A 61,046-nucleotide genomic window follows, 5' to 3' on the forward strand; every position below is an offset into this window, starting at 1 on the left:
GGAGTCTTGTATCACATTAGCTGTGGACTGGTCCCGTGCCTGAATGCTCACCAGCAGATTGAACAAATCAGGTGCACTCCTGGATCTGTCTTCTGCCAGCTAATTGTTGTTTGAGAGAAATCCATTATGTGATTTCCAAGTCTGCTCCGCAGTGTGCACTGAAGTGCAGTGTGTGGGGACCGTCAGAAGTTGCCCTTCAAAAGTGTACTTCACATCCAAACTGAAACACACATGTAGACCCACTCTGAGAAACTGGCTCTGACAAGTGTAGGTGACAATCTATTCACTCTTGCAAGCTGCAGATTTTTTTTTTGTGCTCCTCCCTTCCCCGCACCTTCTTCTCCCTTCCCCTTCTTTTCCTCCTCTCCCTTCCCTTTTTTCCAGACTGCTTCTCCCCTAGAATTGATGAGAGTCAGAAGTCCAGAGACTTTTAGAAAAGCCAGAACCCCAGTCATAGGTCTGAAAGACCAAACAATGTTTTCCCAGGAATGAATGGGATTTTTTTTTTTTTAATCACGTGCCTGCTTTAATCAAATTTTTGAAACATTACTTCAGTTTGTAGTGACTCACTTTTAGTTCCAGAGCTTGGATATTGTGTATTTGAGCTCAGGAATATATGAGTAACTGTCTGCAGAAACTGGCCTGTTTTAAAGTCTTGAAACTTGGCCATACTAAATTCCTACTGTTGATCGGATGCTTTTGTACATAAAAATTGTTCTATTCAGGTAACTAACATCTTTAGAAGGGTATGGCAGAAGAGCCTTTTGGACTCTTAGTTTTCAATAGCTACTATAAGAATGCTAGAGTCCCGGAAGACTGTAAGGAAGTTTATGTTGTGCTAATGTTTCAAATGGTAAAGTGAATGACTGGATAATTGTAGCGTGGCAGCTTAACATCAGTCCTGTGTAGGATAATGGCATGGATGTTGTGGATTGACAGACTTTGAAAATTGCAGGTATTTCGAAATAGTTTATGCTGTAGTTCAACCAAGCAAGAACTTAGGGGGTCATAATGGTTTGTGCTTTTTAGGAGGTTGGATTTACTTATCACCATGGGTTTTTACAACTTTTATAGAGCTAAAAGCTTTACTTGTCCAAAGAAGTCCATGTAACTTAATACCAACAGTAGCCATCTGCCTGACTGATGTGAAACATGGTGTAGAATTCCGTAGTGAAGCGGTAATCTTAACGTAATCTTGTAGCAACCTACAGACCCATGAGAAATATGTAATACTTTATTATTTTTATCACTTTTTTAATCCACTTCCATATTTAAAGTTAATTCAGTGGCTTTCTGCCTTCATTTTGAAGTATGTTTCCATGAGAGGGATCACATCCTCAGCACTTTTTGTCCTGAATTTAAGAAATTAAAACCAAAATGATGCTGTAGTATAGCAAAAAAAGGGAAAATTAGTATGTGCATGCTTATAAGGTCACTTACACAAAGGTCAGATATTTGAAGAGAGGTCCAAACCATTCCTTTCCCTGATGGATAGCAGAGACTAGACCATCATCGCTTTTAGTTCGAGTTAAATACCACTAGAGAATAGAGCCTTAAATACAACACTTAGAGCTTGGATGTCAGAAGAGAAAGATATTCTGTTGTCAGAGGGATGATCCTTCCTTGAAAACGAATAAAAAGATAAAGCAGAATAACTTTAAATATACCATTCCTGGCATTATAGAATTCCTCTTATCTAGGTTTCATGGAACATTTAAGCAGAATCTTATTTTCTCTTTATATAACATAATAAAGCAAAATAATTAGGGCTTCCATTTCCTGGAGAGAAAGGGTCATGAGTGTCTTTGAAATACATTACCTTAACAACTTCGAAGGATAAGTGAAGGGAGCCATTGACTCTCAGAGTGTCTGCAAGCAAAAAGGAGAAAAATGTTAATAGATGCTAATACCTAAATATTTTAATTACTTCAAGTATTGAAACATTTCAGGATTATATTGTTCTTCATGTAAGTTTATCCGTGTGAAATGTATTTTACCTTACAACTGCCCTTTTTAGTTGCTGCTTTTCTCTGCTATAATTCCACTACTTGGATGTCTTAATAATATAAAAAGATTTGATAAGGTTAAGAGTGCATAATAAAAATATTTTAAATGGAATATACTCTTCTTCTAAAATCTAAGTATTGCTATATAAAAAGAGAAGACAAAGTAACCTACTTTTACGGAGATGTGAGCCATCTGAAATTTTTTTTAAGTCAGTTCTGTTTGGAAGTGAGACAAAAGCTCTGGGGGGGGACACATGGACACAGATAATTTAAAAAAGAAGACAGCTGCCATCCTACATGTGTTTAGAAAATCTTTTACTTAAGTTCTGTTTCACTTATGACTGCATCTCTAAATGCTGTTACTCATATAATTTTTTCCCATTGTCTGTATGTATTACTTGACTTGGGCTGGTTTGTGTGGAGGTGCTAGCTGTAAATGTTGCATAGAGTTGTGAAAAGTGTGTTTGGGTGACTCCCCTCAATTTTCTTTGTTTTATTCCAAACTCTTTCCTGTGTAATTGTGTTCTGGTAAGTTTGTTTTCTTAGTGGGTAGAGACTGGCAAGTGTATGGAAAGCTTTGTGGTTTTGACAGAATGCATCTGGTTTTGATTTTCACGATCTGGCAGTAGTGTGTGATCTGGTTAACTTGGTTAGCATCAACAGATTTATTTTTTTCTTAACCTGATGGGACCTCTGTGGCTGCAGGCAGGCATCGCTCCCATCTCCCTTGCTCAGACTGTAATTTCTGAGCAAGCTGCCATTGGAGAGACAGATCTGAGGACCCTGAGCTGTGTACAGTGTAATTACTAATACTCTTTAAGTTCTGTTCTGAGCTGCAGATGGGGGGGGAAATGCCAGCCTTCGTTAGAGTTTAGTTATGTCTGGGGAACAGATTTCATGTGTAGTCACCTTGGAGCAGCTAGTTCCACTAACAGAAATGTGCTTGTGCTGAAAAGCAGTTCTCAGTCAAGATCTGCCTCAGTGCAGAGAAAAGAGGGTGATGTTGATGTCCTCCCTGTTTGAAGAACTAACCCTTCTCTCATCATCTCTGGGGAGGAGCACAGGGTGTTCCTTGCTTCCTAAGTCACTGAAGGTGCAGGAATTTTTAATGTTCTGGACTGGAAAAAACTTTGCTGTTGGGGAGCCTGGAAATGGCAGACAGGTCTGGTGAGGCCATTCAAATGCAGGTAGGTGCTGGTCTAGCCAGACAGGCTTCTTGCAGCTGAAAATCTGGGGTGTAGTGGTGCATCTGCTCTGGTGTTGACAAGTGGCCGCAGCATTTCAGGAAGGTCCTAACAGTGGAAGATGTGCTTGAGAATTGTTTCTCTAATCATTCAGGACTATGCTTGCGAAGTAGATGTATGACATCCTTCCACATGGTTTTCAAGAGGACCGTGGGGCTCTCTTTACAGTATAGCACTGTAACACAGTTGCAGATCTTTAAGAAAATGCAAGTGGCAGATGAGTTTTCCTTCAAATGTTTGAAAACTTGTGAGCTGGTCTGTGCAGCTTTGTTTTTGTGGTTTGGTTTGGGTTTTGGGTTTTTTTTTTAATAATGGGGACTGAATCAGCAGCTTGTCTGTGAAATAGAAGAGGTAAAAGGATCTGCAGGTGGTATTAGAACGTGGTTGTTGGAGATGAGATCAAGCTTACTATGTGGGCTAAAATGGTAACATAGTAGAAGAGAAAGCTGTCCATATAGGGGGGACAAAAAGGTTAATTTTAATCTCCTGTAACTACATCTGTGCATTCCTACTTCCTTTGCATCTGTTGTTTTGTTCCATAGTTTTTGCTTGTTGTGATTTTTAATTTTTTTTCCTGAGAATTAAAGTTACATAGATACAAGTTCATACCTATTGAAGTTGCATTTAATTCCAGGAATATTGCAGCTTGAAACCACTGAGATTTTATCTTTTTTTTTTTGGGGGGGGGATGGGGGATGGCGGGGGGGATGGGGTGTTTGTTGGTAACTGTAAGTTTTCAGCTGTGACTATACCTTTAAATGAAATCTCTTTGTTAGTGGGATTTCACTGTTTCTTCATGAGGTTGTGATAGCCTGCAGCCCCTACATGCTCTTGCTTACCTAATTTCTGTGAATGGAAGCAGACATAGGCTGTGATGTCTTGCTGTCACTCAGAGGCAAACTAGCTAATACTGAAGACCTTCTTCTCAATAATGCAATCCAGGCATACATCAGGTCCTTGAAAAGGAGCTTACGGTATGGCAGCTAGTAGGTGTTAATTCAGGTGTTTTGAATGGCGAGAAGTGGATAGAAAAAAGCTGATATGCCCACCATAATCAAATACTTTGGGATTTTAGTTACCTCATCTCTCCATGTTCCTCATTCTTCCCTAGTCTGAGTAACATCACCACATCTTACCTATTGCCTTTTTCAAGACTTTCTAGAAAAAGTCATTGTCAAAAACCATGTAGTAAAGTGTAAGTCTAATCGAAATAACAATTGAAGTAAGAGCTGTTGGTTTTGAAGCTTTTTATTTTTCTAGGATGAAGGTGGCAGGAGGAAGGGGTTGTAAAATCTAGTGTTTTCAGTAGCTAGGTGTTACAGTTGCCAGGCAGTGGTACATTTTTAAGTACATGTTATACTGTGAAAGGTAAACAAGTTCTGTATCCCATCTATCTCACTTTTCCAGCTTAACTCCGGTATAGCTCCTTTGCAACTTGTGAAATAAAATTGATTAAAGGCGGATCAGGTCTCTTATGCTGTCTGAGCCATGGTTGCATTTCATGAGGGAGTATCCTTAGCTTGAAGCTCTCAGGTAATAACAAGCACCTCAGAACAAATCCTTTTACTGATCATGTGGCAGTATCTAGAAATTTAGTGAGTTTCAGCATTATTTCTGTACCGTTTCAATGAGTTGATCCTGTACTCTTGGATTTGGGAAGATAGGAAATAGATTTTTAGATCAAGACGTGTTGCTCAGTTGTCTTGCTAACTACTACATTCGTTACAGATGCATTTAAGAAGTAAAAGGGTTATTGCTTAGGTGTCCTAGAGGCTTTTTTTTTTTTCCTCCACATACGTACTATTTTGCTACTTCAGCATTTTTTTCTTTGAAACAATATCTCCTAGAAACAGTATTCTGCAATTTGCTTCTCTCAGCTGCAGGAAGCTAATTAGACTAACAGACTAACTAGCTGGACTTTCTGTTGTTTAACTTGGTTTTCCTGAAAGCTACATATTTGCTGAAGAGCCTTCTCACATTCTAGCAAACCCTTCTTTTCTTGAAGAGGTCTCAACACCATCCAAATATTTTCGTGTACCTGACACAGCCTGTGGCTTGATTGTGTTAAACCATTAAAAAACCTAGAGTTTAACTCACTTGAAAACTTTGCTTTCCATAACAAAATTCATAAACTTGATTTTCCCCTCACAGTATAATTTCAAGTTATTAAATCAGGACCGAGTGACTTAAAAGTCTCAACAGATGCAGAGTGTTCTCAGTCTGGATTCTTGGCTGGTAAGTCTTCTGTCTTGCATATATCAAAGATATGTTGCATCAAGACTGTGCAACACCGACCAAGAATACATCTGAGTAAGATTGTCTCAACCAGAAAGATTAGATGAATCTTTATGTGTAGGTAGAGGAGGAAAATCCAAGGGCTTTTTGCACATACTAGTTCTTACTCTCTCTGCGAGTGAAGCTTGAGCCATTCTTACTCACCCTGAATATAGCCATGCCCTCCAGGTTACTGGATCATATTTTTTAGCTCTCTCTACGGTTGTTCTGTCTTACACTATTAATGGCATCTGAAAAGAGATGCAAAGGATATTGGGCTTGCTGGGTCGATCTGGGGCGGGGGCAGTTCAGCATAGATGTAATCCCTTTTTGTTTAAATAGAGAGAAATACATAGTTTTCGTTGCTATAAAAATGTCACTAGTGTAAAGATAACATCATTTGCATTCAGAATTAATCACTGGAGAGTCAGCATTTTCCACTGTGCTTTCTGAGACAGTTCTTTTACACAGAGGAGAAAAAATGGTAATTACAGACTACCATATGCTCAGATTTAGTAAAGGTTCATTTTTAGTAATTGTACCTGTAACAGAGATTGAAGTTAGTCTCACATTATAATACTGATCTTAAATGTTGTTGTGTTTTGACATTGCTTATATACTATTTCAATTTCTTTTTCTTCTTTGGAAATGGATTTTATCAGTAACCATGATTTAAATACCAGAGTAACAATTCAAGAGATCAAAATTTTAGATTATCTGGCCACTAATTAAAGATGCAGTCCATAATACACCCAGGAATAAAACTAGCAGTAACCTGTCAGAAAATCACAGCACAGTGAAAGAGAAACCCAAATTTCCTTAGCTTAGCTGTTATAGGACTTTTACTTATGATGCTTAATCATTCTCATTGGTGAGAGCAGTCAGATATATTCCCTCAACCAATCACCATCTGGGATTTGTGATTTTTTTTTTGTTTGTTTGTTTAAGCCTCTCTGGTCTAGTGTGTCTAATTGTACTTTACTGCAGAGGTTGCGTGTGGATCCTTGTCAAGATTTTTCTCTACTGCTTTTGATTCATCTCTGTTCTTTGGGCCGTAGTACCGGTTAACCTTCCTCTGGCAGCAGATAGATGGCTTCAGATACTCTCCGAGTCCATTGCCTCTGTTTCTTGTGTAGGCAAGACTTCAGTGTTAAAAGGTGGTGGGAAGGGTCTTTTCCTTTTCTGGTCAGAGCACTCTGTCTCTCCAGTGCCCTAAAGCATCATGAGGTCTGGCCTGTCTGCATTGAAGATTACTGAATGTTGTTTCTTGCTCAAGTTTAAATTTTAGTTTTGAATAAGATAGGAATTGTAAGGGGAGAAAAGTTACATGTTTTTTGAGAGCTTGTTATCTCTGGTAATTCTAGATCTGTTTACTAGTAACAAAAGTTTGGTGTTCTTTTGTGTCAGGTGCAGGTTTCTCTCAGCTCCCCTTTCTTTTCACGGGGGCAGGCATGGGCCTGGAGGGAGAAGGAGCTGGTTTTGGTTTTTTTTTTTTTCATCCTGTGTCTTTTATGTTGGCTTCATTGTTGATTGCATACTTGTCATCAGCTGTCCAGTGTGCTCAGGTTCAATGGAACTGGAAACTGACCTTTTTTTTCCCAGGCGTTCAGTTTAGTAATTAGGATGCCTAAAGGTAATTATTACTTTTCTAAAAAAAAAAATCTCATTAATTGAAGACTTGCAAAATGCTGCTTCTTACCTGTTTTAAACCCATATTAAAACCAGGTAGAGTGATTTGCATAGGCAGTAAATAATTTCTGCTTTCAATAAAAAGATAAATTATTATATTTACAAATTTAACAGCTTATTCCGAACGTACTTTTCAAATCTTTTGAAAAGTTGTAAAAACACATCAGATAAATAGCCATTTTTTTTAAACTGGTCTTCTGTAGTTTCACCAGTTTATGTCCTGCAGTAGATGAAATGGGGATGTGCTTTTGAAGACTTGCAGCAGGGGTGAAGTGTTATCAAAACAAAAAGTTCAAAACCAAAAGTAGGTACATCGAATTAAAAAATGGAGAGTTAAAAATGCTGTTGAGCAAAAACATGGTGTGATCCTAGTAGTCTGTTATCTGTTATCTGGGGAGTGATGACATTTCCAGGCTCCACCAGAGAGTTGTGTGACTTGCTCAGGTTTCTTTAGTTATGATGTCAATTCAATTTAAAGAGATATTTAGGAGCTGATGTAAACAATTTTTAAATTGGAAGCAGAAATTCAAATGAATTCCCTGTAATCACATGGTTAGTCTGAGATGATGTGGTTTAGGAAGTCTGCTGCTGACACATGTTCACCCTTTCTGCCACAGAATTTTATACCCTGGTGAGAGCCAAAGTAGATTTAGAAACTGTGGGAAACTGAAATCTGATGTATGATTTGCCTTTGAGTTACTCATGCACACTGTGGCTTAATCCAATTCACTTCATTCAAGTGTGGCTTGTGTGCTCTGTTCATTACTGTTCCATATGGATCTCTGGTGTTAATAACATAATGTTTAATTGTGTTATATATGGGGAAGTTTATAACTACTCATATCTAAACAATAGATGTAATTATGTCTTCCCAAGAATTTGTAGGTTTTGTTTATTTTTCTGCTGCAAAGTTAAATCCTGTGGTGGTCCTGTTCTAGTAGCAAAGTGGTTCTTCGGTCATAAATTCATGGTTTTGCATTTTTTGCCTCTGTTGTGCCCAAAATTTGACTACTTGTGTGCTTTCAGTTGTGGGGAAACCTGAATGATAAGCCACTGAGTCTTGTGCCACAGTGCTTGATCTTTGGCTAGTTGTAGTTCTCATTAGGCACAGGACTTCTTTTAGGTGTCATAGCTAAGCTGAAGTTGTACGCATGGGCTGGTGTACAGGTCTCTCTTATTTTAATAATAGTATTTCTTTACTTTTCGTTAGGAATCTGTGTACTCTTTTAAGCTAGTTGTGGTCAGAAAAGACTGATGCAGGTAGAAGCTACCCCCTTTTGAAATTTACAAACGTTACTAGAAAACAAAAGGCTTTCTGTTGAACAGCGAGTAGTGTGTGTTTTAAACTTCGCTCCTGCTGAGTTCAGAAGCAGACCTGGGACTCAGAAATAGAAGCTTTCAAGGTATATGAACAAAATTGGAGTAAAAGACTTCGCAGAAAACATTAAAGGCAAGTTATAGCATTGAAACTAATGTGTTTAACTTGCTTAAAATATTTCAGTGATACAAGGATTCCACAAGCACTCGTAGAAAGCTTTGTGTGCAAAGCAATATTGTGCATGCAGCTTTTCTGCTTTACAGTTACAATATTATGAGTGTTCATAGTTGTTCCACCTCATCAGTATGAACCAATGTGCGTATGTGTGTGCACATGTTGGGGTAGTAACGTCACTTTCCAGGTGCTGCTTTCACTGACTGGCAAGAAACATACCTTTCACAGCTTTGTTTAAAGCTGTTTTGGATGAGCTTACTTAGCACATGGCAGCAGAAGCAATCAGGTTTCTCAAGCAGGTTACAGTTCAGAAAAGAGAGAGGCATGTGACACAGGAGAGGTGGGGAATTCTCTCGAAGGGAGAGAGAATTGGATTGCATATGCTGTTAAATTCTCAACCATTTTATGCCATAGGGGCTCTTTTTAAAGAAAAGAAAAGATTTTGAAGATGTGTCTCAAAAACATGTTTGCTAAAAGACTGTGTTTGTTTTTTGAAAGCTAGCTTGTGTTCTTATGTCTTGTGGAGTAACTGTATCAGTACAAGTGAAACATTGGTGTATTGCTGGAGTCTGGAAAAACGTAGGTACTTTGTGAAATTCCTCAGAGAACGTGCCAAGACAACTTGCACTTTGGGGTGGGATGCCTTTGCAAATCCAGTCAGAGGTCTTTTTTTCTTCTAGTGTGACTTGGAGCTATTGGGTAATATATTCAAAGAATAGCTATTTTTTGTAGAAGACATGGGTAAATAGGTCCAAAGTTTTTTAGGGAAGACAAAACTATTTTTGCTTACATGCTCAGCTGGCATGCTAACTTTTCTCTTGCAAAAGTTCTGCAAAATAAGAGAAAACAGTTATGCTTCTTATAAATGAAAAAAAAAAAAAATTAAAAAAATGTGTGTATGTAAGTACCCCTCACAATGATACAGGCTGGGCTGGTGGGGCCAGGGAGCAGCTCTGGGGCACAGCCTGGGCAGCAAAAAAAGGGACAGCAGTGCCCGGGGTGGTGTGAGCAGGACACGGCCCTGAGAGCCGGGGGAAGGCAGGGACTCTCCCCTCTGCTCAGTGCCTGCCAGACCCCGCCCGAGTATCACCTGCGTTTTGGGTCCCCCATGCAGGAATGACACTGACAAAGTGGTGGGAGGTGAGAGGAGGCCACCGAGATGGTGGGGCTGGAGCCCTTGCCCTGCAAGGAGAGGCTGCAGGACGGGGGCTGGTTTAGCTGGGAGGGGGGATGGCTTCGGGGTCACCCAGCAACAGCCCAGGGCACGGAGGAGATGCAGCCGGGCTCTTCACAGTAGCGTGTGGCAGGAGGGTGGGTTAGAGACAGCTGGCACGTGCTGAAACAGGAGAAATTCAAACTGACTGTAAGGCAGAAATGTTTTCCCCACAAGGACAGCCCAGCAGTGGAGCCAGGGCCCAGAGAGGTTGTGCTGCCTCCAGCCTTGGGGGTTGTCAGGCCCCATCTGGATATAAGGCCCTGAGCGGCCGGGCCTGAGCCAAGAGTTGGCTCTGCTTTGGGCAGGGCTTGGAGTGGAGACCTCCTGTGGTGCTTTTCTAACCGAGTTATCCTGTATGTGACAAAAAACCAGCGCGTATGTGTGTGTGTAGGTGTAGTCTTGGTTACACGTGGCACACGGCTTTGTTTTGAGACAGTAGCAATAGCAAAGAGAAGTATCAAGAGTGTGATCTTTTATTCCAGAAAGTCAGGATTAGACTGTGGAAATACGATGCATAGTGCTCTTATAAAGTAAACTCTAAAAAGCATATTTAGAATAATAACAATAATAATAATAATAATAATAATGGAAAAAAGCTTCATTTCTGCCTGCATGCACAAGAAAGCAAACAATTATACTTCTGGACTTGGGAAACAAATAAAAAGCCAAATTTCAATCTGAACACTGACATTTTCACCTTTTCTTATTGCATATCTTCTCCTCAGTAGCACTGGGCATGGATGTTGTGGTCTTGCTCCGAGAAGAGCAAGCTTACTTAGAAGCTTGCTCCTATAGCTTACTTACTATACTCCGATAGTATGCCATTTCATGGTGTTTTAAATACTTCTTCTTTAATATAAAGTAGCAGAGAAAAATTCTGAAACTTCCAGCTTTTTCTTTATGTTGCTTGAGAAATATGTGGAGATGTTTCATTTTTCTTCTATACAGGCAGAAGGTGGTTTAACCTTCGGCAAAGAGCTAGTTGCAGGAGTAATCAAACTCTGATTTCTCTGTTTTGGAGACAGATTCATCCATCAAGTCCTGAGTGCAAAGCTAAGAGTGCTTACAGAGCACTTCCCATATATGTTTGATTACTGGTGCACAGCTGCTGTTCTGGGTAATTAATGTGAGTGTATAATATCTTTCAGATGGATGCTGTGTCTTTGTTTCCAAGGTCAGATGATCTCTTTTGTTTATGTTGTCTTCTATGGCATTTTATGTAGGTTATTGATTTTTGTTTGCTTGCTGGAAATAAAGTGCTTTTTGAAGGCCTGGTGAAAAAATCGGTCAGGCCTTGTATTTTCTTGTGGGAAATGCTACTAAGAATTTAAAAATGTGGGGTTCGGTAGTCTTCCAGCTACCATGTATGAAAAGGGATTTAGTGCTTCTAACCCCCAACCTTAATAGGTGGTTCTTTAAATTACTGTCCTAAAGACTGATTTTTAAACAGTCAAATAAATGTACTTGACTTAGAAGCTTACTTTTCATTGAAGGTTATTGGGGCTTAGGTGACCTAAAGGCATTTATTCAGATCTACAATTTTATAAATAAACTTATCTTCTTTTCTAACAATTAAAATTTCTGGGTTTGAAAATTTCAGAACACATTTGAAAATAGTATTTCATTGCAAAATTAAAAACTGAAATTAAATTGAAATTATTGGAGAAAGAGCAAGCAGAAGAGGACCTTTTTCAGTAAAAAGCTTTAAGTAAAGCTTAAAGTTTCTTCCTCAACCCGTCAAAAGACAAAACCTTGAAAATTTCAGGTTAATCAGTATTTGAAATTAACCTGAGATCATTTTTCAAATGAGGGCAATTTCGCAGGTGAAGTTTGGTAATGTTCAATTTGCAGAAGGAAAATGTTGGGGTTCTCAGGTGGTTTTTAGCAATATTTCATATGGTTTGTAATCTCTGTAATTCGTTTCTCACAGCTAGACATGTCAGCAATACTGTGTGTCCATAGTATGCATTGTATTGAGAGCCTGTACTAAGACTTCTAAAACAGGATCACTATTTTCAGATATTACCAGAACTTCGTTGTCATAAATATTGTGGCATTTGATACCTTCTTTGACCTGGGGTATAGGTAGTCTTCATGCAGTTGAATTTTGCCTTCTTTTCTAACTTAACATAATTCAGTTAAAGATGTGGCAGGATACATGTAGTAAAGATTTCAGAAAGTTGGTCATCATCCTGTGTTTATGTGTAACTTCATTTCTTTCAACTAGTACTGCCTTTTTTCTGTGGGTGACCAATGACACTTAGGTGCAAGTCAGGGGCTACTTTGAATGCAACAGATTTAAGGTAGAATTTTTAAACAGTCCTCTATTTTAGCCTAATTCTGTCTACGTGCAAAGCAATGGAAATTTTATAACTGACTTCAGTGGAAGCAGGAAATCCTCCTTGCGATAGACTTTTCAAAGGGCTGTTATGCCTTGGCATCTTCACTCTTCTTTTTGCGGGCTTAAAATGGAAGGCTCTCCAAAACTGTTGTTCTTGTTTACTTAAATAATATGTCATATGCTGTGGGAGGAGAGTGTTTGGTTTGTTAGTTCTGGCACACATCTGCACACACACCTGTATTCTGCCCATTCTTTCCTGATTTCTTGGAAGTCTTAGTTGGAAAAGACCTTAGCTTGTCACTGAAGGCTTCTTACTAACATGACTTTTTTAGCTGGAAAAAACAAACTGAGTTTTTTCATAGTTATTCTGAAAAAAAGATTAGTTTGTGTAGAACATCTTTATCTGTTCAGTTCATGTGATTTATTAGCTATAATTTTACAACTGTATTTTTGGTATACCGTATGATATACTATACATTTTTCTCCCTTGTGATGAGGGTGGGAAAGACAAGTCTTAGAGGTTAAAGACAGTGTGCTAGATTTGCAAAAGCTGTGTATGAGCTGTTTCTGAAAATTAAAAGATCTGTCTGGAACAAGGGCCAAGATGTATTTTGTTTCCTTTTTTTTTTTCCCAAGGACTTCTAAGTTTTAAAGGCTAAAACATTAGGTATGACAAAGACAAGGAGTGTTTGTTGAGCTGGAAGCTGCACCCATGAGATTTCCCATGGAAGTATAGCACAGGTAACTCCCACGCAGCCTTGCCTGCCTGTCAACTTTTCTAATAGAGGGCAACTGAAATTACTGTTGCTTTCTCGTCACAGGAAGTTATTCCCATCATTCTTTTGCGCAGAGCTCATTTAGTCAGCAAAGTGTCGCCTGAGCCTCCTTGCCTCAGTTCAGTAGATTTGGTTCAAGTTCTATTTTACATTCATATTAATTTTTTTAATTGGTAATTGACACATGCTTTTATAGATTCTTCAAGTTGTCTTACAACAGATACATTTTCTTTTACTACTTATCAATAAGTCACAGGCTAGAGCTGTATTTTACTTATGGATATGTGGTTTGACTTAGGGACCTAAAAGGACATAGAATGTCCATTTTATGACACTACATTTTGAAAACTTAGGGCAAGGCTCAAAATAGCTGAAGCTGTTACATAAAAAATGAAACCTTCTAAGCTAAATAGGCCTGTTTGATCTATGAAATTTGTACAAGCTAGTTCTTATGGAGTTTTCCTGTTTCTGTGGCCTACATATTTACTATTATTGGCAGACCTCTCATAATTGTATCATCTTTTGAGATTTTTACTCAAAGTCAGCAAGGCTAAGATGCCTCACTAGTCTCAATGTGGTCATGGTTATGAATATTAGTAATGTCTTGTCCATGTTTTAGGAAAGGTATTTGGTGCAGAAGCCATCTGAAGTGATCATAGATTATAGATACATTCCACGAAGGTAACTATGTTGTATCTAGCTGTCATGTGCTTCTCTAGGGAGAAAGAACAGGTGCTTCAGATACCTGAGAGTGCATTTTTATATCTAATTATTTTTTTAAAGTGCATGGGGTGGCTAGCTCAGCTGAAGATATCATACTGAAGAAGTGTAGTATGCATAGCTGTCATGTATCTGAGCAATTGCAGACTCCTGTGATGGGACTAAATCTGTCATTTGACGTTACAGCATCCTTCCTTTGCACCGAGCTAGGGATAGTGGTGGGGCAAAGGTGGAATATTTCTGTCATATCTCTAGCATGGTTGAGCCCCTGACAAAAGTTAGCTTTTCTAACCTGTGCCTGCCAACGTCATTGAAATGCAACAGCAGTCCACAGAAGCATCTCCAAGGGGTTGCTTGGAAGTGATTCTTCCACAAAGAATTTGTCCATAGAAGTGAGAAGTGCAGTCCCCAAGGGGATCGTTGGTTGCTGCCGTTGGAGATCAATTGCATGGGAGGCCATACTGTTGTGTTGACTGTTGTCTTACTTCAGAGCTGATGAAATCAAACGTTTGTCTGCTGGGGAAGGAATGATGCTTTTTGTTGCTTCTGTTTATTACTCCGCTTTTTTTTTTAAGAGTAACGTCAGAGGTTTTTTTTATTTCTTTCCAGCTGTGATAGACAAAATGTCAATAGAATAAGTGACCTACCCACCAGAACTTGCCATGAACCATTTGGTTGGACCGCCTGAGGGGGAGGTAAGTGAAGAGCCAGCAAATGGAGCAGTGAATGAGTCAGTGGAGGCTGACCTGGAGCACTCAGAGGTGGAAGAACAACAACGGTATGCAACTCGCTACCCAAGGCATACAAACAGCAGCCAAGGGGCCCTGTCTGGGCAGGAGGAGGAAGGGATGTTAGCTCGGTCAGCCAGCACTGAGAGTGGTTTCCACAATCACACGGATACTGCAGAAGGGGATGTGATAGCCACAGTGGAGGACAATTATGACACAGAGAGAGTTCAGGAAAATGAGGATGAGAGCGCATATGCGGTGCAGTACAGGCCTGAGTCTGAGGAGTACACGGAGAATGCCGAGGCTGAGCATGGCGAGGCCATTCATAATCGAACATTGCCCAATCACTTACATTTCCATTCCATTGAACACGAGGAAGCCATGAATGCAGCCTACTCCGGTTATGTCTACACACATCGTCTCTTCCACCGAGGAGAGGATGAACAGTATGCTGAGCCTTACGCCGACTACGGACTGCAGGAACATGTGTATGAGGAGATAGGAGATGCACCAGACCTCGATGTTAGGGAGGGGATCCAACAATATGAGCGAGAAAGGGAGGAAGCCGACAATTACCGCAAAGAGGCACTTGGCGCCCGCCTTCACCATTATGATGAACGGTCTGACGGAGAGTCTGATAGCCCTGAGAAGGAGGCAGAGTTTGCGCCCTACCCAAGAATGGATAGTTACGAACAAGAGGAGGACATTGATCAGATTGTAGCAGAGGTGAAGCAGAGCATGAGCTCCCAGAGCTTAGACAAGGCAGCTGAAGACATGCCAGAGGCAGAGCAGAGTCTGGAGCATGGCCATGTTCTTGCTGGTGGTAGGCATGAAAGTAATGGCCAGCTCCCAGCTGGTTCTCGAGTTACATCCAGCTTGGGAGAATCTGTACAGAGGTACAGCAAGGAAAAGAGAGATGCAATTTCACTGGCCATCAAGGATATTAAAGAGGCTATTGAGGAAGTGAAGACACGGACCATCCGTTCTCCTTATACCCCTGATGAACCTAAGGAGCCGATCTGGGTGATGAGGCAGGACATCAGTCCAACCAGGGACTCTGACGACCAGAGGCCACTAGATGGAGATGTGAGTATACAAAGCTTTCAGCTCTCAGGTTATGTACGTCTTGTTCCTTTAATTGTGACATACATGGCAGTGAAGGAGGGGGCATTTTGTTCTTGTTCTGTGCCTCATTCTTCAGTAAAGTATATAGTGCTTTGTCTATTTTAAATTTGTACTCTAGAGAGCACATAACAGGTAAACATATGCATTATCAGTGGGCCAGATTTTTCTTTATGGAGTGTCTTAGAATAGCTACCGAACCCTTTGTCTTCTGTTGTCTATCCTTGTGCGTTTCTGTTAATTCTAGGTTTCTAAGTTTCATTTTCTGTCACATAACAATCCTAACAGTTCCATCAGAAATCTGTTAATATTCTTTATAATGGTATCATAGATCAGGTTCATATTCCAGAAGAATTGCAGGGGTTTTGTGCACTTGCAGGCTCTAGAAATGTGTTATGAACCTCAATATATTACATTGTCACTGTGAAGTGTATTCACTCTCCTGCTACCTAAGTATCGAAGGCCATTGTTCAGATTTACAGCATCAGCATTTCTAAAATTCTGTACTTTTGACATGAGGCTTAAATTGGATCAGAATCCATTCCCAGTTTGTGATTCCAGCTGCCTGTATGATAATCCTTACTTGAAGTTTTATGGGGTTTCTGCATTTCTAATAAAATACACTTACAAACAACTGTTAACTGCATTAAATTTATGCCTGATAGGAAAAGAGCTGGTAGGCTAAATTTACTGGCCAGAAATAGTCTATCATATGGACCCACGCTATTACTTCGAGGATAACTTCACTGCAAACATCTGCTCCATCCTCTTTATTGCTGTGGAATGTTTTTTGTGACCTTTGTTTTTTTGGAAGAGCACCGAAAATAGAACTTTTTGTGTGTTGTTTGGTGTTTTAAATGGGATTATTTTAATGTTCTAGGAATGCATCAGAACTATCCAAAACACCTCAGCCTCTGCAAAGGGAATTCAGATGGTGAAAAAAGATCACATGTCATGTAGCTCTATGACAGGCTTCTGATTTTTTTAATCTACCTTCAGAACGATGAAAGCTAGTATTCTGCAAATGGGAGGAGATTTTTGGAGCATGGTTTTGAGTTGCTGAGAAAACATGCAAGCTGACTGAAACACGTAGCTTCCAGATGCTATTTTTTCTTGAAAACTGCTGGAAACACACAGCAATTAGTATGTTTGGGTTGTTTTTCTGTTTCTTCATAGTTTCATTGAAACTTCTTTTTTTTTAAAACCTATATTGCAAAAATTACTTCTACAAATATTTTAAAAATTATGTCTGTTACAGAGTTGATTAACAGTCATGTGGAGGGCTAAAGCAATCTTCCCAGATTATTCTGTACGGGAGAACAATTATTTTTAACTTAACTTCTTCAGAAATTTCCAAAAGCTGTAATTATTTATCCCCCTTTTTTCAAATAGATCACATTACTCTTGTGCTGTACATTTTGTTCACCACATGGTCTCTGCTTCTAAGCGCTGTCTTTGTCTGGGAGGATCAGAGAGCTTCCTATTGCTTCCTGATTGTCTGATTGTAATACCCAGTACCATGATGGTCTCAGTGACATTGGGTTTGGGAGCACTAAATCCTCCCTGAACGTGCTCCAGCTGCTCTCCAAAATGTTGCTGAACCTTGTAGAATTTAACTTTTCTAAGCTGTGCTGGTAGGGCTCAGCCTGGTATGGTTGATACAGTAATCAAAACCGGTGTTTCTGTTGGTCTGTATTTACATTGGGTATTGAAGTACATAGGGGTTTCCATTTTGCACCAAAAATTAACTTCTCATTCGATATTTTTCATAGCCTGTCAGATAAGAACCTGACAGAGATTTTCAGTGCTGTCTGTAATCAAAACAGTGATGTATAATGGCAGTTAGTATAGCTCAGTGGAAAGATAAATGATGGTTGTAGATGTGCAGACAATGTATGTTCTTGGAAAGAGGAGGTAAATTAAGCAAATAGTTTAGGAGATCTGTAGCTTGAGGGGAATACATGTTGTAGTAGAAGGGACTTGGGTAGGAACTTTGTTTTTCACTGAAGCTGAGGTTTGTTATTTGCTTTACTGGATTCTTTAATTCAGATGCCAACTCGTGAACAGTTTGAACAGTCTGCTTTCTTTAACAGAGCATTCCTAGAATTGTTTAGCAGTAAACTGGGCAGAATTAGGTTGTGTTGACTAAATGACCATGAGTGATTAATTGTAATAAAAATATAGTTGAAGCCCATTCATCTAAATGTAGATTTTTCTTCTGTCTCCCTTGAGAAAGAAACAGGATCTTGGACAGGAGCTTTTCAGTGTAAGCAGTGTATGACAGAGATGTTATTCAGTCTGATTTGTAACACTGGCCTTGAAATAAGACAGTTATATAAAGACAGTGTTTTACCTTTAGGTAGACACCCTTTTCTTCCCCCCGAAGTATCAAGGAGCTGCAGATAAGTGATGCAAATTGGGTACTTTTATTACCTTCAGTTATTTTGCAGGTCTACTTTGAAAATTGTCCCCACATTGTTTTTTAATAAAACAATCTTGCTTTTAGAGACAGAAGTTACTTGAAAATACTTGTAATCATTTTCCGTTGTTAATCATATGATATTGAAACTGGTAAGACCTCTTTAGATCCAAATAGCAGTGACTTTTTATTTAGCTAGGAGCTCATCATGAGAGAGCAGTGAAGACAGGAAGTCAGAAGAATGATTTGCAGTTGAGACTCATTAAATGCGACAACCTCTTTTGCCTTTTTTCACAAGAAAGTGACTGTTACTCCTCAGTGCTGAACAGTTGGATGATACATTCACAGCAATTCTGTTTGGTAGAATACTAGTTGGAAGTGTCCAGAGACTATTTTGAGAAGCTAACAATCCAGAAGTGTTCAGGTAGCCTGCGCTGGGTATAGTTTGGGACTGTTAGGCAATATATGCAATGACTATGATGACAGTAAGAAAACTACAGATCACTGTACCCCTTTGTTTTTAAGATGCCCTCTTTCCAGGTTTATTCACAGTTTAATCTACCAGGAATTTCAGTCATTCCTGTGTATTTCTTCTCAAAAGAAATGTTTGGTAGATATATGAAAAAAATAAAATTGCTCACAGCCCATGGACAATTCTACTGTAATAAACTCTGGTAGTCCTGTGATGTAGGAGGCAGGTAGCAGGCTTTTGTGTATAAATAAATAGCATACCAAAGTACTTGTTTAATATTTAACAATGGCGAGTATTTGCTGTCGCCTGTGTTATGCACCCTAGTTTAGTGATGCATGCTTTCACTTGAATAACAAACAGTCTGGACATCTAATTTGTGGGGAAGATGTTGTACTTTTGTATTTGATAAAAGCTGAAAAATTCTCTTGGTGTCTTTCGAATAAATGCAGGAAGACTTTTTTGAAATTTCCGACACATGAGAGATACGAACAATTGACATGCATTTACAAAATCCGTTTATCAGAAAACTTAAACCAAAGCAGACCATCACTTGGATATGGCCTCATGAGGATATCTTTTTCAAATACAATAGCAGTTAGAGCTGCACAACTGCAAGAAATGTGACATCAGGAAACTGACCCATGATAGAACAGACTGTGGAACTGCAGTTAGGTTGTGTTTTCTGAGTGTGAAACAGGAGACAATCTGTTTACATCATATTGAATAATGTTCATAGCTGGAGACTAGCATGGAGCTTATGGTACGCACGTGTCTGAGAGTGGTAGAGGGGGATAGCCTTTAGGAAAAGGTGGTGTTCTAGATGCACACAGTTATCTCGCTGGAAGGGAAGGCCCATATCCCATTTAGGTAGCTTTTGCCTGTCATTCTTCTCCACCAGAAACCTGCTGTGAATGTGCCTAGCCAATCACAGAAATAGTGGTGTTTAAAGGTCTAAATAGAAGCTGTCTGGAGTGCATGGGTCTGGACTTAAGGATGAACATGTGTTCAAGTGGAAAAGGGAATAGTTTTGTATAATAGATATCTCAGAGTACAATTAAATATTCTGGTGTATAAACTGTACGGAAGGTCTAAAAAAGCATCTTTAAAATGTCATAGAGCTTTGAGAATAGTGGCTTGCTCAGTTGTGGAAGTACAGAGACCTGCTAAGAAAAGCACTGAAAGGCACAAAAGCTCAAGTAGAATTTTTTTTGTCTGGGATTTAAAGAGCATTTCTGTCCTCTCCTGTCCAGAGAAGACAAGTAGGCTGCCTGCTTCACTTCTGCCATGTTTAAGAGAAAACAGTGGTTTGGAGGGAGAAATTCTCCATCTCAGAACTAGATACCATGACCTTTTTCTGAGGTGAATTCAGTTATCCATGGGGTTATCGAACTGAAAGCCAAGTTTTGCTGACCTGCAGGGTATGGTTTGTTGCTGCATGCCAAGACTTCAGCTTTGCAAAGCCCTCTCATCAGTGTTCACAGTCTCTGTTCCTCTGCAGACACTTGAGGTGGTGCAATGTTAGAATAAACCCTAATATAAAGTAAAACCAAGTACCTGGGTGTTTTGGATTTGTGAAGTAGAAATTCAGAGCTGAAGACGAGCCTTTTGGGTAGAAGAGAACTGAGCTGCATTGTTTTGCTTCTCTGTTGTTTTTGGTTATGTGTATTTTATTTCAACCTTTGAGTTCTCAGTGGCAGGATTTTCTCAATTCTGGTAACTCCAGAAGTGAAATGTTTTCATGGAGATTAATTTGCTTCACTTTTTCCACAGCAGGAGTAATGTATTATTAACGAGGCATTAGAGAAGTCTGTTTTAAATAATTAAGCAGGTTTCAGTAGTAGATGAACTAAGGAGGAAAAAAGAGAAAGAAAAGAAATAAAAGATGAGTTTATATTGATAGGATATTGTTTTCTTTTTCTGAGCAGACCTTCTAAGGTTGGTTGAGCACACAGACTACAGGTCATCTTCCCATCATCTATGCGAGACCACAGTCTTAAAATTATACAGAAAGAAACTACCCCAAAATCCCCAAACCAAAAATCATTTAAGAAAACCAAACAAAAAGCATTTTAATATCCAGGGCAGAAAGCTTTATGCTGATTCATGAATCACACAGAAGAAAGCTTAAATTTATCAATTGGTCTGCTTGAAGACAAACACTCTCCAGATGTATTATGGGCTTTTAAATTACAGTGAGCACTGGATACATAACCCCTTGAATATTTTTTTTATTTAATATGTTTTTTAATTATTGAAAGATGAAAGCAATTTCAAGTGATTTTTCTGTGCTGTTGAAAACTAGCACAGCACTTGTTACAGTTAAAGGCTTTTGAAAACACAGGAGGGATCCACACTAATTTTTTCAGACTGACATGAAGCTGCATTCGAACTACAAGTTCAAGTGAAAATACAGATAAGTTGAGGGAGAGAAACAGCCAGCACTGAACCAGCTTCCACTGGCAGCCTTCCATTCAGCGTGCGTACTGCTGGACAGACCCTACCTGCGTAGCATGTGTGTGTGCGATCTGACGGGCAGTCAGAGTCCATACAGCCTAAGATTTTATTCAGAGAGAAGTTACCAGCTCACGAAGTGTGATTGGTTACTAAATGGTTACTGCTACCAACTCATGTGGCCAAAAGACACTTTGAAACAGGCAAAATAAAGGGCTATCTTGCCCTAAGAGGCTCAGTTACATTTATTGTTTGGCCACTCAGACCTTTCTGTGTCAGATCTAAACCTCTATGTATTCTTAGGTATATGTTTATTTTGCATTTGAGACTTAGTAATATAGCAGTAACAGGTGGGGGGTCTTTCTTCGAAGACTTTGGCAGAGGTACACAGTTATTGCTTAGGTCAAAATCTCTATTTTTATAACTTCGATGAATTTTACTGAATTGCAGCTCAGTGGTGTTGTGCAGACACTCATGGACAGTGTGTTTGTTTTAGAAAAGCTGGCTTATTCAGAGCTTTTGCATAGTGTAATGTGTGGACAGTCAGATCTCTCAAGTGGGATTTTCAGTCATTGTCCAGATGGTGGCAAGTGGCAGGAGGCTCCATCCTTGCAGGGCATCGTCAGGTGGATCAGGGGAGATTTGCCAAACTAAAATTCCCCAAACTGCATTTGTTTTCAGATCTTACATACAGCTGGTCTGTGATCCTACATGACCACTCTAGCACATGTGATCAATTGCTGTAGTTTACCTTAAGCTACACACAAAACACCTCCTATGTTAACTGTGTATGTGTGACTGTCATACGTGACCTTACCTGCATCTGCAGCAATAGTTTCTTTGACTACCGGCAAGTATCTGACCCGTGTACTGTTTGGTCACTTTTGCAGCAGAAACTGCGTGGGGAAGCTGTTGGGTCAGCCGGAGTCCCTTTCCAGGGTGGTAGTTAGCACCCTGAAGGGATCACTTGTGCCTCTCACTTGTCATGTGCACAGGAGGAGCCTGCTGGGGGAATCTCTGAGGCTCCCTGAAATTCCTGTATGGAGAGGTCCTATAGCAATTAGTCAAATGCTTTGTTCTGAAGTGAGCAGTTCAGTCAGTCACCTTGTCTCAAGTTGTATCATCTGTGCACAGACTGGCAGGGGGCAGATCCTGCACCCAGCAAACCGATGGGTAAGTGCACTGGGTATGTGCAGAGGCAGTTACACCACAGTTACAATTACACCACAACCACAGTACAAACTTAAGTTTCATCCTTACGTCACAGTTATAAATTAAATTGTGTAGATTGTGCCACAGTATGCCTGTATGTGTACCATAGTTCTGAGTTGGTTTTATTTTTTCAAACCCTCCATTTTTTAACACTATAGTTAAAGCAAATTTGAACAAAGACAACCAATAACGATGATTAGTTATATTGTAAGGAAATTCAGCTTTCGGCTCCATTCTTTATGGGTACTTTATGCCATCTAAAAGCTATGAACATAAGTTGATGCTCTCAGTCTACATTTTAGCGAGTAGAATTTGAACTGTTCAAATCACGGTAGATACTCTGCCACAACATAGGTGTGCTAAAACCTAAGAAATTTACTGCCATAGTTGTGCTGTACTGTGCAGTGCTTGTGAAATTGTGCATCTGACTATACTTGCATGTTGGACCCAAGTATTTCATGGTGCTTTGACCTTTGTCTAACGTGTATAGGTACCTCTCAGAAGACTTTTTGTGACTGAAATCAAATACACTTAAAAGCCTTGCTTTATCCAGTTGTCTCCTCTGAACTAACGTACAAGGAGACTGTATTTGCCATTCCTCTGCCAAGAAGCCTGTAGGTGGACATTAGTGTCATATAAGTAATGGCCTTTTGTTCAAGTGAATCTTGCGTTGCTGAAGTATTTGTTGATTTCATCCCCTCTGTCCCAGCCTTGTATGTGATGATGTGACCCACTAGGTTAATCTCTTTTCAGATAAGCTGCTGCTAAAAGCAGGTAAAATAACACTGCTTTTATAAAGCAAGAGCAGGTGGTTGTATCTGAAGATGTTTCAATGTCAGCTATGTTTGTCTTCATGAGCTATTCAGTAGCCATCTGGGTTGACCTGGACAGGTTAGATGCACCACAATGCAACACAATGCTCTCCTGTTACAAGTTCTGTTACTAAATCCCTCTGCACAGTAGCAAGGAGGGTTTCTCAGGTGGAGTGAGTTGCATGCTAGTAACAACGCCAAAATTGAGATGGAGAATTTTTGGATGTACCAGGTTGAGTACCGTAAGAAAAATGTAAGTAGGTTTTCAAAAGGAGCAATGGGGTAACTAGTATTTTTTTGTTGCTGCACTTAAGAAAACACTTCGTAATTCCATTGATGGCTCTCTCTATGTAATAACAGCTTGCTTCACACATGAACTTGCTGTGTTTGTTCTGACAGCATTTTTGTTAGGCTTCTAAAACTTGTTTTGTTAACAGACAATGAAGCAGTCACTAAGCGTTTATTTTAGACTTCAACTGTAGTGTTTTAAGCAGCTATGCAAGTTGTCTATCCATTATTGTGTATCAAATTTTTTCTTGTTATTGCTGTGACTGTATTCTTTCCTTGTGAATTGTATATAGTTCTTCTAAAAATGCATTTTGATGCAGAAGAGAACTCAGTGTTTAGTCTTCAAAGACAGAACTTTTTTTGTACAAATGTTTTGGGGGACAGCTCTCATGTAGCAAACTTTATAGGATGTTTGATACTTGGGTTTGGTAGGTTTGGTTTTGGGGGTTTTCCCCAGAAAAAATTGAGCAGACATTCAAACAGAGCACATGGAAAGCTGTGTGATCATTTTGATGGTTGCTTAGGTCTGACACTTTGTAGATGAAAATAGCAGAGTAAAGGTATTTGTAGTGTTACTGGAGTAACTGTTAATGCATTTTAAATGATGCAAAATTTCTTAATGTCAGCAACCAACTGGTTTAAATGAAATGATTTGTTGTTATCACTTTAGTGTGTGAATATGAGAGCTTTCAGGCATTTTAACAATTTTTTTTTTTTTTTTTTGTGGAAACATTTGATGCTAAAAGATGATATGCTTTACTTTGTTTCTTTGTTTACTATTTGAAGCTCAATCCTACAATATCCCCATGCCATTATTAGGTTGATAGTATTGTGCACCTTTTATATTTAATCGTAACACAGAAATACTGTGTAACTACTGGGAATGTGAGTACTGTGAGGATGCTTCCTTAAGTAAATAGGAGTTGCTGTTTTGTGCAGTTGAGTCGCTGTGGCACTGTAAATCTGGTAGTTACACAGCAAGTCAGGGGAGCCTGGACCTCTCCCAAAGCCCCTCTGTGAATGCCAGTGGTGCAATGAGCAATCCTTCAGTCTGATGGCTTAAGCACATGCCAGTGTTCTAGGGACCGTTTCACAGCTGCATCCTTTTTGCCCTGCAGTTGTAATTCAAACTATAGAGAGATACAAGGACTGCTTTTTTACCCAGAAGACACCTCTAAAAGAAATTGCTTCTTAACTCTTTGGAAGCCTTTGTTAGTTAACTATAATGCTAATATTTAGTAATTAGCCAAGGTAGACCTTTTAAAGGCATGAGGGCAAAGAGAAAGAGGAGGAGAAGGGGATTTTATTTTCTTGTTTTGTTCTAATATCTGTGAAGCTAAGCTTGCAAAACTTAGATTTTGGTTTTGGTTTGGTTGTTTTGGGGTTTTTTTTTGTTACACTATTTCATAGAACTCAAATGTTTCAGCTGGCGTGGAGGTGTAGCAGGAGGGCACTTCTAGACCAGAGCTGCTGCCCGCTCAGAGCTCTGGAAGTGTAGCCCTTTTCTGGTATGAGTCATTGGCTTAGAGAGGAGTCATGTCGTGTAATTGTTTATGAAACCAGAAGAGTAGTGTTTGACTGTTTTGCCATCAGTGACAAACTGTTGGGCTGGCAAAGTGAGGGCCAAACTCCCTATGTCAAAAGAGAGTGTAGAATGCCAGGGCTGCTGGGCTAAACACCCATCTTGCATAGCTAAATGCTAAACCATCCTTTGAGGATTCACATTTTGGCATGCACACTGACATGTTTTGCAGGTATCTTCTTATGATCTGCCTTTAAAAATACCTGATGGTTGAAGCTTTGTACTCTCTTCCATGTTGGTCACCTTCATTAATTCCACACTCTGTGTTCTTGTGTCATACCCCCATACCAGTCCGGTCTCCTCTGGACTTTAGATACCTTGCTACAGCTTTTTAGTGTCACCAGCATTCATTAGGAATTGACCATGATTAGAATATCCTTTCCCAAAGCATTCTTTCCCTTTACCAAAATACTTGCTGACAGATCACATAGATCTAGATATTGCATGATACTGCTTTTCTATGTTGTTCCTTTGTTTTTCTGCTGTGGCATTCTTGATGATCATGAATGACTAGGATGTGATTGGAAGGACAGTTTCTGCACTGAATTGTTTATGGTGAAGGGAGAAAAATGAGGAAATCTGATCTAGAGGGCATGTATAATACTAAGATCATAGCATGAACTGTGAAATACTTTCCAGGTTTGGCTGTATCTAGGATGAGGAATCACAGTCCTTGGTTACACTGGTATTGAGTAGTCCTTGAATATATTCATAAGTCCTTGAATACATTAGTATTACTCTGTACAATTGATAAAAGTTGTTTCTGAAGATGATGGAATTTGTGGACAACCCCTGGAGCCTGCTTCTGGTCAGATTAGATTAGTTTAGCACTTCAGGTTAATTACACCTGAGAGCGTGCGTGCTTATGGGGAAATTGCAGTCTCTTCTTCACTCTCCCCAATTTGACAAGTAAGGAATCTTTAGCCGAATCGCTGTATCCTGGTCATGGTCAATTCACCTGTCTGTCTCCCATCACCATTACTTCTTAGTGACTTTATCTTTTCTTTCCTAGAATATCAGAGTTTAGGACATTGATCTGCATTGCCTGCAGCCTTCAGTAAGCTCACAGTCATGAGCCTGCATGCAGTAGGCATGTACTTGTGCAACTGGAAGTCCTATAGCTCAGCTTAGTTGAATGCTGACAGTAAGTGTAAGTAGATAGCCTAATACCAATACCAGACGAGCCTCAATTGACCTTGCAAAAATACAGTTTTATTACACACTTTTGGCTGAGTGTTACTTGCCACTGAGTACAGCTTTTTATTTTCCAGCTGCTTCATTTCATACATTACTGACAAATAAACACAGGTGTTTTTAAAAAGATTTGGCTGTTCAGAATAAGTCCACTGAGATACTGTTATGTGATCATTGTGATAAAAAGCAAGGATTACAACATTTTTAAAGTGTTTGTCTTGTTTTTTCTCCCCCTCCCCCTACTTCCACTGCCAAGTTAGAGGAGAATATGAAAGAACAATTTCTACATTGGTCACTCAGATTATTATTTAATGTTCTTGCCATGTCTAGTCTCCATCTCCAGATTCCTGTTCACCTCGGGGTGCTGAATCGTCAAGTAGGCAACATCACCAGGATGTCTGCAGTACAGCAGAGGCCTCCACTAATAAAGAGGTAGAGTGAAATATTTCTAAAAGCCACAGTTTTGTTCATGCTGCTTATGCCTTTTTATTTTCTTTGCAGTCCTTGTACCTGTGCAATCCCTTCTGTTCTTCCAAAATTGGCAACAGTCTTGAAAAACTGATTTGTGGCTCCTTTCCCTTATGCTGGTCCAGCTGTCTGACTGACTTTATAACGTACTTAAGACTGTTTATCATGGCATTTCTGACTCTGTTCAGCTGCCACTAAATTTATTTGACAGGCTGGGAGGTATTGATTTACCAAACAGCCAACACCACCTCTGTATTAGAGGCAAAAGGAAGCCCTTTTCTTTTTTCCATGCAGAATGTCTTCCCGCAAAGAAAAGAGTGTTTCTCAGCCAAATGAAAAAGCTTGCTTAAATAAAATTAATTAGGTAGTGATTTATGCTGCTTAGTATTTTGTCATTGTAGAAACTGACCTACCAGTGAGTCACAGTCAGAATTCAGGTCCTTACTCCAGGCTCCTCAAAATAAAGCTAAATAATTCTTTTTTTTTTTTTGCCCCTCACCTGGCAGCTTTTTACACTGCAGTAGTTCCACCAACACAAAATGAGTGAGTAGAACTTCTTGCAGTGTGAAAAGAAAATAATATGGCATAAAAAGTATTTGGATTGGTATAGTATGGCTGGCTCTGTAAACAGAAAAATCTGCAAATATTTGGTTTATTTGACTTTTGTTTTTTAAACTTCAAAAAAATCTAGAAACTGTAGTCTAACAAGATACCATATTGTTACTGATAACAATACATGAGTTATCTTCCACAATGAAAAAACTGATCTACTATACTGGAAATACTGATTAAAATTGAAACACTAACTAGTAATCCATTCTTTCTTTTTTTCTTTTGTTATTATCAAGGGATAAGAAAACTTGTGATGTGTATGTATTTGTGCCAGTCTGTATTTACATTTAGAAAATAATGAAAAGTTTCAAAAGACTTACAAAACTCACAATTTGTCATGTGTTAAAGCCTTCACAATAGATTGTGCCATTAAATTTTCATCTGCTATATTCTTAGTTTGTTAAAGCCTTTAGCTTGCTTCAGTACAGATTTTGTCACTTCATATATATCCTAACTTTTAGCAGTTTTCAGATGTTGATGAACTTACTGAAAGGAAGAAAACAAACAAGGTACTACTCAGTTTTTAGCATGTGCCCACACATAGTGTCAGAGGTGGTAAACCAGGTTTCACGTTAAGATGTCAGGCTGTTTGTTTCCCTCAAATGAGCAATAATACTGCTTTATTACTGCCAATGCAAGAACAGCAGTGATAAAGCAGCCTCATAATTTGGGGGAATGATTTTTAGGTCTTAGTAAAAACATTTTTTGAAATATAGATTTTATAATACTAGGTGGCAGTGAGAGTAACGACAGTAACAAGAGTAATGAAACATTAATGACCTTGATATTTCATTATTCATGGATATGTAAAATTAAAAGGTATAGGTTTCCTCCTATTGGTAATTCTACCTGTTACTTTACTATTCCTGTGGTCTTAGTAGAACATCTTTCAACCTGGGTAATGAACAAAACCCCTTAATTTTCTGTGTGAGTTTTTGCAATAAAAACATATATGATGACAGTTTACACCACTCTATCCTGAAAAGAATTTGCATCAGCTGGTCAGATTGCTGAATAGTTGCCAGATCTGTAATTACAGACTTAGCTCACTCTGGTTTGTTGGGTTTTTTTTGTTTTTTTTTTTTTAAAAAGTACTTTGGAAAGGGCATTTATATGCATGAGCTGTCTCAGGTGTGTAGGGGATTTGTCCTCTACGCCTGTCCAGTGGTTGAATCTCCCTCTTAGCACTGCACCAGTAGCAATTACAAAGAATTGTTGAAGTCTGTATGGGTAGGTGGTCCAGTAAAAATATTCATCTGAAGAGATGAAAGAGCCACAGATCTGACAAGGCATGTCAGTGTACTCACAGCAGCTTAAATGCTTTGGCAGCTGGAGATCATTGTTTATTGACATCTTTATTTATGTTAGTACAATCTCTGATGGAGAGCTTTCTTGGTTTTGCAGCACAGCTTGGTCATTTTCATGAGGAACAGGAAGTACTTAAAGGCTGCACAGGCTCTGCTGTCTGTGTCATGTACCTTTTGTTTTATTTCATGAGTTGTTACATTTTATAGCAAGACAAGCATCATTGGTGAAAACTATTGCTTGTTACGTCCATTTTCTATTTGTTGCAGTGGAAAACACTCCCTGGGGTTAGTCACTCGACCTGTCACGTAACTGTGACCTTCCTGGTTTACCTGTTTTTTGCACTAATACACAGAACCTAGTAAGTTGCCCATCATAAAGGAAAATAATTTGGCATATATTTCAATGGTTATTGTCTGGAAATGTACTGGAAATTGTTTAAGATATTATGCATTATTCTGATCATATTTAGATTTTCTTTTAAGGAAACTATATTAAACAGTCATTGGAGGAGTTATTGCTAATCAGGTGTAGTTTCATTAAAGTTTTGTAATCCTCAGACTATCCAAAATTCTTATCTGCAACACACATGATGGCAGCACATATTTCGATATGCCTATTACCATCTAAATATTGCCACACAGAATTTTCTTTGATAAATTTTCCTGTGTGTTTTATGTTATTGATTATAACAAAATGGTGAGTCTTACTCACTGAAAGTTGTAGCTTTCAGGTGTTTCAAGTGTTAGCCACAGAGTCTTTCACATAAAATTGCAATTGGAAGTCAGGTCTTACTTTAGGCTGTGTATTTACATAGGCAAGTCAGGATTTTTTTTATTTGTTCACCTTTTACAAAATTGAAGTACCAGATGTGTTTTGTGCTTGATATAGTGTAAACGTAGTTGGTGGTGAAGTGTTAGTGAGTTCAGTTACCCCACAGAATACAGCTTGCTACCTAACCTCTTAAAATTTAGAAAGCTTTTTGTAGGCTGTATTAATGTGAGGGATACATCTAAGAACAGTCCTAATCAATAACAGAATGCTGTTAATGAATAACTGACTGGGTTGATGGTTTCAGTCATGAATAGTAACAGTATAGGTTAATGTTATATATTCCTGCATGTATGTATTTGTAGTTGGAAGATCCAGTGTCTTTGAGATATGATGTATTTTCCTGCATCCTTCTTGATGAGTAGAAGTAGAGCACCTATTGGTAAACAGTTAATACACTATTGAACACCAACAAGTAATTGAAAACTAGGCCTAGCATGTTGCCTGATAGATAATGACACGAATGGAATACATTGAATTTAACTCTAGTAGGTGCTTAGAGCCTGAAAATACTAAATATAGTAGCAAATCTTAGTAAGTGGTGATCTTCCTTTGCTAATAACTATGACTGATTTACTTTTTTTAATTTTTTGGCGTAGAGAAATTTTAATGCATATTTATGCATGCTCTGTTCTGTTTGAAATCCTTTTTGTCTTAATTGCAGTCCAGAAAAAGCTTGGCTTCATTTCCAACCTATGTTGAAGGTAAGATAGTTCTACAATTTCTAAATGTTTTTTCATATCCAAAAAATTCCAATATTTATAATGTATAAAATTTTATTTTTATTTGCTGAATAGAAAAGCTGCTAGGGTTGGGTATACTCATTTAGATTAAATTGTGTCCAGTCTGGAACCTGAGCTAAATCCTGCTATGCTCTTTCAGAAATTCAGAAAGAAGGAGCTTTTATTTATTTAGTGTTTCATTCATAGTTTCTGTCTCAGTTCTGCTGGTTTATTACCAGTATCACTTAAAACACTACAAATTTTTTATGGTATTTACACAACACATGTGGACAAGGAAAATAGGTTAGGCAAGAAGAGTGTAGTGCTCTCTCCAGCACTGATTTAAATTGGCAGGCTCAATCTAATCTCAGTTGGATTAATTAGCAGAATTGAATTAATTGGATTAATCAGCAGGCCTGCCAGAGAAAATCTGCACTGCTTCACAGCTACTTGTCCTCTAATTAAATGGTGCTTCCTGTCTTAGAGTTAAGGTTGTGCTTGTACTAGTGCTGAGTTTATTCAGAACAATGTAAAAAAGCAAGTTACCTGCTACATGAGCTGCTGTTACCTTTTGTATGAGTCTACATCCTGTGTATACAGGAAGACTGCATGCTGTAAAACCCAGTTACTTCATTATGAGAGCATGACAGAAGCAGAAAAGTCAAGTTTCATTTGGTTTTTTTTTCCCCCTGACAGCAGTTGTTCGATATGCTTGATGAAATGCCAGAAACACAGTTTATGTGATACATCATTTGCACTGTCTTGGAACTCCTTGGATTGCTTTACAGTGTGCTGTGTTTAAATGATTATGTGATCATTCTCTTTAGACTACAAATTGATCATTGGTTTAGTCTTCAGTGTATGAGCTGCGTATTTTGGAGTCTGTGGCCAGAATGTCAACTAACATAAATTTCATATATTGTTATGAAACTAGCTGGGCTTTGGAATTTTGCAGCAATGAAGGATCTCTCTTAGAATTGAAATTCATCTCCTAGTGGTAGCCCTGTCTATCAAGGGCTATCTTAAATAATCCTTCCCTCCTTAAAGGAAAAATTGTAAACTAAACTTTTCTTAGATCTTGGTCCAGTGTAAAATTCCTTAGAAAAACCAATTTTCATTTTTATGCACTAGCAGTCCAAGAAAAAGTTGCTAGCACCTATGCTACACTTCTGTTCAGATAATAATTTCATTGTCAGAGGCAATAATTGGAGGGGGTCTTATAAAAAACAGTGCTGTCTGTGTGTTCACCTCTGATGAAAATAGAGCACATACCTTTTTTGGTTTTAATATGCTTCCTTCTGGGAGTCTTTAGATATCTCCACCTTTGTCAGTGTATATCTATATTTTTTGTGTTTTGATCAGAAATTGTGCTATAAAGGGGTTTGTACCCTTTATAGTGGAGTGGTGAAAAGGCCTTGACATGTAGAGTAACAAATAGCAACACTTAAAATGCTGTATGGTTTCAGGACTGGAAGAGTGTGCAAATATGTAGTACTTGCAGATGCATAAATTTCCCTAGAGGAAAAAATTCCATTTCTTTGGGTCATGTATTTGAAGTGACTTGTTCATTTTGAGAGTTTTCCAGATACATAGTATCTGAAAAAATTCTGCACACTGGAGATGAGCATCTTAAAATTACTAGTCATAAATTTTCATATTTAAAGAAACCATAAAGGAGACAAGCTTTCTCATAAGATTTATACATCTACTTCTGTCTGTATGTATAGTTTCAGTGTGATACTTCTCTCCAGCTCTTTCTTCTGTTATTTTAATCTTAATAATGACTTGCATTCCTCTGGGGCCAAAGTTACCCATGCTCATTCTGGGTGATGGTTAATCTTCTGTTACAATTAGAACAAAATTGTCATTCTGAGTGATGTTAAATGTTAAGCCCCATCACCTTATATCTCAAGATACCTCTTGAACTAATAAAAAATCCGTTCTGACATTGTAGAGTTTTGCTTTGTTCTTAGAGGGGAAAAAAAGGGAAACCTAAAAGCAGTTTATTTTTTTGTGATAAAATGTGGACACTTTTACCATTAGCAGTCTTTAAGATGATTAGCAGTCTTTAAGATGATTTGCATTTTCACTTGTCTTGAACACCAATTGTTTACCCTTACTTGTAAGAAAACAAGAAGCTTCTTAGGTTAACCAGTCTCCCTTTTGGATTGTGACAATTTTAACATGTAGCAAGGTGTTAAAATAGAATATTTTTACATATAGAGTTTTTAGATATAATGGCCAAACACCAAAATGCTTACAGATCGTAAATGCTGGTTTGTAAGGATTTGCATTGTTAGGCACTAAAAACTTCATCGCCCTCTAACTTTCCACAGAAGTTGATGGGAGTCAGATCATTAAGAATCTGTGGGGTTGAGTTGTTTTGCCATCAGAAGAGCCCATACTCTGTGTATTTAACAACATTATTATTTAACTCTGTGCTTTACCTCAATATCCTTGTTGAGACTAAGAATGATTTTTAAAGGTGTATGGCAAAGTACTTTGCCTAATTGGGCAGTCAGTTTTCTTGGTAAGGGGAGATGTGTTGTACCTGTAAAGCATTACCGGGGAGGTTCCTCTGCCTGTTGTACTAACTGCAGCTACACACAAGTGAGCAAGTGGCTGATGGCTGTTATTAAATTGTACCCTTCCTCCTGTTTGTGACTGTTGGTCTTAGAATCACGAGGCTGGTTTTGGTGGGTGAGGTGCGAGTGGAGTAGCTGTGTCTGTCCCTGAGTGAAAACTCACAGAGATTATTTTGCTCCAGGGTGATCCCTGCTCATAAAAGAATGAGCTATTGTGAGTGACAGGCTGGATTAACAATTACAGCTTTTGCTGGAGAGATGTTGAGGGCATTTGCTTGGTGTTTCGTACCTTTGAAAGTACTGGTTGCCATACCATCATGCTAAAATAAGTATTTCAGAGGAGGATTTGCAGCCATCAGGTGCAGGCTCAAGTTGTCAGAGTGCTGCTGTTTTGCCATGGTTCAGCATGATTTTCTTCAGTGATTGCTTTCCTGTGTTACAGTTCCTGGACCTTGCGATCCTGAAGACTTAATCGATGGAATCATTTTTGCTGCCAATTACCTTGGCTCGACTCAACTCCTTTCTGATAAAACTCCCTCCAAGAATGTGAGAATGATGCAAGCTCAGGAAGCTGTCAGCAGGATCAAGGTGAGGAATAATTCCTGCTGCCTCTCATATGGGTGCTTTAAGGTTGTTGTTATGAACTTCTTACATATGCAGTAGTTTTTTCATGTGGGGTTATCTGTGGTTTCAGAAAGGTTAAGTGCCTCATCTTTCTTTCTGCAAAATAAATCACATGTTTAATGGTGCTTTTGGAACAAGAGTGATCTGGAAAAGTTACCAGATCATTTTAATTTCCTGTAGTAATACTTGTGCTGTGTACTCTAAGCCAGAATCTGAAGTGAGTGGTGGTCTAAGTTATATATTACCTGGGTGTTGAGGGAAAACAGGTTTAGGGTATAACTAGTAAGTAAGTACTGCAGCTGCTTCTGGCTTGGCACTTGATGGAACTGGTCCTGTGGTAATGTCTGCAGTTATTTTTGACCCTGCTGTGGCTACTGGTTTCTCTACCACATGATAGCTATAAGCTGATTTAAAAAGAAAAGCCTGTGGCGGTACAGAGATGTATGGAAAAAAAAAATTATCCTGCAATCTGATACATTTGCTTTGTTTGTTTGGAAAACAGAAATGCCCACCGATTTCTGTACAGGCTGTGAAAAGCAATGGGCATGCTGCTGTATTGTAAGTTACAATGATGACATTGTCAACTGAAATTAGGGTGGGTGGATGAAGTATTGCAGGGTTGTAGAGGATGCTGCAATATTCCTGCTACCCACACATAGAATCATAGAATCGTTTAGGTTGGAAAAGACCTTTAAGATCATCCAGTCCAACCAGTAACCTACACTACATGACTGGGTGGTAGGCACACAGGTTCATCTTCTGCTAATTCAGCTAACCAACACAATCTCATCTGAAAGTTTTCCTTAGTTTAATATTTGTGTGTTCTTCTTTTGTGTAGTTTATTTTGGATTCCCACTCAGACTCTGTGTGCAACTGTATAAAAGAGAGAGGAAGAGAGACAGCATGTTATCAGCAAGGCCGATAGCACTGTCCGCTAAGGTCGGCTGTTGCTTCCTGCTATTATTATTCCATCCAGTATTTTCCATGCCAGGTGTTCAGTTCAGTCTGTGTATGAAACTTTCACAGTGAAGCTCCAACTAAAAGCATTGAGACACTTCCAAAAATTGTAATTTTGCCAATGTTCAAATACATAAGTTCTTGTAACCTTGTCTCTGAAAATCACTGACGCTCTAGCATTTTAGAGGAGGCAGGGATGTAGCCTTCCTGTTACAGATAAGTCATCTTCTGCCATCTCCATAGTGGTTTCCCCAAACTCAAGCAACTACTGAGCCTTTTGAGAAAGAATGATTTATCTGTGTTCATTGGAGACTGGATTCAGTGACATTTTTTCACTCAGCTTTCTCAACCCTGGCAGGTGTTGGTGGGTTCTTCCCAAAGCTACAGTGGAGACTTTCCCTTGCAAAGTCTGCTTCTTTCCTGCTCTGGGTGCAAGTAAGGCTGTGCCTGTCTGTTAGTAGTCCCCATGTGTTCTTCCCTGACACTTTGCCACATGGTAGAAACATTATCTGATTTGAATGCACAGAAAACTAAAGGTAAGATAGAGAAGGGGGAGAAATAAGGGCTTCAGTAAGGCTGGATCTAGGAGGGATGCATCACTGGATGTTGAAAAATTAGCATCAGCTGTCATAGGAGATTGGTATCAGGAGTTGAACTTGAGCCTGGGGCTGGGGAGGAAGTTTGCACCTAGGAGGTAAAGCTTGCATGGGAGTACACGATAAGCAAAGATTGAAGGGATGTGTTAGAGTAAACTGGAATAGAATTGATTCAAAGCAGGTCTGTGAGGTGTAAGAGCGTAGAATCTTTCTCTGATACTAAATATATTTCTTAGAAATTCATTAACAAAATAAAGTTCTTTCTGAGGATTCTGTTATGCCTTAGCACTGCTATGCCTCAAAACAGAAGAAATCTGTTTAGCTCATTTCACTCATAAACCCCATAATTTATACATCCATATAAATCAGCAGACATGCATATTCTTGGCTGTAGTAAATTTGTCTCAGGGTAGAGGCCCAAGCAGTTGCATTGCTGACCTGGTAAAACCCTAGCTTGTGCACATCATTTGCTGAAACTGTAAGTGTATTTCAGAAAACTGTTGGCTTACTGCATGGCACACAATGCCACTGTACCTTTCTTTGACAGTTACTGCTTTTCTGCTTCTAGGTGAAGCTCAGGCAATGAAAATTTATCTCCCTGCACCTTAGGGTCTTCCATTTGTTAGGGTTGGTTTTGGCTGGTTTTGGTGCTGATTGCCATTAAAGCTAAACTTCTTTAGTGAGAAATTCATTATGACATGGAATTTCTGCTGCCGGATTCATCACTGTATAAGGTAGCCTTTAGCTGTAATGTGTAAAATATTGCTCGCACGGTGACTAGGTAGGGCAATGACTTGTGCCCTATTCGTGTTTGTTTACAGAGCGTGTTAGGTGTTACGTGTGAAAAATTTCTCTGTAGTTAAAGAAAACAGAGGTTATGAATCAAGAATGAGCTTTTAAAAATTTGCAGACTTGACGTTAAGAGCGTTAAAAATGGGGGAAGACCTTTGTTTAAGGCCCACTGTGTACACATACCTTCCATATGAGTGTGTTCCTTTTGAATTTAATAATCCCTCTAATGCTTCTTTCTAACAGAGCCTTCAGACCACATACTCATTCATTTAGAGTATGAATGGATTTTGAAAACAATTCTTCATGCTGCTTCTTTAAACAAGTATCTCTTCAGTTAGTACAAAAGTTGGGGGTTTTCTTGCTTGGGTGTTCATCTCTGTGAAGTCCAATTAAGTTAAAACAGATACACTGCTTTGAAGGCATTCATCAAATGTAGTTATTTTGTATTTCCACTAGGAGGTGCTTTTAGTAATAGAAAAGGTGTTTCATCATTTTCAGACTGTAGTCTCATTTCTTCAGATAGCATACAAAGAAATAGCTTTCACATTTTACTTGGAGTGGATCCATAATAGTTCTAACAGTAAAAAAGTTGATGTTCATGGTTACGATTCACAGCTGATCTGTGCTGTTATGTTTCACATGTGAACTAACAATTAACTTTCATTTTTATTTTTCATCGGCAGATTTGAGCTGTGTGGCAGGTTCGAACATTTTTAGATAACAACTGAATTAATTACTGAATGTAATTTGACAAAACCCATATGTGGAAATAGTTTACTATTCTGCACATTTTGTTTAGTCACAATCATCTGGGTGTTCACTGAGTTGCAGTACATTTTTTGTAGAGGTTAAATGGGTTGACTATATTTAAGACATCCCTGTAGCAAAAGTGGAAAGCTGCTGGTTTTTAACAATTCATAATTTTGGAAATTACTGCTAGATACTTAGTTACGTTTCATTTAAATGAAAAGCCTGGACTCTGTATATACATTTAAAAAAAAAAAAATTGTTTAGATTAGGTAGTTTCTGTTTTTTCTGAGAAAATAGAAAGAATCTTTTGATCTAAATTAGCAAAATAACATAGTGATAAAAAGGGTTTGTCTGCTAAAGTGTCTTGCATAGAATTATCCTAATTTGGGGTTTTTTTATGGACCATAACTTCTTTTATGACATTTCTGTGCAGTGTTAATCACTTATCAAAATTGGTTGTTCCATATCATTACCTTAGTTTTATGAAATATTTGGAAGTCATTCATCAAAATACTAAAATACCCCTAAGTCTAGATGTTTCCATTGCAAGAGCAGAATTTTCAATAAATTGAATGACAGTGTATTCCAATTAATCTTTGATTCTGCATTGAAAACCTCTAACTCAAGGATTTTTCCCCCCTTTTTCTTCTTTTTGGCCTGTGCTTTTCTTCTTTTGTGAGGTCCATCACTCTGTAAAGTTTGGGGCGGGGGAGAAATTGTCTGAAGGGGAGCTTGATTTTGGAAAGCAATTTAAATACTCTATCTCTATGAGATAGAGTGTCTCCCCCTTGCCCAGTGTATGGCAGGCAGCTGTTACTCAAGATGAGTATGTTCTTTCCGAGTACCAATGTAAAGTAACATCAATGTAATGAAGAGCCTGCAGCATGAGGCAGTTCTAATTGCTTTTGCAATAGTTTGCAGTCACCAGTCTATCACATATTTCTTAGTTTGAAAAAAAGTGACTAAAAGCTAGTGTGAGAATGTTTATATTTGTAAATAAGCAACAGTCTGAAGTTTCAGTAGCTGCTTTCAGATTTGTTTAGATGAAACCTGCCAGATTTGAGTTGTGAGCATCAACATAAAACTTTCGATGTGTCTTGTGATTCAGGCATCCTGTTTGTTCTTCATTAAAGTAGTTAGCCGTGAATCTCTATGAAGCCTGTAATAGTAAGCCTCCTTCCCAGCACAAGAACACCTGCCAATTTAATTAGATAAGAGTCTGTTACTAGTGGAAGTAACAGGATATCTTCCAGCCTGGTGAGTGTTGCATTTTATCAGCAAGCAGGTCTGTAAGTTCAGTTCACCTTGGTTTGAATTAATGATTGCCAGACTGTAAGAATGATGCTTAATTGTGTTGTTATTGTTGCTGCAGTAGTAGCACATAAGGAATTAGTTTTTTGCAATGGGTTGATATATTTCTGGATGTAAATCAATTAAACTACTTAGTAACAAGAAGACTGTTTTCAGGTCTTTGTGGAACTGAAGTACATGTTCCACTGCCTTCTTGAAACAATGTGGTAGTATGGACATATCTTTGTGCAGGTGTCACAGGAAAACCTCTTGTCCATATATGTAATGCTAACATTGGTGTGGGTATGTTTGCAAAGAATGAGGAGAAAATGGAGGTCAAAATTACCTTCTGTCATTTTGTTTTTCCAGGAAAAAGTAGCGTAGTTTTAGGGAGGTTATTTTTGAAGACTGTTTAAGGTTGAGAGCATTAGAAAAATTGAATCTAAATTCTTTAGATCTGAAAAAGCTGGAAAATAATGGTTAAGATTCTTCTCTCACCTTTTATGCTGATGTTGCTTCAAAAGAGGTAACCTCATGGTTTACACTGCTGTAAATGAGGGGAAGCTGGTTTTTTCCTTTAAAAAGAAGAAGAAAAAAAATTACAAAAAAAACCCCTTGTTTGTTGCGAGTAACGTTTTAAATGAAAAAAGAAAGTAAGTCCTTTTGTGTTCTTCCTGACTCTTTTGGTGAGGTTTCTTTTAGTTTTTTAACGTAATTGTGCTAAACATGAAAATTTTAATTTTTTTTTTTTTTTTAAGCCAAAAAGAAAAGGAGGAGATTAATCTAAGCAGGGGCTAATTTAGAACAGCTAGTAGTCTGTGAGCCCTAGCATTAGTATGCAGATTCCTGCTTGACTTGGAGTCTCTGTAAGTTCTTCTCTAACTATTCTCCTGTCTCTGTTTGTTCCATGCTAAGCAGATGGCCCAGAAATTAGCCAAAAGCAGGAAGAAGGTGCAGTACAAACTCCATCAGCTTGATGTTATGCCTGTTCTTTTGTTTTCTGGGAGGGTTTTTTGCCTTTCTTTTTATTTTGTGTTTTTATTTTCTGCATCCAGCAAGTTTTTTTTAAGATTTATTTCTGAGCCACCATACAAGTTGACATTTCTCAGAAATCAGTTGCCTGATTGGCCATTTTTTGTTGCTTATCATTAGCCATTTCATGTTAGAAATAGAGTAAAGATTGGATTTATCAAATGGTTACAGGCAGTACCCAAAATGCATAATAAAGAAACAGGACTGACATGGCAAAGGTTTTAACTATGTAAAATGATACATTAAAATTAAGTCTTTTTTTGTTTTGTTTTGTTTTATCTTCCTATAAGAGTGCTTTGTTTGATTCACAGATGTGTCAAATTGCTGGATGCAAAAAAGAAAAAAAATTATGTATATACACATAGTAATATGCTGAGATTGACTCATCTTAGTAATAAGTTTCGTTTATGGAGTTTTTTATCTTTAACAAATCTAATTTTTAAAAAAATTACAAGTGTTTGCTTTCTGTTAACAAAATATGACTTCTGAAGTGGGTTAGTGCTTGAATAGTGTGTTGTCTGACTGTGAAGGTCTTCTCACCAGAACTGTATTATGAATTACTTAAACTGTACCCACCTGTGGTACAGGTTTTTCCACTGGTCTTGGCAGTCACTGTTAGCCCATATAGAAATTACTCAGGCAAGAGGTGCTGTTAGGCCTTTCTATGGCTTGTGTGAAAAAACCTTTAAAGTGGGATGCCTAGTGTGGAGAAAATGGGAGAATCATTTTGATTTTCATGAAATCTTTATATAGTTCATGTTGCAGTCAGGTATAATTTTACTGAATCAGGAAAAATATCAGGGAAGGTTTTATGGGGTTAAAAATTTTTCAAATAATATCCAATTCACTTTCACATATACGTATATAGTTTCCATATCTTTGTGTTTATCTTTAGCTTCTGCAGTCTAATACTCTATCTTGCATTGCTGTTCTGGTGACTGTGTCTTAGTGCGCCCCTGTTCGTGAGCTAACATCATTAGTAAGTGTGTTACCTAATGTGTTTGTTTGACTCTAATCCATTTACTTGCAGGCTCCAGAAGGTGAATCTCAACCCATGACTGAAGTGGACCTCTTCATTTCTACACAGCGAATAAAAGTACTGAATGCAGACACACAGGTATAGACAAAGACACCTTTGTCAGTATTGTGGTAGTAGGCTACTGAAATAGACTTTCACCTACCTGCCAAAATTTGTCCTTCAAAAAGCGCTGGCTCTTCTATTTCCCTCCAGGATTTCCTAGTAAGAAATCCATGCTCAAGAACCATGTCACACATGCAATTACTCTGGTGTGTCTGACTGTAGAAATGATTACAATTTGCGGGTAAGCTAATTGCAGTCAGCTCATTTCTTACAAGCCATGATGTGTCAAGTATTGATTGTGCCCAGAGTAGCCCAAAATGTTTGGTTGTGATAATTTGAAGTTCATCGTCCTTTGCACATACATGCGCAGCATATTCAAGTTCTCATAGGTCTTTATGTGCTTTTCCACAGAAAACACAACTTTAATTTCTAAAACTTGCTTTTTCCTTTACTTTTGGAAAGTGAAGCTCTTGTTTTCTGTTGGCATCTCCCTTCACACGACAGGTATTACAGACTTCACTTAACAGAGGTCTTATATTGCCATTTGTTTGTTTTCATAATACTAGGTGTGCAATAAGAACTTCTTTGAAACAGCTGCTCATGTTGTTTTTTGTGTTCTCCAGGAAACCATGATGGATCATCCCCTGCGGACCATTTCTTACATTGCAGATATAGGAAATATAGTTGTTTTGATGGCTCGTAGGCGAATGCCACGGTCTAACTCCCAGGATAATGTGGAAGCATCTCACCCTTCCCAAGACGGAAAGAGGCAGTACAAAATGATTTGCCATGTCTTTGAGTCTGAGGATGTAAGGAGTTACTCTGTCTTGTAATTTTGTAGGGGTGGAAATGTAAGCATATTTTGGTAGGCTTGAAGTCCATTGCAAGTGATCCTCTTTGTTCATTAACTGCAACCAAATATTTCATCTAAGCAGAGGAACTTCCCTTCTCTTTGCATGTTTGGATCTGACATTTTACGCACAAAATTGATGTTTATAGAAATGCTTCCCATTTTTAAGCTCCTTCAGAGCCTTCCAGTAACAATGAGAGGAGGGTCCAGTTGCCACAGCTTAGAAACACCAGCTCAGATTCTGCATGTGAGAGTGAAAGTCTATCAGAGATGCTTATTTTCCTAGGAAAATTCTAATCCCAAGGTTTGCATCAAGGATCATTGATACATACTAGAAAGGTGATTTTTTTGTTTCGTTTTGTTTTGTTTTGAGGAGGAGGAGACTTGTGCTGGGGAGTAGTTGCTGACATCATATCAAAAAGCCAGCAAAGAAAGTTGGTAATTCCAGCAGTCCTGAAGTATGCTGAATAGAGACACAGCTGAGTAAATCTTAAACTATGGTGCAAGTTACTGAGTTACCTTATATAGGACCTGATATCCAGTCTTCACAATCAATGTGCAGAACTTGCTGATTTTATGCACTTTTTAAAGCTCAGTAACTGAAAGGTAAAATCAAACATATCAGGTTGAAGTGGCTAGATACGCAGTTGTCAGGATCGTAATCAAGTTAGCCCTAATAATTTGGGAAAATAAAAAATCGCAGTTCTAAGCCCTCCAAATAGCAGAGTATTACTTAAGAGAAGTGAGGTGAAAATACCAGTTTCTTACAAAATCCTCATATGTCTTCCGCTCTACAGTGTATCAGAAAGGACTTTGAGATGGGGAGGTTTTCTTGAATAAGCAGCTGACTTTATGTAGTGATGAATCTGTTCTAAACCCATGTGTGGATAAATTATCTGTTTGCAGATGAATGTACATATACAACCCAGTGCTGAGGTTAAAAAGTAAGGACAAGAGCATTGATAGAAGTCACCCTCTACCAAAATTTTGACAGCATAAAAAATTGTGGGTTTTTTCCTCCAAAATAACATGTAAGCCAGTTCTGCAAAGCCTCTCAAGAAACTGGTGTGAAAATCAGAAGAGTAACCAATTTTTTTTGTCTTAGTATCACTTGATGTGCTGCCCGCTTTGAGGCTGCTGTTCCTGTATTTCTAGTAATAAGTTTGGACACTGCTGGCTCTCTTACTGGCCAGTTGAAAAAGCAAAAATCAAACTGTCAGATGCCAGAGGCTAGGGCTTATTTTCCTTCAGCATGTGGTGGTCTCACTATGATCCAGACTTCCTGGATCTGTGTCCCAGGCTGCTATTAAAACTTTGGCTAGCTGGAATCAATGCTGCTTTTTGGGGATCACTGGCATTACTTCCTGTGGTTTGTTTGGATCAGCCCGTATTTGTGTCAGATGTGATCCTCCCTGTGCCACTAGGTACGGGCCTGGAAAGTACATGCCTGTAGATCCAATAAAAGCATTGCTCAGTGATGTGAAAATATGCTGAGAAATTGCAGGAGATTATATCAGCTCTCCTTAGTCATGGTATAGTTCACAAAAAGCTTGCAAAATTTTATCTCCCATACCCAAATGACCCAAATAAGAAAGAGTTAGAATGGAAACATTGTAGCACCTGTTAGCAGCAAGGAGATGGCAGCTTCAGAGATTTTGTACATCCAGCAGAGTAGTACAGCCAGTTTATATTATAAAACTCCTGTATGTATCATTGTCACCTTTTCTTCTTCTGGGACAGCTGGGTATTTAGAAGAATTTATCCAGTAACCAACACCGAAGCTGTAAGCCCTCAAGTGGGTGTTGGCCAGAATGTGTCTCTGCTTGGAAGAGTCCATATCTAAGGAGGACAGCACCAGATTTTCAACTGTATTTAGAGCTGGATCTTCAAATGAGCTGAACCCCAGTAATGTGTCCAAATGCTGCGTGTCTAAATGGGATTTGATCTCTTCTTGAAGAGAAGATACATGTCTATGAATGTAAAGTCTGTGTTTATCTCCTAACCTAGGTTACTGAGCTCTGGAGGTGTACTCTTCCCATCTTCTTGCTGTCTTGTTCTTGCTATCAAAACTGGGTTGATCTGAGCATTGGTAAAATACTGCCAGTCTAGATATTGGCCTTTTCAGCAACAGCAATTATGCTATTCTCATCAGCCAGTTAGTGCTAGTTTGAGTTGCTTTAAGATACAATCAACTTTTTATTTCAGGGTTGGGAACCTTTCCTTTATTAGGGACCAAACTGGACTTTGTATACAGCTGGTAGGCTGTATAAAGACGAACCTTAGCAGTATTCATTCATCACCAGCACTGCCCCAGGCCTACGTTGTCAGCTGTGGAGCACTCTTCTTTTCCCTCCCTTCGCCACAGCCAGCACTGTGCTCCGAGGGACTGTTTCAGTACACATCGTGGCCAACTCCTGTGCACTACAGTGCTTACTGCAGGTATCGCTCCAGTTATGCACAGCGGTACTCTGCACCATGCTGTGCTGCTTTTCTCTCCCGTCCATTACCTGTCTCATACTAACCATGGTCGCTACCTCAAAGGGAAGCATCCTTCTAGCCTGCTCTTTCCAGCTGCATCCCCCACCTTGCATGACACAGAGCTTTCCCCGTGTCTGCTTTGTGCCCAATTTCTCTCCCACTGCCGTAAATGTAGAACAGCTCACAGTGGGAGCAATGCAGTGTAGTGAGTGTTGTGTTTGGTGGCTTTAGGTGCAGAGGCAGCTGTGGGAAGCTGCAGGTTCAAGAGGGTGCACACAAAGGACAGGCTGAGAAGGAAAGAGGCAGGGAACTGGCAGAGTCATGGGAGTTGGAGGGAGGGAAAAAAGAAATATAGGGGACAGAGCTTGAAGGAGGTGGCAGGGTAGAGAAGGAGATGTGTGTGACCATTTCCAGTCACTTCAAGGCCTGGATCTGGTCACAAGTTGCTGCCCTTTTCCTGTTTCAGCTGAGACTGAGGTAGAAGCAGCCAATGAAGACATGATGGTTTTAAAGGAGGGTAAGAAGAGGAGGAAGTATCCTCTTCAATGTGGTTGTATGTTTTCTAGTAAACATTTTCACTGCTGGCTTGTCAGAGAATGGCATTGGCTCTGCTAGAAGGGAGAACCATCTGGGACCTTCACGTGTGGGAACAATTGTAGGTGCGAGCTACAGTCACTGCAGTTGGTGTACCTTTACATTTATATTAGCAGTTCTTACCTGTAAAAGGATGGCATTATTTGTATTTCTCATTTATAATTGCTTACCAAGCTGGATTCATGGCACAGGTGAATGTGTTGACATTTTGTGGGTCTTTTAAATTACCTTTTAATACATAAATACTTTTTTAACTGGATTGCAGTAACCTGACTTGTAGGTTTGTCAACTTGACGTGATGATCCATTTTACAGTGTGATTGTAACAGAGAAAGTGTCAGTGGAGAAGACCATCAGAATGTTTCACTCTTCTCTTTTCTCTTCTCTGGGAATTGCTACAGGCACAGCTGATTGCACAGTCCATAGGTCAAGCATTTAGTGTGGCCTACCAGGAATTTCTGAGGGCAAACGGAATCAACCCAGAAGACCTTAGCCAGAAGGAATATAGTGACTTGCTCAATACCCAGGACATGTACAATGATGACCTGATTCACTTCTCCAAATCTGAAAACTGCAAAGATGTATGTCTCATTTTTTATTTCCGTAACAGCATTAAGCTGCTCTGTACCAGTTGCAGGCCCATGTGGGCAGAAATCAGAAAACTGTTAATACTTCCTATAACTGACCTCAGTGAGCCTAGAATATCCTCCCAAGTAGGACACCCTGTCATCAGTTCTGTTCCAAAGGCAAAGAGCGAACCCAAAATTTACCAGCAGTGAAATGATTTACCATCTGTTTGTGTTCTTTTTACCAAACAATTTCAGACATGTTTGACATTGTATGCTAATGAAATAAATTTTAAACAGATTAACAGAGTAATACAGTTTAACAGATTACAGTAAACAATATAAAATTTATAGAGGCATGGGTGTTTCTGAAAGTGGCTGATTCCAGATTTTAAAGGATTGTATTTGCTGAAAGGATTTGCAGCTTGGTAAATAAATATGAACCAGTGCACCATTGCAATATACAGGTAGTGGTTTTCCAAACCGCAGTCATAAACTCTCTTCCTGTTTAGCTTTGTCGACTGAAGCCCATGGCACTAGGGTTTCTTCCACTCTGGTTTCCTCTGCTTATATGCAGAAATAAGTTGTGGGGGGTGTTTCGCACTAAGCAAAATCTCTGTTATGTAGTGTTGATTATTTCATGTCTGAATACATATGAAATGTAGTAAAATGTGTACCCTGTTTTGTTTGGCCTTTGAATTAGAAACACATGTTGCAAATAAGAAGAGGTATGTGTTGGTTATATGAATGTTGGGGTGGGGGGGGTCGGTGTTAATCAGTTCCATAGGTGTGAAGAAGCTTTCTTTTTTTAAACACTTTTTCTTATGATACAGGTTTACATTGAAAAGCAAAAGGGAGAAATCCTAGGTGTAGTGATTGTGGAGTCTGGCTGGGGATCCATTTTGCCTACAGTTATCATAGCCAACATGATGCATGGAGGACCAGCAGAGAAGTCTGGGAAGCTGAACATAGGGGACCAGATCATGTCAATCAACGGGACCAGTTTGGTTGGTTTACCACTCTCAACATGTCAGAGCATTATAAAGGTATGGAGAATATTTCTGGAAGTTACACATTGTAAAAGGGTTACATAACATGGCCCTGCTGGACAGGCTGGATTGATGGGCCGAGGCCAACTGTATGAGGTCTAACAAGGCCAAGCGCTGGGTCCTGCATTTCGGTCACAACAACCCCGTGCAACACTACAGGCTTGGGGAAGAGTGGCTGGAAAGCTGCCTGGCCGAAAAGCACCTGGGCATGCTGGTTGACAGCCAGCTGAACATGAGCCAGCAGTGTGCCCAAGTGGCCAAGAAGGCCAACAGCATCCTGGCTTGGATCAGGAATGGTGTGGCCAGCAGGAGCAGGGAGGTGATTGTCCCCCTGTATTCGGCGCTGGTGAGGCCGCACCCGGAATACTGTGTCCAGTTTTGGGCCCCTCAGTACAAGAAGGACATTGAGGTGCTGGAGCGTGTTCAGAGAAGGGCAACAAAGCTGGTGAAGGGTCTGGAGCACAGGCCTTATGAGGAGCGGCTGAGGGAACTGGGGTTGTTTAGCCTGGAGAAGAGGAGGCTGAGGGGAGACCTTATTGGTCTCTACAACTACCTGAGAGGAGGCTGTAGTGAGGTGGGTGTTGGTCTCTTCTCCCAAGTAGCTAGTGATAGGACAAGAGGAAATGGGCTCAAGCTGCGCCAGGGGATGTTTAGATTAGATATTAGGAAAAATTTCTTCATGGAAAAGGGTAGTCAGGCATTGGAACAGGCTGCCCAGAGAGGTGGTGGAGTCACCATCCCTGGGAAGTGTTCAGAAAATGGGTAGACGTGACCCTTTGGGACATGGTTTAGTGGGCATGGTGGTGTTGGGTTGGTGGTTGGACTGATGATCTTAGAGGTCCTTTCCAGTCTTAATGATTCCTAGTTTTTACTTTCATTATAAATAATCCAGCCACCAAGCCAGGAAACATGAAATTGCTACTCTACCCTTAACTGGTTTAGTGACGGACTTGGTAGTGTTAGGTTTAATGGTTGGACTGGATGATCTTAAAGGTCTTTTCCAACCTAAACAATTCTATGATTCTATAATAGGAGAACAGAACGTATAGAACTCTTAAGTAAATTCTTACCAAATCTTTGTATAGCACTCCATTTCATGATCTTTAAATTATGCTACACCAATTTTCTGACTCCCAGAAAGTGAGCTGTGCCGTTTACTTGTTCAGTAGAACAAAACTCCCTGCAAATTGAGGCTTTTCATGTTAACCATACTTGTTTGTTATCCCATATCAATTTTATTTCTGAAACTGTGATAAGTTAGACTTCTCTGATTCAGAGCCTTTTCAGCTGGAGTTTTTTGTGCTCATCTGTACTTTCTCAAAACAGAAACAACCAGCTTTGCTGTTTCCAGCTTCTGCAGACCTTTGTCTTCCTCATTGATACTTAGTGCTGTTGCCATAGGAACTGCTAGCCATTTATTTTGTCTTTCTAAAGAGAAGATAGTCTGTATGTTTGCAGGTCTTCATAACCATACATCTGGAGCTGTTCATATAGCACTTCTGGTAACAAGTATATTATATATACCACTGAATGATCTAAGCACACATTTAAATGTGGCACAAATATTTCAGGATTTCAGAGTTCTTTAGCATACTGTCAGGACTCCTGTGAAAAGATGAGAACATTATGTAGATAAGAAGAATATCTTGCAAGCACTTCAAATAAGATCATTTCAGTATTATGGATGTAATCTCTGCTACTAATTGACCATAAATCAGTTGCAAACTGACAGAGCTTGGAAGAAGCTTTCCATATGTGGTGGTTATTCCCTAATTGTATTATGCTACTTGTATCTTTTTCAGAAGCATCTGGTGCTGGCTACTATCAGAAGCGGACTCAGGGACTAAATAAGCAAATAAGTTGGTCAAATGATGCAATTGGTTTGTTTCTGATGAGCAGATATTACCAGTCTGCATAATACTGGAAATTAGCCGCTTCTGAAATATATGCACTTTCTGTAAAATTAGAAAAATTACTTGTTGGGGGCCACATTACTTTTTTTTCAAGGAATACATATAAATTACCTGCACATTGGTCAGGGAAGTAAGTGCACAACGATATCAACTCTGTTGAGGGCATGTAACCTGAGTGAACCCAGATGACTGGTTAGACACCTAAATTCCTTATAGAAATGGGCATCTCCAGTACTCTGCATGACTCCTGCCCTCCTGGATTTAGAAGGCTGAGGCAAAAGCCCCTCAAGACGTTTGAGTAAACGTTATACCCACAGCTTAGTACAGGTTGATTAGTCCCTGTCTTCTACTATGTGTGTTGTTTGGAAGACCTGCATACAGAAGACGAATAGCCCTTGAGCATGTGTGGTGTGCTGCTAACTCCTCACCAGAGTGGAGGAGTCCATAGTCATGGAAGAGATGGAGTTTGGACCTTCTTTCTGCTGAGAATGGAGTAGAGGCAGTTCCCACAGCCACATGCTTTTTCATTTTTTGTTCACACAGCTATTCTGTTGAAGCCACTTTCAATAATGAGCCAAGCTGAGCTCAGCACTGTGTGGAAGTAAGGGCAGCTGTTTGCCATGTGATGATTGCATACAGTTTAAGGCACTGACAAGAAAACAGACTCTTAGGCAGTTCACCCTGGCAGGATGCCAGTCTAGTTATTCAAGTCACTGCTGAATCTGGAGTTTAGCTCAACAGAATCAGCAGCAGTAAACTGAATGTGGAGACTTCAGTGTATTACCTTAGTTATAGTAGGAATTATTTTTCAGAACTAACCTTCTGAAGTAGGGTCAGACACCTGTTAGTTGTAGTGGGACCCGTATTTCAATTGTACATACAAAAGGAATTTGGAAGTAGCTACTGGAATTCATGGGTGTTGTATTAATTAAGGTGGAAGTTGCTGTATTCTTTATAAGCATTTCTTTCTTGATGTGGATTTTATTTATGTATTTATTTATGGCTAATCCTTTGTGTGAATGAAGCATTTAAGAAAACTATCTTAACAATCTCCAAGAGCTCTGAATACTTGAAGTCGTACAAGGGGTCAGATTGCAGTTATCTACGTTTTTACATTTGAGTTTTCATGGAGCCATACAATCAGGGAGTCTCTGAGGCTGCCAGTCACTGCTGAAGCTGGTCTAGACCAACACTAGTTCAAAGTAGGGCAGGTTGCTTAGGGCTGTGCCCACTAGGGTTTAAATAACTCCAAGGCTGAATACTCCATAAACTCTCTAGGTAATCTGTTCCAGTGTTTTACCACCCTGACAGTAAAAATAAATTTTCCTCCTTCAGTTGTCTTCTGGTAGCAAGGGGTTCATGATGAATGTGATATAACTCATTTAGAAGGAAAGAAGAAAGGAAATTAGGAGCACTGCTTATACAAGAATGGTATGAGCAGGACCTGCCATTTGCTTGACAGAATTGAATATATCCCATTAGGGAAGCCACTTATTTGTAACTATCTTAGCTACTTATTTCAAATTTTATTTCCCATCCACAGTCATTGGCTTTTTTGGTGAGCTGCATAGACCTGTTTAATATCCTTTTTATACATGATTTGTATTATCAAATGAAGAAATTGCCTTCTTAAAACAACTGTGTCAGCTTCTTGGCAAGGAAAATTTGATACTTTATCACTCATTTCACTGAATATTCTGATGCGTGTGTCTGGCATTCAATGATCAGATTCTGTTATAATGCATACAAAGAGCTGTTTATTCATGGCTGTTCCTATGTCAATATTTTAACACTCCCCCCACCCCCCCCCAACCCCAGTGCTTATGTTAAATGTTTCGCTCTGTCTTTGCCACCTTTTTTCATGGTGATTTCTTTTCACAGGGTTTGAAAAACCAGGCCCGGGTTAAACTGAACATAGTTCGGTGTCCTCCAGTAACCACAGTCTTGATCAGGAGACCGGACCTCAGATACCAGTTGGGCTTCAGTGTGCAGAATGGGATTGTAAGTAGCTTGCACACTCTCTGGATAAGCTTTAATATACATGAAACTTCTTATCCATTTGTGGGTAAGTTTCAGTGTGGGAAGAGGGAAGCTGCCATTTTCTCCCTTACAGCAAGCAGGACTTAACACTTGTGTTAAGTCTAAGATATAAAAGCTGAGTTAATCAGAGTTGGTTTTTGTCTTTGACTCTACTTACTTCACAACTTTAAAGTCAGACAAAGGAACAGAAAAGCTCTTTTAGGTTAGAGAAAGAAAAATGTGTAGCAGAGGCTGCTTTCAATCTGCATCATTCATGACTCTAACCACGCCATTGCATGATCTCAAAAGAAAAAGACTGTCCTTGATCCTCTTTTGTTGCAAGGCACCTGCATCCTGAACATTGTTAAACTGTGGTCCTTCATACACTCTTATATTTCCAAACCACAGCACATGTGATGTACAATGCAAACAGCTTTTTCTGACAGTTTGTTCTGCTCTTGGACGAGAATCCAGTAGTTACTTGTCACTAACAAATTTTACTTCGGATCAGTGATCGATTAAATTTTAGAATTTGTTGCAAGCCTCTGTGTTTAAATGCTGATTTAGTTTATCGGCAAAAATGGGTAATCTGAAGCTTCTGTTTCTTATCCAGACCCTGATAAATTTGTCCTTTCCCTTCCAGATCTGTAGCCTTATGAGAGGAGGTATAGCAGAAAGAGGAGGTGTGCGTGTTGGCCATCGGATCATTGAAATCAATGGACAGAGTGTTGTAGCAACACCACATGAGAAAATTGTTCACATTCTCTCAAATGCTGTTGGTGAGGTAAGAGCAGGCAATGTGTGTAGGCAATATGACGTAGTGGTGTCCCTCAAGGGACCATACTGGGACCAATACTTTTTAATATCTTCATCAGTGACATGGACAGTGGGATTGAGTACACCTTCAGCAAATTGCAGATGACCCCAAGCTCAGCGGTGCAGTTGATAAGCTCGAGGAAAGGGATGCCGCTAGAGGGACCTTGACAGGCTTGAAAAGAGGGCCCATGTGACCCTCATGAAGTTCAACAAGGCCAAGTGCAAGGTCCTGCACCTGGGTCAGGGCAGACCCCAATATCAGTACAGGCTGTGGGATGAATGGATTGAGAGCAGCCATGTGGAGAAGGACTTGGGTATACTGGTGGATGAAAAATTGGATATAAGCTGGTGATGCACACTTGCAGCCCAGAAAGCCAATTGCTTTGTGGAGAAGGACTTGGGTATACTGGTGGATGAAAAATTGGACGTGAGCCAGTGATGCATGCTTGCAGCCCAGAAAGCCAATTGCATCCTGGGCTGCATCAAAGGAAGTGTGGCCACGAGGTCAAGGGAGGTGATGCTCCCCCTCTACTCTGCTGTCAGCAAGACCCCACCTGGAGTACTGCATCCAGCTCTTGGGATCCACAGCACAAGAAAGAGATGGACCTGTTAGAGCAGGTGCAGAGAAGGGCCATGAAAATGGTAAGAGGGGGCTGGAGCACCTCTCCTATGAAGACAGACTGAGAGAGTTGGGGTTGTTCAGCCTGGAGAAGAGAAGGCCCTGGGAAGACCTTATTGCAGCCTTCCAATATGTAAAGGGGGCTTATAAGAAAGATGGAGAGACTTTCTACCAGGACCTCCAGTGACAGGACAAGGGGCAATGGTTTTAAACTGAAAGAGGGTAGATTTAGGTTGGACATAAGGAAGAAATTTTTTATGATGAGGGTGGTGAGACACTGGAACAGGTTGCCCGGAGAATTTGTGGATGCCCCATCCCTGGAAGTGTTCAAGGTCAGATTGGATGGGGCTTTGAGCAACCTAATCTAGTGAAAGATGTCCCTGCTCACTGCAGGGGGGGTTGGACTAGATGATGTTCAAAGGTCCCTTCCAACTCAAACTGTTCCCATAATTCTGCGATTCTACCTCTGTTAGCCTTTTGCTATTCAAATCTAAAAAACGGAAGTGAGAGCAAGCCAGCACACCATTTCTTTTATTATTTACCCATAGTTCTCCTATGTTTTAGAAGAACCCTAGTCATAGAAAATATGAAGTGCCGTTACTTTAGATGGTTCACTGATAGGAAACATACTGTTTCATAAAATCACCACCTGCAATACTTCAATAAGGGTATGAAAACTCTCAGGTTTTACCTTTCCCTTCTGTCCTGTATGACCGTAGCTAGTTCCTTCACCAATGCTCTGTTGTAGTATGCATGTTAGGAACACTGATTAACTTGTCGTATTTCCTCTAGATTCATATGAAGACTATGCCAGCTGCCATGTACAGACTGTTGACTGCACAAGAGCAACCAGTTTACATCTAAAGCCGACACCTCACTGTCACAACGTGCATGGAGGGTGTTTTTCTTCATTAGTGCTTGTCTCTCTAGTACTGCATTTCTGTGTCTGCAGAGACATTTCTCTCTCTTTCCCCCCCGCCCCCTTCACAGACACAAACACACTGTCCCTCTCTCCATCCTCCCTTTTTCCTCTTCTCCCCACCATTTTCTTGTATTTTGGGAATGGGCAAAATATATCTATGGGACTGTTTTGGTTGCATCTTTTTACAAGTGAAAATTCATGCAGTTCCACATGCAAACCAAGAAAATAACAGCAGCACTGTTCACAGCAGGATTCACAAAGAAGATTGACTGTGCTTCATGCTACATAATTGGTTTTATTTTTGTGGCTATAATTTGACAAACTGAGTAAATTAAATGTGGTTAAGTGAAAGATGTCTTTACCAAACAGATAAAAGCATAGGGTGCAAAGTGTTCTCTTGGATATCCTGCATGTGACTTTGCTTTTCTTGCCCTATTTTCCCACAGGCACTGAGCTCAGTATTAAAGGTTTGTGTCTGTAGGGAAAGTATAATACCAAAAGGATAGTTTTGCCCCCAGGAAGAATTACCTGCTTATGAAGGCTCAGTTAATGCTGCTGTTGTGAAATACACTGTCCAAATACACAATTCCCCTCTGTCATCATCCCTTCATGATAGTAGGACCCCAAAAGGTACTCTGTGAGTTGCTGAAACATCTTACACTTGCATTACTTACACGAAGTCATTTGGGAGGCATTTTTTACAGCTGCCTCCCCCTGTCTGCCCCCAGGTTTCTAACTCTTTGTTTTCTTCTGCTTTATTTTTAAACAGAACATGTCTTTTATAGTCCCTTGCCTATTTTAGAGGTTAAAGGAGGCAGGGAGGATCTTTAAATATCTACAAGAGAAATAGTGAGGGGCTTTCCTGAATAGCTACACTTTTTCTAGGCTCTTAATTCCAAATTTGGTGCACACAGCCATGTGTGCTGGTGTATATAGACATTTTTAAAATTGTGCTTGCTATTTATGAAGTTTGAATATAAGAGATCTGCAGACTATTCTCAGTAATTCTGTTCTCTGAGCCAGTTTTAACATATATTTTTGTCCAAAGACCTGTCTAATTTTATTGACTTTCTCTTTAGTTCATGATACAGATAACAGTGGAAGGGATGAGGTGGGAATAAACTTATTTATTTTGTTATATAGTTTAACTTGTGATTTTTTCCATATGTATGGCACTTAAAGGAGATATGTGTGTACTATATGCACTTCTATGAAGATGATAAACTGTAGGGATGTATGAAATCTAGGATTTGACTGGCCTCTAACTTGCATGCTAGAGACAAAAGGGGACAAAGGGGTTGGGTTGGGTTTGTTTTTTTTTTTTTAAGAGGGGGAGAAAAAAAAGAAGCAATGGCTTTTCTTCCTAGAGAGAGGAAAATTCTCCATTCTCTGTAGTTACTTTTTACCAGGACTGTATACTGGTATTTATGCTGAAATTGAACCATGCAATTAGTCCAGGCTAATATGTTGAGTTCTTTTAAAGAAACAGTTTTTGCTGTGTTTTACTGTGATAGAAAGGCTCAGTGAAATGAAAACAAGAGCAGGCCACACACAGCCACACACCACTTCCGCTTTGCAAATGTGCTGTTGGTCATAGTCACTTGTTTCTCAATTATTGTGGGGTGGACTGTGCAATGTAAGCATCATTTGCATTCTAGTAATGATACTTAGACATTACTGTGGGGATTCATGGAAGTGGATGTGTGTGTGTGTGTGTGGTGTGTGTGTGCATGCATACACACACTTGCTGCAAACACTGCTGAGAGCCATTGAGCACTCTTGCCAGAGGTCTGTTTTTGGCTTTCAGAAATCATGGATATCCATGGGGTGATCAGATAAACTTTATATTTCAGTGGGCAGTAAATATTTAAGGGAGATAATGAAGTGGTGCATAAACTATTGTAGTAAGTGAATATGTTTTAGTGTTGAGATTAATGTATAATGACTTGATTTTACTGCAGTTCTTGTTGTTATATAATTTAATCCCAATCTCCAGAATAGCAGATTGCACAAGTGAGCAGTGTTAGTATTCCAGGTTAGTACTTACCTCTGCTACCTGACTGATGCAACTAGATAGTGAATAAATTGTGAGTATATTGTTTAACTGTAGACATCTGGTTTATGATCATTTGAACTTTTTTCCAGAACTTTCCATATATATAGTAATATATGTAAATATGGTATATAACCATGTACAATTTAGAAGATTATATACAGTGCAGCCTTTCCATAAGTTGCCTGAGGAAACTCAGTGAACTCTTGAAGATGCAGTTACCATGCTTCTGGTTCCTTCTGGTTCCTGCTATGTTTACACCTCCAGCTTCACTTGTTTCTGTGGTTCTGTCCAGCTCATGTGGTGGGTTCTTTAACTCACTTCACTGGGAAATGATGAAGACCTGAACATGCAAATGTATTTTGGGATGAAACAACTGTTTCTTTGAAAATCTTGCAGCCAGGATTCCGTGAAGTTACTGGCACTTGAGAACAGTTCATGATAAATAGGTGCTTAACATTAAGCAAGTGAATGCTTGCAGGATCAGAGTCTAGCAAAAAATCTGTTTTTCCAATTACAGTGTGTGCGTAAGATTTCTAAACTGGGAGGTCCATAGTGTGTGCATACTTCTGATAACAGTCTTGTACACAGTCCCATTTTACTTTGTAAAGGGAAAGAGTTTCAAGAAAAAGGAGCTCGAAAGGGAAAGCTGGCAGTTCTCTAGACTTCTGCAGCAGTTTGTTAGATTACACATGTGAATTTTTAGCAGATTCAAAGGAACAAACTGCTGGTTTACATTCCTTCTTCAGTGACAGACCTGAATTCTTTTTCATCCTTGCTGCTTCATACAGTCTAATTAACTCTTCAGTGTTTAAGGATGAAACATCCCTTACATTTTTTTATTGGCAAGTTTCACACATTTGTTTTGAATCTTGTTTGAATTTGAGACTCAGTTGGGATTTCCAGGTTTGCTTGCTTTCATTGTTTTCTAAATAAAATGTATTTCTGAAGACAGCAATGTGGTTGAGATCTCTTGTACATATTTAGCGCAGTACCTAGACTATGAAGTTGTACCATTGTTCTGTAAAGAGGGTGAATAGAAATTATTGTAAAGCGTTGGGAAAAGTATAGTATTGTATTTGTAACAATATTGTTCTTTGTAAACATTTAATGATCTCTATATATAAATATAAATATATATATAAATATATGTGAGCCTGGAATGTTGATACTGCACATCTACTGAATGTAATTCCTCTGATGTTTTTTGCCACAGGTCTCTGACCTCTGTAATGAAGCTGCAGTGGTTTGATTTGGGGGGGAGGACAGGGGGAAGAGGAGTGGGCTTTTTGGCAGGGGGGGGTGGTTCTAGCCAGCTATTTTGTTGTGATGTATTTACTGTGCTACATTCCTTTATTTAACAGAGCGCTAATGTCTGTAAGATTTGCAACAATAAAATACAAAACAAAAATACCTCAGACAAGGCTGAGAGTTTGCTCATACTGGTCTAGGGGTTGGCTTGCTGATACAAATGCATGAATGCTTGGAAGGTGTCTGAACTTCTCTTTTGCCGCTTAGTCTGTAGTAACACTATATGCATTTCTGCAGGTGTGAACCAATGCTATTAACTTTATTTTTAAAATGGCATTATTTTCAGGTAATAAATGACACTAGTGCTCCTAGAGGAAGCTGATTCCTTATCTAAGGTTGCATCCCAGTGTTTACCATGTGAATATCACCGTGTTTGGATCTTCCAAAAATATGTTCTTTCAAGATGCCTTTTATGTGACACAAATATTATTTCATTGTCTAAATAACTTAATATATGCTTTTTTTCATAAATGAAGTATTGCTACAAATTCTTCACACTTACTGTCATTTCTGAAACCTCTGTTTTTCTTCAAAGGTCATAAGCACAAGAAAAACATCAGTTTATTCTTAAAGATGTGATACCATCTGAATAAATACAAAGTAGAACTGTAGTATGTCTGTCCTTAGAATAGATCCTGGAACTGCCTGTGCTAAGGTTAAAAACTACTTGTGTAATGAGAGATTGACTATGAAAAACATGATGATATTTGAAAGTCAACCAGCAAAAGCCAGCAAAGGAACATTTCTTCAGGTGAGGCTTCATAGGGTTTTCTGTGCTTTATAGGTTATCATGAGTACTTTGAAACTACAGAAATGAAAACATATGCCAAGGCTGATTCAGAAGAAAACTAAACGTGGGCCTTCAGCTACTTCAGCTACTTCATAACATGAAGTACAAATATTGCCAACATGGGAGAATGAAGTATTTCACCTCATTTGCTGAAACGATAGATTGGAGAAATTGAGAAGTCCTTGGTAAATGATGCGGCAGACAGGCTGAGGTTGCTTTCTGTGTTCCCTGTGTGCCCACCCTCCATCCTCGTGTTTATTACTGTTCTTGTTAAAGCTATACATTCCAATTTCTGTATTACAAACTTTTTTGCATTTCAGTGGATAAACCTGAGTCTTACTTTTCCTTTAGCAGTACAGATGCAAATCTCACATATTTTCTGTCTTCACAGGGGACATTTTTCTTGCCCTCACCTCCAGTGTTTCAACAGTTTGGATCCACAGTGGGAGGATGAGGAGACCCCACCCCAGTTCCAGCACGCTGTAGTGCCTTGCACACGCTGGAGAGGTGGTGCTGATACTCTGTGTGGGGACTGACAATGCCTGAGAGCAGGACTGGGATTGTGATTTAAATAAATGTTCAGTGCCGGAGCACACGGTAGCAATCCTGACCTGAAGAACGTTGTACATGGAGGAGTCAGTGATCCACATGCCAGTTAACCTCAGCTGACCCAGGCCTGTGCTGCACTGCTCTGTGCTGCTTGTACAGCGTGACCTTCAGGGATATCCCTTGGCCACAGCATAAATTTAGCTGGTTGATTAGAAGAGAGGAACCTGCAGGCAGCTCCTGCTTGTTACTGGGCGTGACACCACTCGTGTGCTTGCCTCTGTCTAGAAGTGCAGCAAGAAGTTATGTGAACATCCTTTTGTTTGACAGTAGAAGTGATGGAGTTGTTTTCTTCTAAGAAAACCTTGTAATAGCTCAAATGACCAAAATGGGTAACCCTTGCATGGATGGGATCTGCACAACTTGTGCCCTGATCATAGACCTGTTCGATGCTGCACAACTTGGGGTTCCAAGCATCTGAAGGGATATAAAATTATCTAGACTATCCTCTTTCTTAGCTCTAATAAATAGCATTCTAAATGAGACTTTACAGAGTCTGAGCGCCTTTCTTACTGGGATGATAACAAACCAGCACCTCCTGGTGCAAAACACATGCTTTGGAGTTTTGGGTTTGGTTCTGTTAGTGAGGCAAGAATAATATCCTACCATTAAGTGAAAAGGTCACTGAGCCAAAAGAGAACTTTCGGACAGTTTGTATTTTAATTATAGTTTGCAAATTAACAACCATCTTTTATAAAGGATAGTGTTAGAACTCTGAACACCAGTTTTTACTGAAAGCCTGCTTTGTATCTGAAGGTCTGCATTTTATGACTGGAGCTTTTAATTTAAACCACAGTACTGCTCATTTGCTAGGTTCTTTGATAATGCTTTTGGCAGCTGCTTCCACGAGAATGCTGTATAATCATACCCCATAACCGCACAGGTTAGCAGAGTTCAGAGCCAAGAAAATGATTCTGTTTTGTAGCTTCGAATAAGGTGGCACATAAAGTGTCCAGGTTGTGAATGTGCATCCAGGTAGGCTTTCTTCCTGGCTTTTTGGCAATGTGACAACCACTCAAGAGTGATTTCATTGGCCTCCACAATGAAGTGTGACTGTAGCTTGTATGTTGTATATAATAGAGAAACTGTCAGAGATTGATGAGCTTGGTGTACAGGAATAAGTGTGTCTGTACATTTAGCAAACAGAATTATGTATAAGGACATTATCCATGAATCTGCATGCTGACTTTTGTTGAGGGAGAGCAGCAGCAATTTTTAGGAAATCAAAGAATTTTAAGAGCATGTTAATTAGGAGACATGCTTCTGGGAACTAGTGTGAAGTAACTGCAGCACATATGGGAAGGGAGCTGTGGTTCATTCTTAAACAGGTTGACTTTTGCTGTAAATGTCAATCCTTACTACTTCTGTTTCTGTAAAACACTCTAGAAGGGACATTTTTTTCCCTTACCCAGTACAATGTTTTTGGATACCCTCATTTTTTTTCTGCCAATGACCACCTAGCACAAATGCTCTCCTGGGGGTCTCCCCTGCCTTGCAACCCAGTGTCTCTTTTAAATGTTTGTATTCCAGCTCAGCCAGGCACATTATCATTTATGCTAATGCTCATGCTTTCACTGCAGCAATTTTGTGCAGACTTATTCCCCAGTGGATAATTTTACTGCTGAGCAAATTAGGATGGCAAAAAAATGTCTCTCTGAATCCTAAGCAATTGGCTAACAGACTTGTGCCCTTTCCCTCCACCACACTGCCTCATTTCTGATAGTCTGCATCCAGGTGTAGGGGGAACAGGGGAAAGACATATGATTGACTTACTTTCAGATCAGTAAACTGAAACCAGGTACAATTCCGCCCCCCCCCCACACACACATACACTTTAAGTCCACCTTTCATGCTTATCCCTATCCTTATGAGAAGCCTCCACTTATCCAGTGTTGCTTCTCCCTACTGTCCTTAGCCTGTCACAGTCTACAGGTACTCTGCCTTTCCTCCCTGTTCCATCCCATACACCATCTTCCATGGCTTCTGTGAATTTCCCCACTGAGAGAGGAGATGCGTATGCTGCCTCTTCTCCAGAAAGACATCTTCAAGCAAGACATGGAAGTTCAGAAGATGCACCCTGGCAGCAGTGGGAAGAGAGAGAGACAGTATCACAGATTGCACTGAGTTTTGGGCCCCCCCCCCCCCTTTGTTAGAATGAGAATGTCTGGGACTGAGAGTGCAGCATCTCACCCACTAATAAATTCCCATTGCTCTAACTGGGGGCTTTTCCATTGGGTGAGAGTTGCAGAGAGAGTGGTGAAGGCATCCGTGTTTGAGACAGTGCTGTTGATGAAGGGAGACTTTGTCATTAGTTCTGAAGGCTGCCCAGACAGGAAATGAGACTGCATTTGCAAATGGGAAGGGGCATGAGTTTATCTTTTCAATGTATAACAGCTCATAAAACTGGTAGGTTTTTAAAAAACAAACAAACAAACAAAAAAAAAAAAAAAAAAACCACCCACAAAGTTGAGGGTGAGACACTGGTTCTGATGAAACAATTTGCATAAACCTTTCCTTGAGGGATAAAAAAACACTAGGAAACGAAAACGATTCTTCTGTTGCTAACGGCTGCACTGTCACTGGAACTGTGGTGATTAAAGTTAGCTGCTAGACATCTTATAGCTCTTGAAATCTTTGCATGTTTTACACTTGTTGAAATAGCATTAAGTATGGTAAGCATCCTTTACATTATCTCTTGCTGAGATTCTAATTCCAATTCCAATTACGAAAAAGAAACTGGCTATGCTACTGTGTCTCAGTGCCTGAAGATAATTAAATTAGAATTTGCTACATTGTTTGGGTATATGGGTCACATTTTTGAAACTTGCAATGTTATTGTTCTCATAGTTGTAGAGAAACTTAACTTGTATCTTGGAAAACTACTCAGTTTGCAAGAGCATTGTTTTCCAGTAGATTTGCTTCCCATCTCGAATGTATTTCATCTTTTCTGGACTGGTGTGCCACAGTCAGAGAGGTGTGTGGGGTGGGCTGTAAATTCACTGCAGTCAAGGTGTGGTGTTAGGTGTAGTGGCTGAAGGGGCTGGGCGCTAGTGGACAAAACAGAGCCCTGAATGTTACGTAGCAAAGGGTTGCCTGTCCAGTCCATTGCCAGTGAGGTTGTCAAGTCACTGGTAGAGAATAGAGCACAGCCTGGCTACAGAAACTAGCCTGCTTGGTGTTCAGGCCAGTCTCCAAGAAATACAGGAATTCCGGTATTTTTTACACACCGATTCAGCTACAAAATTTGCAGGGATGTTACATGAGGCACATGGAGACCAGACAGGCTCCTACCCTGACGTAAAGTGCCTCAGCTTGTGCATTCTCCACCTGAAGAATGGTTCCTGGTAACGACGGGATACCCGTAGGGCACCCTGGGCATAGACCTGGCTGTCAGCTCTCTGAAACACTCCCCTGGGACAGGGAACAGCTCTCCTAGAGAACCCTGTGGTAACAGAAAGGTAAGTACTGTTCAGAAAAGTTGATGACTCTGATTGCATGTATTGTTTTTGGTATCTTTTCCTCTGGTGGAACAGCTGCTGTTGCCACATTGTTTCTCATAGTGTCTGTTAAAGCATAACCGGCTAAAAAAACCAAAAAAACAACAGTGACCTGCACAAAACATGACCTAAGGAAGCAGCTTACCTGGGCAATAACGTGATTGATAGGTTTTATAAATAGTTCTGGCACTCATCCTGGAGTAATTACCTGGTCGATTAGAAATTAAGAGCTATGGTAAGCAGATATTTACTGCAATCAGATTTTTTTCCTCTCCTGTTACCTGAAACATGTACCTGCCTTTTGAAGCACTGTCCAATGGCTAACAACTTTAGCTCAGGTTAGTCCTGTTCCACTGGGATAATGAGCAATTAAGTGAATTGTGATCAAGTCTTCCAAAGCACAAGCTTACGTTGCATCCTGACTTGGAACCCAGGGACCCTTGCAGACTTTTGTCCCAGTAGGGTTGCAGGGAATTTATATGAAGTGTGACAGCAAGGTAAGAGCTGTCAAGAGCTACTGGAAGTACAGTTTGCAATGATGAGGTGTGCATGATTGTCCTCTTCCACAATCTAGTTTTGGAAGGGCAGTGATTAACTGGGAAAAGGAAGCTAACTGAAGATCTGAAAGAACTCCCACTTAAGATGATGCATGTAACAAGAAGAGTTGGAGTTTTAAATGTGATGGAATTGCAAAATATGTAACAGAGGTGAGGTAAAAGTATAATGAAACAGTGTGTTCTTGCATTTTCTTGCTCCTCCAAGACAAAACCCCTCTTTTTTTACTGGCTATGCTCTTACTTCTGAGAGAAAAATGTACCAATATGCCAGTGCTCCAGCAAACTCACTACCCCTAATGTATTTCCTCTAGTAGACAGGAAAAATAAAACACTAATTCCAGTGTAGAGATAAGCATTCTATTTTATTCAAGTTATCTTTAGTGAGTCAAGCCATGCTGCACAGTTTCAAGTTCTGAACAAGCTTAATTAAAACTCACTTTAAAGCTTTTTGGTTTTCAGTGGGAAAGCTGCTTAATAATTTTTAAATGAAGCTTTATCATTAAAATAGTAGCAAGAATATTTAGCCATCCTGCTGAGACACAGAAGGCTACAACTAGCCTTGCAAATAAAATTTGTGTGCCTGATCCCAACCTCTGGAAATACTTAGCATATTCCACGTTAGCAGCATACATATAGAGCAGAGCTTAACAAACACTCTGCAGTCAACAGCTTGAGCCAACTGGTGTATACATTTATTAGCCAGAGGGTGTCAATTCATGGGTCG

General features: G+C 39.5%; 1 protein-coding gene across 2 annotated transcripts; it reads left to right on the plus strand.

Annotated features, from left to right (window-relative positions):
* Nucleotides 1-14,420: 14,420 nt before the first annotated feature.
* APBA1 (amyloid beta precursor protein binding family A member 1) lies at nucleotides 14,421-51,450 on the plus strand. 2 transcript variants are annotated; one of them, XM_009478111.2, is made up of 12 exons: nucleotides 14,421-15,572; nucleotides 26,369-26,470; nucleotides 29,919-29,958; nucleotides 33,004-33,149; nucleotides 38,489-38,521; nucleotides 39,633-39,719; nucleotides 40,307-40,492; nucleotides 44,006-44,185; nucleotides 45,004-45,216; nucleotides 49,014-49,133; nucleotides 49,795-49,935; nucleotides 51,379-51,450. In XM_009478111.2, the coding sequence occupies exons 1-12, from the start codon at nucleotides 14,421-14,423 to the stop codon at nucleotides 51,448-51,450; spliced, it is 2,472 nt and encodes an 823-aa protein (XP_009476386.2). The 2 variants fall into 2 exon arrangements, with proteins under 2 accessions (XP_009476386.2, XP_075582567.1); XM_075726452.1 differs by lacking the exon at nucleotides 38,489-38,521.
* The last annotated feature ends 9,596 nt before the right edge of the window (nucleotides 51,451-61,046 follow it).

The sequence above is a fragment of the Pelecanus crispus genome, chromosome Z, assembly GCF_030463565.1.
Source record: "Pelecanus crispus isolate bPelCri1 chromosome Z, bPelCri1.pri, whole genome shotgun sequence".
Classification (NCBI taxonomy): Eukaryota; Metazoa; Chordata; class Aves; order Pelecaniformes; family Pelecanidae; genus Pelecanus; species Pelecanus crispus.

Excerpts from the sequence above, each read along its gene's own strand:
- APBA1 (XM_009478111.2), top strand. The coding sequence starts at position 14,421 with ATGAACCATTTGGTTGGACCGCCTGAGGGGGAGGTAAGTGAAGAGCCA. Across the intron at positions 39,720-40,306 it reads TACTGAATGCAGACACACAG|GAAACCATGATGGATCATCC; the intron begins GTATAGACAAAG and ends TGTGTTCTCCAG. Across the intron at positions 40,493-44,005 it reads ATGTCTTTGAGTCTGAGGAT|GCACAGCTGATTGCACAGTC; the intron begins GTAAGGAGTTAC and ends GAATTGCTACAG.